General features: G+C 33.0%; 1 protein-coding gene, 1 non-coding gene and 1 pseudogene across 2 annotated transcripts; 2 read left to right on the forward strand and 1 right to left on the reverse strand.

Annotated features, from left to right (window-relative positions):
- The first annotated feature begins 43,777 nt into the window (after window positions 1-43,777).
- LOC139871891 (laccase-3-like) lies at window positions 43,778-46,614 on the forward strand. Its single transcript, XM_071859643.1, has 6 exons — window positions 43,778-43,864; window positions 43,959-44,110; window positions 44,233-44,477; window positions 44,574-44,702; window positions 45,420-46,346; window positions 46,484-46,614. Exons 1-6 carry the CDS (start codon window positions 43,778-43,780, stop codon window positions 46,612-46,614), a joined length of 1,671 nt encoding a protein of 556 aa, XP_071715744.1.
- A 3,156-nt stretch (window positions 46,615-49,770) lies between these two features.
- On the forward strand, window positions 49,771-52,972 carry LOC139870175 (laccase-3-like; annotated as a pseudogene).
- A 1,760-nt stretch (window positions 52,973-54,732) lies between these two features.
- Window positions 54,733-54,806, reverse strand: TRNAI-AAU (transfer RNA isoleucine (anticodon AAU)). Its single transcript has one exon. It is a non-coding gene; the product is annotated as a tRNA-Ile (tRNA).
- Window positions 54,807-72,089: the final 17,283 nt, after the last annotated feature.

Genomic DNA, 72,089 nt, shown 5'->3' on the forward strand with positions numbered 1-72,089 from the left:
AGTGTTAGAAATAATAAAAATGATAATAAAAGTAGTAATGATAAAAATAATGAAAATTCTATTAATAATAATAATGATAGTTCTATTAATAAAAATGATAATTTTTATAAAAAGAAAATTAGTTTCAATAATAATAATGCTTTCATTAAAAATGATGATGATAATAATAATAATAATAATAATAATAATAATAATAATAATAATAATAATAATAATAATAATAATAATAATAATAATAATAATAATAATAATAATACTAATAATAATAATAAAAGTGAGTAATAAGTAAACTACCTCAAAGGAGTAGTCTTAAAAAAATGCCCAAGTCCGGGTTTGAACCCGCGACATCCCGCTAACCCAATAATATCCTTAACCATTCCTCTATTTATTTATTTCCTGACATAAATCGCCCATTAAACCTTCTAAGCCACCATTTCCTTCTTCTTCTCCTTCTTTTTCTAAGAAGAAATGCCCCGGCCCGGGCTCGATCCCAAGACTTCTCGTTCACCCAACACAACACCAAACCATGGATCTGTTGCTTCTTTTCTGTTTTATTTTATACACTAAACTACTTAACTCAAACTTTTCCTGCATTTTCTTCATTAACAAAAACAGACAGAATACCCCAACCATCATCACTTTATCATTATCTAATTACTTCATCATAATCATCATCCTAACCGTGTTTCATCATTTTCAAATCTCATTTCGCATCATTATCATCTTAATTAATGAATTCATATATTGTTATCATAACCCTAAACTATCATTATCATAACCATAAACGAATTCGTTAATAATTACTCGTCATCGTTATCATCATCGAAACTGTATCAATCGTCATCAAAATCTATGAACATCATCATCATTATTTATAAACCATCACGACATCATCATTTTTCATCTTATCATCATAACTTATCATCTTCATCACCATGATCATGTTATCATCATTATTCGCTCGTTATCATCAACGATCAACTATTCATCATTTCAATATCATTATGCACCGTCATCTTATCTTCATTATCGGATCATTATATCATCACCATTCATAAATTCATGTTTACGGTTTCATCATCATAATCGTCTAACATCATTAAACATGATCATGAAATCCTAATAGGAAGTGGGTTGGTGTTTGAATAAGTTAGTTTGAGATTTTAGTTCGAACAATGAATCAAAAAAAATAGCCGATGGTTCTTGATGGCTCAATAGCAGTCCAACGGTAATGGCCCATCGATAGCCCAAGAAAAATGTAGTCCAATAATTAAACAAAGCCCAATTTCAAAAGGAGTCCGCTAAGTTAATTTAATTGGGATGGTTAAAAAAATGAACTTGGTTAATTGGTACGTGGGATTGAGGAGTATTTGGTGACCCATCATTTTCATCATTTCACAACACAGCAACTTCATTTTTGTTTATCATTCACGTCACCCTCAATCTTGAATCACAACATATTATCATTAACTTTATCACATGGGAATAAAGGTAGCAAAAGGAAAAAATAATAATAACAAATTCAAGTGAGCTTTGTTGGAGAATAATTTCGGTGGGGTGTGGTTCACGAAACAAACAACAACAAAACTATCGCTGTATAATTGCGAAACCAGCTAAATGTTGACAGGGTTGTGGGGTTTGGTTCTTTCCAAAAATATTAAAGAAGTAATAACAACCAAAGGTTTGTGGGGTTCCTTATTGAGTGGGTGTCGACCTCAAAGGAAAAGAAAAAGAATTGCAATCATCATCATTCCCTATATAATTACTTCGGTAGCAGCTGGTTCGAAGAAAGAAAAAAAAATAATCACAGTAAAATTCACTTCGTTCGTTTGTACAAGAAAAAGTGGCCGTGAGGTGGTGGTTTGGCTTGACTTCGAATAGGAAAAAAATATACTTACGAGCAGCAGAATCAGCAAAGCTGAAGCAGCAATCCTTAGTAGTAACTACGACTGTTTTGGGTGTTTGGAGGAAAATAACAAAAAATATATATATATAGGTGGTTACGTGATGGTTGGTGACTAGTTTGTTTTATAGAAATAGAAACAAAGAGAAAAGTAGTCATGGATTGAAACAGAAACAACTAACCTGTTGGTTTAATATGGGTGACGTTTCTTAAGGTGATGATGGTGGTTTCAAGTGGTGTCGTGAAGATGATCAAGAAAGATATTAGTGTTGTATTGGTAGTTTTCAAAGAACAAAAGGTGGTGGTTGTTCTTGGTACTTCTCGGCTACTCAAATAAAAAACAGAAGATCATAAGTGGCACGGTGGTGATGGATGCTAGAGGTAGTGTGCGGTGATACCCGATTTAGGTGTTTATATATGTATAAGTAATATATGTATGTGTATCTTAATATTTCTGTTTTTTTTTCTACCATTGCAGTAACGGATATATATATTGTGCATTTGAATGATTGTAATAGAACTCAAATGTACGATCATTTTATTTTATATTGGAGAAGGTGTCGACATGGTACTCCAGTGGAAGAAGAAGTCAGGAAGGAAAAACAAAACAGATAGTGACTTGTAACAAATTCGTAAATATTTATTTCTGACAGATTTTGTTATATAGCTTGGAAGCAATCGACCAGAAGAATCACTCAAGAAGAAAAATAGAAAGTAGAAAGTGATGTGTAACAGATTCGTACGATATATACAGCACAAGATTCGATTACAGTTTGTTTCGTAGCTTTGATTAGGTCGACAGAAGAATCTCAAGCAGTAAGAAGGTAATAAGAAAATAGAAATAGATAGGGACTTGAAATAGATTCGTACGCTTTAATTGTTTATTGACAACTAACAATTTTGTATCTGTCTTCTTGATTTTTCTCATCGATTTGCAGAAGGAATCTATAAAGTGGAGTATACAATGGATGCTGTAAGAAGATTGGATTAAGGGTTGTTTGTAGTAAAGATTGTGGTCGACAATAATATTCGGGCAGGAGTAGAAGACGGAAGAAACTGAGGAAAAATATGAAAAGTGATCTAGACTTCTATCTAAATTGTACCTGTAGTCGTTTTGTAGTGAATTGGAGTAGACAGAATGAATTTCGTGAGCAAAGAATGAAGAAAAAAAATTAAAAGTGGATTGTGATTGATAACAGATTCGTACTACATTTTAAATTTAATATCTTACAATTTTTGTTATATATTTTGATCTGATCTGATGTATGGTGTGGACTTTTGCTTAGTTTTAATATAATCATCTTTCCACAACCAAATCTAACAATTTTTGGTATCTGATAGAATTTTATATTTAATGTTGATTCCTAATAGATCATACACGTTCTTATATATAATATTAATAATATTAATAATATTAATAAATATAAATATATGAAATAATAATAATACAGTTAATAATATTATAAATTATAAAAATAATAGAATAATGATGAACATAATAATACTAAATATAACATATTACATGTATCAAATCTGTCATTAATAATAATATTGAAAGTAATAAAATTTTTAATATAATAACTATATTTGTAATTAGATTTGTTATATTAATATTACACGTTATTTGTTAGGTAATATTATATAATATATATTACATAATAACATATAATGAATATTTAATATTTATACATTTTATATTTATTACAATATATATATATATATATATATATATATATATATATATATATATATATATATATATATATATATATATAATATTACTTATGTATAAAATTCATATATATATTTACATACAAATGTTCGTGAATCGTCAGGAGTAGTCGAAGATCAATTGTATATATGAAACAGTTCAAAATTTTTGAGACTTAACCTAACAGAGTTTTCTCATCGCATCAAAAATATTAAATCGTATCGAGAGTTTCGTTTATAATTAGTCGAAAATTTCCGGGTCATTACAAAGATCTCACCTTGAATGCACGAATGTAAATGTACTTCACAAAGTAAAAGTGTGCAAGAAAGAATGCTAGTCTCGACCTAAACAATAGGTTGTATCAATATCGATAAGCATGAAGTTGGTCAAAGTGTTCAATTAGTCCTATGGCTCGTTACGACTCGATTAATAGATAGCATGTAAATTACGATGTCAAGTTTCATGAAAGATACAAGTATAAAAGCATGTTAGAACGATTGCATAAGTATTCAGTTAAGTTTGAATAAAAGTCAACTTTGGTCAAGTCAAAGTCAACAAAAAAGTCAACACGTTCGGGTCGGGTCCCGAACTATTTTTCTGAGGTTTTTAATCATATATAAGCATGTTGACCAAGTTTCATGTTAATCGGAGGTGCGTAGCATAGTTAGAATTAAACGAAAAAGTGAAATTTTGGACAGCCGGGTTTGGAGCGCCGCTCCATGTATCTGTTCAGCAATCTGGGCAGTTTGAACACTTAATGCACGAATTCAACTTCAAACAACCATAACTAATGAACCGTAAACATTCAAAACACGTATCTTATATCGTTGGAAAGGTAATTTAACGAAGAATACAACTAAACACTTTTCATCACACAAAAATATCATTTACAATAACCGAATTCTCGTCAAGTGATCATTAAAGGTTCATTATCAAGGTTTCAAGTTCACAAAATGCATAAGATGATTCGGGAACTTAATTGAAGCTTCCTGTTCATATCGATTATAAACGTTACGTACTTATTGGTGTCATTGCGAGGTATTGACCTCTATATGTGACATTTTTCAAAATCTGCATACGTTTTTATGATACAAACCATAACCTTTATTATAACCAAAGGCTTAAATAACATAATAATGATTATCGTTTAGCGATAATCTTAATCTTACAAACTTTACATTTGATAATAACAATACGATTTCCAACATATTTCACATTACAAATCTTTCGGTATGCAGTTTTATTTTTGACACAAATATGCATACTCCAAATCTTGCTTAAATTTGGCATAATGCAGCGAAAGCTTTTATTTATCACCTGAGAATAAACATGCTTAAAACATCAACATAAAGTTGGTGAGATATAGGTTTAAAGCTAGCAGCATTATAAATATTGACCACAAGATTTCATATACATAAACGTTTTAATAAAAATATTCTAAGTGGTTGAGCACTTGATAACCATACTTAACATTTAATCAACGTCGCATATTCCCTTTATTATGAAATCTCACTACACTGTACCAAGTGTAGTCACCGAAACGAAGTACTGTGCAACCGTTGAATACTGGTCGTCCAGTCCGGTTGGGGTTGTCAGGCCCGATAGATCTATCAACAGGATTCGCGTTTACAATACCACATGTAAATAGTAGTTACCAAGCTACAGGGAAGTATGCCAGTGGTACAACTCAACGTAGAAAATATTTTTTTATCACTTGTGTCCATAACGTAAATCATAAAATGCATGTATTCTCATCTCGAAATATTTAGAGTTTAAAAGTGGGACTATATACTCACTTTTGCCTCGAAGATATTTAACACGACCTGGTCTCCGATAGATATCACGAACCTAACCATATATAATATATCAACATATTTTCTTTTCAAATAATCGTTACATGTATACTTATAATACTTTTAATATCTAATAGTCCGTAGTTAGCAGTCCGATGTTAGTAGTCCACAATTAGTTGTTCAATAAAATAAATAAAGACCCCCATCATATTCGTATTGATCGGAATTAATCTCAACCCATGGTACCGTGTTGTCAAATGACGTGTTGCGTACAATCATGAGGTCTTATAATTAATCTTCTCGTGTTGTTTACGGGTGGTCCTGAAATATGTAAAATCAAATCATGATTAAATATATATAAAATATCATATTAATTAGCAAAGATATGATTAGTTTAGTTTTACTCAAAATATTTTTGTAGCTAAACTAGCTTCGGATACCCGATTTTGTTTTAGCCGTAGTTTCTTCAATACAACTCCGTTTTTGTTGGTTCAACTTGCCACTTCCTTGGATCGAGCCATTATTTATGAATATGAACTGTAAATATCTTAGTTTGCATTCGAAATCACAGGTTATAGGTCAAACTTGGGTGAATCTTATGAAAGTGATCATTTCCGTCATAAAAACAACATCTAGATGATCATTTTTATAAAAATACTTACACTTTGAGTTATACCATGAGATTTTTATATATTAACATATTCATAAGAAATATCATTTTTCCAGAATATAAACTTCCAATTCAAAGTTTAAGATGGTTTTTAATTATTCAACCCAAAACAGGCCCCGGTTGCACTCCGACGACGTAGATTCAGTTTTAAGGTGTTCTTTGTAAAATCAAGTTATATCTTGTTAAGTTAGCATATCATTATGATATATTACAGGTCTTGAAGTGTTTTAAAAGTCAAGTTAGAAGGATCTATTTAGTTTGCGAACAAGTTTGAAATCATTCAAACTATGTTCTTGTTGTTATAATTTGTAACTCAAAATAAGATAGCTATATGCATATGAATCGAATTAGATTATGAATAAGGTTACTACCTCAAGTTACTTGGATAAAGCTACTAGAAAGGAAGTATAACTCTTGATCCTAAAGAGTGGTGAAGTTGGATTGAAAGATTTGAAGTAATATTGCAACTTCTTGATTCTAGGTTGTTTTTATGATGATTAAAGCTTGTAATTGAAGCTAAATGATGGGGAAAATGCTTGGAGATGATCAAGTATGAAGTTAGGAGTGATTTGAGAGAGAAATGGGAGTGTAAGTATGAGAAAATGGAATGAAGAAATGGTGTTCATGCATAAAAACGTTTTTAGTTTATAAAGAAAGAAAAGATTCCTAATTTTGTTTTCTTGCTAAATAATTCATGCTACTTGACAAATGGTTGGTTCCACATATTTCTTAATCATTTAAGACTGCTAAGGATGATAATTGATGTATATATACCAATAGTATATACATCTAGAAGTTGCGTACAATACGGTTACATATACCCTAGGTATACGTGTAGAAATCTTGAGGAAACGGAACGAGAATTCAAATATAGCTATCTTTTGTAAATATACTTATATTTTTTTATGTATATAAGCCCTTTAAAAGTGATTAAATACATATTTATACGATACTTGTATAAGCATTATAAGTTATAGGTATATATGTCAAAGAACGTTACATATAGTTATCGTTTTGAAAACTTAAGTTAGTAGTCTCAAAGTATACTTATAACTCATTGTTATTAGTACACAATGATATGTTAAACCATCCTTAGATCATGTTAAATATGTATAAATATGTATATGTACACAATCGTATAATTATCGTATGTTATATAGTTCGTGATATCATCGGTCAAATTGGACGGTCAAACGTTGTGTAAAACTCTTTTCAAAAACACAAGACTCAACAATTTGTATTGCTTATCATGTTGGTAATGTTTAATTTATCTAAATATTAATCTCATATGTATAAAACGATTGAAAAAAATTCGGGTCGTTACAGTACCTACCCGTTAAATAAATTTCGTCCTGAAATTTTAAAGTTGTACCTATTTTGCGTTCTCGGGAAACAAATGTGGGTACTTTTGTTTCATCTGATCCTCTCGTTCCCAAGTAAACTCGGGACCCCTTCGAGCATTCCAACGAACCTTAACGATTGGTATGTTGCTCTGCTTGAGCTGTTTAACTTCACGGTCCATAATTTCGACTGGTTCTTCTATGAATTGTAGTTTCTCGTCGACTTGGATTTCTTCAAGGGGAATGGTGAGGTCTTCCTTTGTAAGAAACATATTAAGGTTTGAAACGTAAAACGTATTATGTACTCCGGCGAGTTGTTGTGGTAACTCGAGTCGATAAGCTACCGGTCCAATGCGTTCGATGATCTTGAACGGGCCTACATACCTTGGGTTCAATTTACCCCTTTTGCCGAAACGTATTATACCTTTTCAAGGTGACACCTTTAGCATAACCATGTCACTAATCTAAAACTCTAATGGTTTCCTTCGGACATCAGCGTAGCTCTTTTGGCGACTACGGGCTATTTTTATCACACCCCCAAATAGGGCCTGGGGTATTTGTGACTAATTATATCAAATCACAGTTGTATAAACGAGAACGACTCTACATGAGACGTTTTGTTGAGTTTTACAGCGGAAGATAAATATGTCTTTAATTGATATGATATGTAATGAAGACTCCAAGCATAGCAAGCAATCATCATCAAAGCAGTAGATATACAGCGGAAGCAATACTTAAGTACCTGAGAATAAACATGCTTAAAAAGGTCAACACGAGGTTGAGTGAGTTCATAGGTTTATCATAAATAATGATTTCAGTAATAGTGTTAGACCACAAGATTTGTTTTCATAAGTAGATCACTCAGAACCAGTCAAGTTGATCTCCCGCAGGATCAAAAAGTTATGCCAGTGCGTGATATTTAGACTAAACGTTGTTTGCCCCGTGACAAGTTGTTCTGTCCTTATCGTTTAATTTCATTATCAAGTAATACAAAGACTTAGTCAAATGTATCAGGGACGTTACTCCCGATAGGCCTATCCCCAATAATTAAGAATGCCGCAGCAATTAAAAATATCACTGTAGGGACTTAGTCGGACATAGCCGGGTATAGCATAGTTTTAACGGTTGGTACTGATATTTAGACTAGACTTTCAAGTTTGTCCTGTAACAAGTTATCGTTTATACTTGTCGGTTGGGGACTTGCTGGTCATAGCCCAACAAATCACAGTTTAATAGTTTGTACTTGTATTTAGACTAGACTTTTAAGTTTGCCCCGTAACAAGTTATCGTTTATACTTGTCGGTTGGGGACTTGCTGGTCATAGCCCAACATATCACAGTTTAATAGTTGATACGTGTAAAACAGTTATAAAAGTTACACATGTATTCTCAGCCCAAAAATGTAAAGAGTAAAATGGATCATATGAAACTCACATTAAATAGCAGTTGAAGTATTCCACGCAAGAAGGAAAGTAAAGCAAGTAAGTGATCTGGATATTGACCTTGAGGTATAACGTTTGATTAGTTAATGTCTAACTTGACATAAAGTATGTTTATTAATATAGCAACTATATTGACAGTGACGGTTTTCGAGAAAAGTTCCTATTTCTCAAAAGTTTCTATTTTTGGAAACCTACTATTTATGAAAAACTTCCACTTATAGTAAGCTTCTAGTTTAAGAATGTTCGGGTTATAATTCTTAACAAAGATGTTGTACAATCTCGCCCAAACTTTATCGTTAACATGCAAGTCACTCGAATGATCTATTGTTACCGAGCGGCCCAGGATCTCTTGACCAGAATCTAAGTCTTGGCATTCGAGATCCACAAGCGTCCCATAATGGTAACAAGGATCACCCTAGGCCACAAGTAGCGGTGATGTTTGTAGTCTTTGTACGCTATCTTTAATTATAACCTTCAGGTTAGGTGCGTATATACATATATATTCATTAATTCGATTTTAATTATAACTCCTATATATTAATTCATAAAAATACTTTTTTAATTTTTAGTAACATATATTACTAATTATAACATGTTATTTATTTTAATTTTAATTGCATATAATTTATAACATTATTTACATGTTTCGGTAAAAAAAAATAAACCGAAGTAAATAGTAAAAAGTAAAAAGTAAAAAGTAAGAAAAGAATACTTACTAGTAGTAATTCTTCAAAGAGAGAATGAGAGAAATTTTAGTGTGAGTTTGAATGAGAAATGAGGGGTATTTATACTTGAAAAAATTAGGTAAAAAGAATAAAATAATTAAAAGAAAAAGAAATATTTTAATTTTTAATGGGATTTTAAAATTCAAAAGTATTAAATATTAGGTCATGGGATAATGCACAAAATAAAATAATAAAAGTAGTTTTCCAATATAATTTTTAATTAAAAAGTAATTTATTTATTTATTTATTTATTTTATTAAAAAAATCATTTATTTTAAGGATTTTTATATATATATATATTTTTAAAATAAACAAATTGATTTACTACTTTTCCAAGAATATTTGTTAATATTTGTTTTATTCATAATAACAATACTGATAATAAAGATATTAATTATTGATATCTTGTTTAAAAGGATATTAATAATAATAATATTAATATATCAAATTAATGCGTAATTATTTACAAATAATTGTTCGTGAATCGTCAGAATTAGTCGAGGTTAAATGAAATCATATAAAGATTTTTGTTTAAATTTTGCCAGAAATTTACGGGTTGTCACAGTTTTCAATCTCTCCTTGATTTGTACTATCTTCTCAGTAGTTTCGTGTATGATCTCGGGACCAGTTAAACGTCGATCTCCTACTTCATTCCAATAGATAGAGGATCTACACTTCCTTTCATATAGTGCTTCGAATGGTGCAGCTTTAATGCTCGCATGATAACTATTATTATACGAGAATTCTGCTAATGGTAGATATTTATCCCATCCGTTTCCAAAAATCGATCACACATGCCCTGAGCATGTCTTCAAGAGTCTGAATTGTTCTTTCGCTCTGCCCGTCAGTTTGCGGATGATATGCGGTGCTCATATCCAAACGAGTTCCCAGGGCCTCCTGTAGTGATTTCCAGAACTTTGATGTAAATCTACTATCACGATCGGATATAATGGAAATAGGTATTCCATGCCTTGAAACAATTTTCTTTATGTATAATCGTAATAGTTTCTCCATTCTATCTATTTCCTTAATAGGCAAGAAATGTGCAGATTTGGTGAGACGATCAACTATTACCCAAATGGTGTCATAACCCCATGCAGTCCTGGGTAACTTCGTGATAAAATCCATGGTAATACCATCCTATTTCCATTCTGGGATTTCTGGTTGTTGAAGTAACCCTGACAGCTTCTGGTGTTCTGCTTTGACTTTGGAACAAGTTAAACATTCCCCGACATATGTTGCAACGTCTGTCTTTAAATTAGGCCACCAATAATGTGTCTTAAGATCTTGATACATCTTTCCAACTCCAGGATGTATCGAGTATCTTGTCTTATGTGCCTCGTTCAATATCAACTTCCTTAATCCACCCAACTTTGGTACCCAAATACGTTTTGCAAAATATCGAATTCCATCTTCCCGTATAACGAGTTGCTTCTCATACTTCTTCATTATTTCATTTCTTATGTTTTCCTTAGTAAGAGCTTCTCGTTGAGCCTCTTTGATTTGTGAGTTGAGATTCATGCGAATTTTTATTTTCATTTCTTGTACTCGAATTGGCTCTCGTTCCTTTCTGCTTAGAGCGTCGGCCACCACATTCGCTTTCCCGGGATGATAGCGAATCTCACAATCATAGTCGTTTATCAGCTCGACCCACCTACGTTGCCTCATGTTCAGCTATTTTTGATCGAAAATATGATGAAGGCTTTTATGATCGGTAAACACAGTGCATTTAACCCCATATAAGTAGTGTCTCCATATCTTTAATGCAAACACGACTGCTCCCAGTTCTAGATCATGCGTCGTATAATTTCGCTCATGAATCTTCAATTGTCGGGATGCGTACGCAATAACTTTCTTTCGTTGCATAAGGACGCAACCAAAACCTTGTCGCGAAGCGTCACAATATATCTCAAAATCATCGTTCCCTTCAGGTAACGATAAAATAGGCGCCGTAGTCAACTTCTTCTTCAGTAATTGAAATACACTCTCCTGCTCAGAGGTCCATTCGTACTTCTTCCCTTTTTGTGTTAACGCTGTCAATGGTTTAGCTATTCGGGAAAAATCTTGAATAAACCTTCTATAATAACCAGCTAAGCCCAAAAATTGACGTATTTGTGTTGGTGTCTTAGGAGTCTCCTATTTTTCAATGGCCTCAATTTTAGCTGGATCAACCTGAATTCCTTTGCTACTAACAACGTGGCCAAGAAATTGCACTTCTTTCAACCAAAAAGCACATTTAGAAAATTTGGCGTATAACTGTTCTTTTCTTAACAATTCTAATACCAACCTTAAATGCTGCTCATGCTCTTGCTCATTTTTGGAATAGATGAGAATATCGTCAATGAAATGATAACAAACTTATCTAAATACGGACTGCAAACTTGATTCATGAGGTCCATGAATACAGCTGGCGCATTCGTCAATCAAAATGGCATGACCAAAAATTCGTATTGACCGTAGCGTGTCCGGAAAGCAGTTTTCGGAATATCTTCTTCTTTGACGCGTAGTTGACGATAGCCCGATCTTAGGTCGATTTTCGAGTAAACACATGATCCTTGCAGTTGTTCAAATAAGTCGTCAATTCTAGGTAGTGGATACCGATTCTTGATAGTTAACTTATTTAATTCACAGTAATCTATACACATTCGGAAGGATCCATCTTTCTTCTTGACAAATAAAATCGGAGCTCCCCACAATGAAGTGCTCGGTCGAATGAAACCACGGTCCAGTAATTCTTGTAACTGGCTTTGTAACTCTTTCATCTCAGATGGGGCAAGTCGGTATGGAGCACGAGCCACTGGTGCAGCTCCTGGTACTAGATCTATTTGAAATTCTATAGATCTAAATGGAGGTAACTGTAGTGACCCGAACTTTTCCATGTTTATATATATATTAAATGAAATTGTTATTTACATGATTAAGTGTTTCCAACATGTTAAGCAATCAAACTTGTTAAGACTTGATTAATTGAAATAGGTTTCATATAGACAATTGACCACCCAAGTTGACCGGTGATTCACGAACGTTAAAACTTGTAAAAACTATACGATGACATATATATGGTTATATATATAGTTAACATGATTTTATTATAAGTATGTATCTCATTAGGTATTTTAACAATGAGTTATATACATAAAAATGAGACTATTAATTTAAGAAACTCGAAAACGATATATATAACGATTATCGTTATAACAACGTCTTACTAGGTACATATGAATCATATTAAGATATTGATACACTTGGTTAATTATGTTAAATGATAAGTAAATATATTATTAAGTGTATTAACAATGAAATACATATGTAAAAATAAGACTACTAACTTAATGATTTCGAAACGAGACATATATGTAACGATTATCGTTGTAACGACATTTAACTGTATATATATCATACTAAGATATATTATATATCATAATATTATGATAATATAACAAATTAACATCTCATTTGTTATAATAAACAATGGGTTACCAACATTCAACAAGATCGTTAACCTAAAGGTTTCAAAACAACATTTACATGTAACGACTAACGATGACTTAATGACTCAGTTAAAATGTATATACATGTAGTGTTTTAATATGTATTCATACACTTTTGAAAGACTTCAATACACTTATCAAAATACTTCTACTTAACAAAAATGCTTACAATTACATCCTCGTTCAGTTTCATCAACAATTCTACTCGTATGCACCCGTATTCGTACTCGTACAATACACAGCTTTTAGATGTATGTACTATTGGTATATACACTCCAATGATCAGCTCTTAGCAGCCCATGTGAGTTACCTAACACATGTGGGAACCATCATTTGGCAACTAGCATGAAATATCTCATAAAATTACAAAAATATGAGTAATCATTCATGACTTATTTACATGAAAACAAAATTACATATCCTTTATATCTAATCCATACACCAACGACCAAAAACACCTACAAACACTTTCATTCTTAAATTTTCTTCATCTGATTGATCTCTCTCAAGTTCTATCTTCAAGTTCTAAGTGTTCTTCATAAATTCTACAAGTTCTAGTTACATAAAATCAAGAATACTTTCAAGTTTGCTAGCTCACTTCCAATCTTGTAAGGTGATCATCCAACCTCAAGAAATCTTTGTTTCTTACAGTAGATTATCATTCTAATACAAGGTAATAATCATATTCAAACTTTGTTCAATTTCTATAACTATAACAATCTTATTTCAAGTGATGATCTTACTTGAACTTGTTTTCGTGTCATGATTCTGCTTCAAGAACTTCGAGCCATCCAAGGATCCGTTGAAGCTAGATCCATTTTTCTCTTTTCCAGTAGGTTTATCCAAGGAACTTAAGGTAGTAATGATATTCATAACATCATTCGATTCATACATATAAAGCTATCTTATTCGAAGTTTTAAACTTGTAATCACTAGAACATAGTTTAGTTAATTCTAAACTTGTTCGCAAACAAAAGTTAATCCTTCTAACTTGACTTTTAAAATCAACTAAACACATGTTCTATATCTATATGATATGCTAACTTAATGATTTAAAACCTGGAAACACGAAAAACACCGTAAAACCGGATTTACGCCGTCGTAGTAACACCGCGGGCTGTTTTGGGTTAGTTAATTAAAAACTATGATAAAATTTGATTTAAAAGTTATTATTCTGTGAAAATGATTTTTATTATGAACATGAAACTATATCCAAAAATTATGGTTAAACTCAAAGTGGAAGTATGTTTTCTAAAATGGTCATCTAGACGTCGTTCTTTCGACTGAAATGACTACCTTTACAAAAACGACTTGTAACTTTTTTTTATGACTATAAACCTATACTTTTTCTATTTAGATTCATAAAATAGAGTTCAATATGAAACCATAGCAATTTGATTCACTCAAAACGGATTTAAAATGAAGAAGTTATGGGTAAAACAAGATTGGATAATTTTTCTCATTTTAGCTACGTGAAAATTGGTAACAAATCTATTCCAACCATAACTTAATCAACTTGTATTGTATATTATGTAATCTTGAGATACCATAGACACGTATACAATGTTTCGACCTATCATGTCGACACATCTATATATATTTCGGAACAACCATAGACACTTTATATGTGAATGTTGGAGTTAGCTATACAGGGTTGAGGTTGATTCCAAAATATATATAGTTTGAGTTGTGATCAATACTGAGATACGTATACACTGGGTCGTGGATTGATTCAAGATAATATTTATCGATTTATTTCTGTACATCTAACTGTGGACAACTAGTTGTAGGTTACTAACGAGGACAGCTGACTTAATAAACTTAAAACATCAAAATATATTAAAAGTGTTGTAAATATATTTTGAACATACTTTGATATATATGTATATATTGTTATAGGTTCGTGAATCAACTAGTGGCCAAGTCTTACTTCCCGACGAAGTAAAAATCTGTGAAAGTGAGTTATAGTCCCACTTTTAAAATCTAATATTTTTGGGATGAGAATACATGCAGGTTTTATAAATGATTTACAAAATAGACACAAGTACGTGAAACTACATTCTATGGTTGAATTATCGAAATCGAATATGCCCTTTTTATTAAGTCTGGTAATCTAAGAATTTGGGAACAGACACCCTAATTGACGCGAATCCTAAAGATAGATCTATTGGGCCTAACAAACCCCATCCAAAGTACCGGATGCTTTAGTACTTCGAAATTTATATCATATCCGAAGGGTTTCCCGGAATGATGGGGATATTCTTATATATGCATCTTGTTAATGTCGGTTACTAGGTGTTCACCATATGAATGATTTTTATCTCTATGTATGGGATGTGTATTGAAATATGAAATCTTGTGGTCTATTATTATGATTTGATATAAATAGGTTAAACCTATAACTCACCAACATTTTTGTTGACGTTTTAAGCATGTTTATTCTCAGGTGATTATTAAGAGCTTCCGCTGTCGCATACTTAAATAAGGACGAGATTTAGAGTCCATGCTTGTATGATATTGTGTAAAAACTGCATTCAAGAAACTTATTTTGTTGTAACATATTTGTATTGTAAACCATTATGTAATGGTCGTGTGTAAACAGGATATTTTAGATTATCATTATTTGATAATCTACGTAAAGCTTTTTAAAACCTTTATCTATGAAATAAAGGTTATGGTTTGTTTTAAAAATGAATGCAGTCTTTGAAAAACGTCTCATATAGAGGTCAAAACCTCGCAACGAAATCAATTAATATGGAACGTTTTTAATCAATAAGAACGGGACATTTCAGTTGGTATCAGAGCGTTGATCTTAGAGAACCAGAATTTTGCATTAATGTGTCTTATCGAGTTTGTTAGGATGCATTAGTGAGTCTGGACTTCGACCGTGTTTACTTGAAAAATGATTGCTTAACAAATTTTGTTGGAAACTATATATTTTTAACATGTGAATATTATGTGATATATTAATCTCTTAACGTGTTTGATATTATGTGATAGATGTCTACCTCTAGAACAAGTCCCATTGACTCACCTAATAATAATGAAGAGTCAAATGTAAATTGGAATGATTCGTGGACTGATTCACAAGTTCCCGAAGAGGAACCGGAAGAAGAGTCGGAACCGGAAGAAGAATCGTAATCGGAAGAAGAATCGGAACCGGATGAAGAAATAGAACCGGTGGGGGAAATAATAAAACGGTTAAGTAAAAGAAAATCCTCAACCAACTGACCAAGGTTAATTATGGTCAATGGTGTTTCCGCCAAGGAAGCAAAATATTGGGAGGATTACCAATTCTCCGATGAATCGGATTCCGACGAGAATTCCGATGATGTTATAGAAATTACCCCAACTGAATTTAAAAAGGCAAAAGAAAATAATAAGGGAAAGGGCATAAAAATAGAGAAATCTAATTCCAACCCCGATGAACTTTATATGTATCGTCAACCCCCGAAGTCCTTAAGTTGTAACAATGACCCGGGAACCTCTAAACCACCAGGTTTTTCTAAACCAATGTGGAAAATGACGGCTCGTATTAGGGGAACATCATATATCCCTAGAAACTTGGCAAAACGAACCAAAATCGAAGAAGAAGAAACAAGCGAGTCGGAATAAGATAGTTGTATTCGTGTGGTGTAATATATGTAATATAGTGTGCTTATGCTTTATGATATATATAAAAATTGCTTGTATTAATAAGTATTTTTTTTATGAATCTAACTCTTGTCTATTTTACAGTATAAAAACACAAAATGGATAGACAACCCAATATTTTAAGAGAGCTACCCGGAGACATGATTGATGAAATCTTGTCTAGAGTCGGTCAGAATTCTTCGGCACAACTATTTAAGGTGAGATCAGTTTGTAAGACATTCGAAGAACGTTCCAAGAATGCCTTAGTTTATAAAAGGCTTTTGTTCGAAAGATGGGGGATATCACATTGGGAAATCCATAAGTTACGATGTGTTTACTTTGACGCATATATTGTGGGGAACCCAAATGCTATTTTACGCAATGGGTTAAGAAATTATTTTGACTCAATGTATCCGAATATAGGACTTCATGATTTAGAAAAAGTGGCTAACATGCAACATAAAGAAGCATGCTATGCTTATGGGTTAGTAATGTTCGCTTCTCACCAAAGTGAGAAAAAGAACATCGGGCTACAACTATTAAACAAAACGTTCCCACAAGTGACGGAGTCGGTAATTGGGGTAAGAAATGAGGTTTTTAGGTTATTACGAGACTGTTGGTCATTATGTAACCCTCGTCCCTTTGACGACGTTACAACACGCTGTCTTATCAATGGCCATAACGGTTATGTTCCACAAGACCAAGGATGGGAAGTAGTCCTAGTAAAACCAGAATGCATGACTTGTTTCTGGACGTATGAATTACGTGTCTTTATTGCCTTTGCTGAACGACTTGTGTACTAGCTAGAATTATCTTCACAACTATCTTGTATCAAAGTTATTGTGTGCTATATTTCATGCTTTATGTAAAATAAGCGGTATTGTAAGTTTGTAAAATATTGTATAAAAGTTTGAACGCGAAATATTATTATAATCAGTTTTTCATATAGAATTGTAGTAGTTGAATTGTATATTAGCTACTAAGTATGAACTTAACGGGTAGGTACTACCCGAATTTAAACTTATAAAACGCTAATATGAAGAAAAAGCTTTTATAAATGAGTTCATATTATGCTACGAAATACTATTAACTACTCTTAATATTCTGTATGATTAACTTGTTCCATTTGAATATTTTGAAGGAAATGGCACCGACTACTCGACACACCGTGAATATGAATGAAGAGGAATTCCGTACTTTTCTAGCTTCAAACATAGCCGCAGTACAGGCTGCGCTACATACCAATAATAACCTTGGATCCAGCAGTACATGAAATCGTGTAGGATGCACCTACAAAGAATTCACTGCCTGCAAACCTTTGGAATTTGATGGAACCGAAGGACCGATCGGATTGAAACGGTGGACCGAGAAGGTCGAATCGGTGTTTGCCATAAGTAAGTGTACTGAAGAGGACAAAGTGAAGTACGCTACGCATACCTTCACAGGTTCTGCGTTAACATGGTGGAATACCTATCTAGAGCAAGTGGGACAAGATGATGCGTACGCACTACCGTGGTCAGCATTCAAGCACTTGATGAACGAGAAGTACCGTCCCAGAACTGAGGTCAATAAGCTCAAGACAGAACTTAGAGGGTTACGAACCCAAGGATTTGATATTACCACGTACGAAAGACGATTCACAGAATTGTGCCTATTGTGTCCGGGAGCATTCGAAGATGAGGAAGAGAAGATCGACGCGTTTGTGAAAGGATTACCGGAAAGAATCCAAGAAGATATAAGTTCACACGAGCCCGCCTCCATACAACAGGCATGTAGAATGGCTCATAAACTAGTGAACCAGATTGAAGAAAGAATTAAAGAACAGACTACTGAAGAGGCCAATGTGAAGCAAGTCAAAAAAAAGTGGGAGGAAAACGGTGATAAGAATCACCAATACAACAACAACAGCAATTACAACAATAATCGCAACAATTATCCCAACAATCGCAACATCAATCGCAACTACAACAAACGGCCCAACAACAACAACAACAACAATAGCAACTACAACAATCATCCCAACAACAATAATAACTGCAACAACAACAACAATCAGAAGCAGCTATGCCAAAGGTGTGAAAAGTATCACTCGGGGTTCTGCACCAAATTTTGCAACAAGTGTAAAAGAAATGGTCATAGCGCGGTGAAGTGTGAGGTCTACGGACCAGGGGTTAATAGAACGAAAGGAACAAATGGTGTCAGAACGAGTAATGGCGGAGCAAGTAGTGTCGGAGCAAGTTATGCCAATGTAGTTTGTTATAAATGTGGAAAACCGGGCCACATTATTAGAAATTGCCCGAACCAGGAGAACACGAATGGACAAGGCCGCGGAATAGTTTTCAATATTAATGCGGCAGAGGCACAGGAAGACCCGGAGCTTGTTACGGGTACGTTTCTTATTGACAATAAATCTGCTTACGTTTTATTTGATTCGGGTGCGGATAGAAGCTATATGAATAGAGATTTTTGTGCTAAATTAAGTTGTCCATTGACGCCTTTGGATAGTAAATTTTTACTCGAATTAGCAAATGGTAAATTAATTTCAGCAGATAATATATGTCGGAATCGAGAAATTAAACTGGTTAGCGAAACATTTAAGATTGATTTGATACCAGTAGATTTAGGGAGTTTTGATGTGATAATCGGTATGGACTGGTTGAAAGAAGTGAAAGCAGAGATCGTTTGTTACAAAAATGCAATTCGCATTATACGAGAAAAAGGAAAACCCTTAATGGTGTACGGAGAAAAGGGCAACACGAAGCTACATCTTATTAGTAATTTGAAGGCACAAAAACTAATAAGAAAAGGTTGCTATGCTGTTCTAGCACACGTCGAGAAAGTACAAACTGAAGAAAAGAGCATCAATGATGTTCCCATTGCAAAAGAATTTCCCGATGTATTTCCGAAAGAATTACCGGGATTACCCCCACATCGATCCGTTGAATTTCAAATAGATCTTGTACCAGGAGCTGCACCAATAGCTCGTGCTCCTTACAGACTCGCACCCAGCGAGATGAAAGAACTGCAAAGCTAATTACAAGAACTTTTAGAGCGTGGTTTCATTCGACCAAGCACATCACCGTGGGGAGCTCCTGTTTTGTTTGTCAAGAAGAAAGATGGTACATTCAGGTTGTGTATCGACTACCGAGAGTTGAACAAACTTACCATCAAGAACCGCTACCCACTACCGAGAATCGATGACTTATTTGATCAACTACAAGGTTCGTCTGTTTATTCAAAGATTGACTTACGTTCCGGGTATCATCAAATGCGGGTGAAAGAAGATGATATTCCAAAGACTGCTTTCAGAACACGTTACAGTCATTACGAGTTTATGGTCATGCCATTTGGTTTAACTAATGCACCAACTGTGTTCATGGACCTTATGAACCGAGTGTGTGGACCATACCTTGACAAGTTTGTCATTGTTTTCATTGATGACATACTTATTTACTCAAAGAATAACCAAGAACACGGTGAACATTTGAGAAAGGTGTTAGAAGTATTGAGGAAGGAAGAATTGTACGCTAAGTTTTCAAAGTGTGCATTTTGGTTGGAAGAAGTTCAATTCCTAGGTCACATAGTGAACAAAGAAGGTATTAAGGTAGATCCGGCAAAGATAGAAACTGTTGAAAAGTGGGAAACCCCAAAAACTACGAAACACATACGCCAGTTTTTAGGACTAGCTGGTTACTACAGAAGGTTCATCCAAGACTTTTCCAGAATAGCAAAACCCTTGACTGCATTAACGCATAAAGGGAAGAAATTTGAATGGAAGGATGAACAAGAGAAGGCGTTTCAATTATTGAAGAAAAAGCTAACTACGGCACCTATATTGTCATTGCCTGAAGGGAATGATGATTTTGTGATTTATTGTGACGCATCAAAGCAAGGTCTCGGTTGTGTATTAATGCAACGAACGAAGGTGATTGCTTATGCGTCTAGACAATTGAAGATTCACGAACAAAATTATACGACGCATGATTTGGAATTAGGCGCGGTTGTTTTTGCATTAAAGACTTGGAGGCACTACTTATATGGGGTCAAAAGTATTATATATACCGACCACAAAAGTCTTCAACACATATTTAATCAGAAACAACTGAATATGAGGCAGCGTAGGTGGATTGAATTGTTGAATGATTACGACTTTGAGATTCGTTACCACCCGGGGAAGGAAAATGTGGTAGCCGATGCCTTGAGCAGGAAGGACAGAGAACCCATTCGAGTAAAATCTATGAATATAATGATTCATAATAACCTTACTACTCAAATAAAGGAGGCGCAACAAGGAGTTTTAAAAGAGGGAAATTTAAAGGATGAAATACCCAAAGGATCGGAGAAGCATCTTAATATTCGGGAAGACGGAACCCGGTATAGGGCTGAAAGGATTTGGGTACCAAAATTTGGAGATATGAGAGAAATGGTACTTAGAGAAGCTCATAAAACCAGATACTCAATACATCCTGGAACGGGGAAGATGTACAAGGATCTTAAGAAACATTTTTGGTGGCCGGGTATGAAAGCCGAATTTGCTAAATACGTAGGAGAATGTTTGACGTGTTCTAAGGTCAAAGCTGAGCATCAGAAACCATCAGGTCTACTTCAACAACCCGAAATCCCGGAATGGAAATGGGAAAACATTACCATGGATTTCATCACTAAATTGCCAAGGACTGCAAGTGGTTTTGATACTATTTGGGTAATAGTTGATCGTCTCACCAAATCAGCACACTTCCTGCCAATAAGAGAAGATGACAAGATGGAGAAGTTAGCATGACTGTATTTGAAGGAAGTCATCTCCAGACATGGAATACCAATCTCTATTATCTCTGATAGGGATGGCAGATTTATTTCAAGATTCTGGCAGACATTACAGCAAGCATTGGGAACTCGTCTAGACATGAGTACTGCCTATCATCCATAAACTGATGGGCAGAGTGAAAGGACGATACAAACGCTTGAAGACATTCTACAAGCTTGTGTTATTGATTTTGGAAACAGTTGGGATCGACATCTACCGTTAGCAGAATTTTCCTACAACAACAGCTACCATTCAAGCATTGAGATGGCGCCGTTTGAAGCACTTTATGGTAGAAAGTGCAGGTCTCCGATTTGTTGGAGTGAAGTGGGGAATAGACAGATTACGGGTCCGGAGATAATACAAGAAACTACCGAGAAAATCATCCAAATTCAACAACGGTTGAAAACCGCCCAAAGTCGACAAAAGAGCTACGCTGACATTAAAAGAAAAGATATAGAATTTGAAATTGGAGAGATGGTCATGCTTAAAGTTGCACCTTGGAAAGGCGTTGTTCGATTTGGTAAACGAGGGAAACTAAATCCAAGGTACATTGGACCATTCAAGATTATAGATCGTGTCGGACCATTAGCTTACCAACTGGAGCTACCTCAACAACTCGCGGCTGTACATAACACTTTCCACATCTCAAATTTGAAGAAATGTTTTGCTAAAGAAGATCTCACTATTCCGTTAGACGAAATCCAAATCAATGAAAAACTTCAATTCATTGAAGAACCCGTCGAAATAATGGATCGTGAGGTTAAGACACTTAAACAAAACAAGATACCGATTGTTAAGGTTCGATGGAATGCTCGTAGAGGACCCGAGTTCACCTGGGAGCGTGAAGATTAGATGAAGAAGAAATACCCGCATTTATTTCCAAAAGATACGTCAACACCTCCAACTGCTTAAAATTTCGGGACGAAATTTATTTAACGGGTAGGTACTGTAGTGACCCGAACTTTTCCATGTTTATATATATATTAAATGAAATTGTTATTTACATGATTAAGTGTTTCCAACATGTTAAGCAATCAAACTTGTTAAGACTTGATTAATTGAAATAGGTTTCATATAGACAATTGACCACCCAAGTTGACCGGTGATTCACGAACGTTAAAACTTGTAAAAACTATACGATGACATATATATGGTTATATATATAGTTAACATGATTTTATTATAAGTATGTATCTCATTAGGTATTTTAACAATGAGTTATATACATAAAAATGAGACTATTAATTTAAGAAACTCGAAAACGATATATATAACGATTATCGTTATAACAACGTCTTACTAGGTACATATGAATCATATTAAGATATTGATACACTTGGTTAATTATGTTAAATGATAAGTAAATATATTATTAAGTGTATTAACAATGAAATACATATGTAAAAATAAGACTACTAACTTAATGATTTCGAAACGAGACATATATGTAACGATTATCGTTGTAACGACATTTAACTGTATATATATCATACTAAGATATATTATATATCATAATATCATGATAATATAACAAATTAACATCTCATTTGTTATAATAAACAATGGGTTAACAACATTCAACAAGATCGTTAACCTAAAGGTTTCAAAACAACATTTACATGTAACGACTAACGATGACTTAACGACTCAGTTAAAATGTATATACATGTAGTGTTTTAATATGTATTCATACACTTTTGAAAGACTTCAATACACTTATCAAAATACTTCTACTTAATAAAAATGCTTACAATTACATCCTCGTTCAGTTTCATCAACAATTCTACTCGTATGCACCCGTATTCGTACTCGTACAATACACAGCTTTTAGATGTATGTACTATTGGTATATACACTCCAATGATCAGCTCTTAGCAGCCCATGTGAGTCACCTAACACATGTGGGAACCATCATTTGGCCACTAGCATGAAATATCTCATAAAATTACAAAAATATGAGTAATCATTCATGACTTATTTACATGAAAACAAAATTACATATCCTTTATATCTAATCCATACACCAACGACCAAAAACACCTACAAACACTTTCATTCTTCAATTTTATTCATCTAATTGATCTCTCTCAAGTTCTATCTTCAAGTTCTAAGTGTTCTTCATAAATTCTACAAGTTCTAGTTACATAAAATCAAGAATACTTTCAAGTTTGCTAGCTCACTTCCAATCTTGTAAGGTGATCATCCAACCTCAAGAAATCTTTGTTTCTTATAGTAGGTTATTATTCTAATACAAGGTAATAATCATATTCAAACTTTGGTTCAATTTCTATAACTATAACAATCTTATTTCAAGTGATGATCTTACTTGAACTTGTTTTCGTGTCATGATTCTGCTTCAAGAACTTCGAGCCATCCAAGGATTCGTTGAAGCTAGATCCATTTTTTTCTTTTCCAGTAGGTTTATCCAAGGAACTTAAGGTAGTAATGATATTCATAACATCATTCGATTCATACATATAAAGCTATCTTATTCGAAGGTTTAAACTTGTAATCACTAGAACATAGTTTAGTTAATTCTAAACTTGTTCGCAAACAAAAGTTAATCCTTCTAACTTGACTTTTAAAATCAACTAAATACATGTTCTGTATCTATATGATATGCTAACTTAATGATTTAAAACCCAAAAACACGAAAAACACCGTAAAACCGGATTTACGCCGTCGTAGTAACACCGCGGGCTGTTTTGGGTTAGTTAATTAAAAACTATGATAAACTTTGATTTAAAAGTTGTTATTCTGTGAAAATGATTTTTATTATGAACATGAAACTATATCCAAAAATTATGGTTAAACTCAAAGTGGAAGTATGTTTTCTAAAATGGTCATCTAGACGTCGTTCTTTCGACTGAAATGACTACCTTTACAAAAATGACTTGTAACTTATTTTTCCGACTATAAACCTATACTTTTTCTATTTAGATTCATAAAATATAGTTCAATATGAAACCATAGCAATTTGATTCACTCAAAACGGATTTAAAATGAAGAAGTTATGGGTAAAACAAGATTGGATAATTTTTCTCATTTTAGCTACGTGAAAATTGGTAACAAATCTATTCCAACCATAACATAATCAACTTGTATTGTATATTATGTAATCTTGAGATACCATAGACACGTATACAATGTTTCGACCTATCATGTCGACACATCTATATATATTTCGGAACAACCATAGACACTCTATATGTGAATGTTGGAGTTAGCTATACAGGGTTGAGGTTGATTCCAAAATATATATAGTTTGAGTTGTGATCAATACTGAGATACGTATACACTGGGTCGTGGATTGATTCAAGATAATATTTATCAATTTATTTCTGTACATCTAACTGTGGATAACTAGTTGTAGGTTACTAACGAGGACAGCTGACTTAATAAACTTAAAACATCAAAATATATTAAAAGTGTTATAAATATATTTTGAACATACTTTGATATATATGTATATATTGTTATAGGTTCGTGAATCAACCAGTGGCCAAGTCTTACTTCCCGACGAAGTAAAAATCTGTGAAAGTGAGTTATAGTCCCACTTTTAAAATTTAATATTTTTGGGATGAGAATACATGCAGGTTTTATAAATGATTTACAAAATAGACACAAGTACGTGAAACTACATTCTATGGTTGAATTATCGAAATCGAATATGCCCTTTTTATTAAGTCTGGTAATCTAAGAATTAGGGAACAGACACCCTAATTGACGCGAATCCTAAAGATAGATATATTGGGCCTAACAAACCCCATCCAAAGTACCGGATGCTTTAGTACTTCAAAATGTATATCATATCCGAAGGGTGTCCCGGAATGATGGGGATATTCTTATATATGCATCTTGTTAATGTCGGTTACCAGGTGTTCACCATATGAATGATTTTTATCTCTATGTATGGGATGTGTATTGAAATATGAAATCTTGTGGTCTATTATTATGATTTGATATATATAGGTTAAACTTATAACTCACCAACATTTTTGTTGACGTTTTAAGCATGTTTATTCTCAGGTGATTATTAAGAGCTTCCGCTGTCGCATACTTAAATAAGGACGAGATTTGGAGTCCATGCTTGTATGATATTGTGTAAAAACTGCATTCAAGAAACTTATTTTGTTGTAACATATTTGTATTGTAAACCATTATGTAATGGTCGTGCGTAAACAGGATATTTTAGATTATCATTATTTGATAATCTACGTAAAGCTTTTTAAAACCTTTATCTATGAAATAAAGGTTATGGTTTGTTTTAAAAATGAATGCAATCTTTGAAAAACGTCTCATATAGCGGTCAAAACCTCGCAACGAAATCAATTAATATGGAACGTTTTTAATCAATAAGAACGGGACATTTCAGTAATCCCGGCAACTCTTCCGAAAAGACTTCAGGAAAATCTCTTGCCACAGGCACGTCGTTGATGCACTTCTCTTTTTCTTTCATTTCGACTTTATTAACATGTGCTAGGATAGCATAGCACCCTTTCTTCATGCACTTTTGGGCTTTCAAACAGCTAATGAGTTTTAGCTTTGAGTTACCCTTCTCTCCATAAATCATTACTGGCATTTTATCCTTACTAGGAATGCGAATGGCCTTCTTGGCACACACAACTTCAGCTCCTATTTTGGACATCCAGTCCATGCCGACTATTACATCAAAACTTCCTAATTCTACGGGTATCAAATCAATTTTAAACGTTTCTCCGGCTAGATTTATTTTACAATCACGGCAGATTTTATCGGCTTTAATTAGTTTACCATTAGCTAACTCAATCATGTACTTAGCATCTAGAGGTAATGATGAACAATTCAATTTAGCGTAAAAGTCTCTACACATATAACTTCTATCGGCACCAGTATCAAATATAATAGATGCTGATAAGTTATTAATGGTAAACGTACCCGTAACAAGCTCCGGGTCTTCACACGCCTCTAGCATTAATAATAAATGCTCTTCCACGTGCAGGTCCATTATTCTTCTCTGGATTCGGGCATTGGCTCTTATAATGTCCCTGTTTCCCTCACCCATAACAAGTAACAGTGGCCAAGGCAGTTCTATTTGCATTGGTGGCAGGAGTCTTGGTGCCATTTATATTTGTAACGGGAATCTTACAATCTTCAGCAAGATGACCCCTTCGATTACAATTATCGCACACCACATTACAATAACCAGAGTGATGTTTGTGGCATCTGTTACATAAAGGATTTCGTCCTATGTAACCTGAGCTTGAACCACTACCCGCACCTTGCGTGGTTTCTTGTTGGATTGTTGATGATTACCATCCCACTTTCTTTTGTTTTCTGATGTCTTGACATCGGTGTTCTTATCCAGAATAATCTGGTCCATCAACTCGTTTACCATGGTGATGGCTTCGTAAATAGTCTTGGGTTTCGATGCTGTAACATTTTTCTTGACATTTTTAGGCAAACCATCTTTGACATTCAAGAAACTTATTTTGTTGTAACATATTTGTATTGTAAACCATTATGTAATGGTCGTGCGTAAACAGGATATTTTAGATTATCATTATTTGATAATCTACGTAAAGCTTTTTAAAACCTTTATCTATGAAATAAAGGTTATGGTTTGTTTTAAAAATGAATGCAATCTTTGAAAAACGTCTCATATAGCGGTCAAAACCTCGCAACGAAATCAATTAATATGGAACGTTTTTAATCAATAAGAACGGGACATTTCAGTAATCCCGGCAACTCTTCCGAAAAGACTTCAGGAAAATCTCTTGCCACAGGCACGTCGTTGATGCACTTCTCTTTTTCTTTCATTTCGACTTTATTAACATGTGCTAGGATAGCATAGCACCCTTTCTTCATGCACTTTTGGGCTTTCAAACAGCTAATGAGTTTTAGCTTTGAGTTACCCTTCTCTCCATAAATCATTACTGGCATTTTATCCTTACTAGGAATGCGAATGGCCTTCTTGGCACACACAACTTCAGCTCCTATTTTGGACATCCAGTCCATGCCGACTATTACATCAAAACTTCCTAATTCTACGGGTATCAAATCAATTTTAAACGTTTCTCCGGCTAGATTTATTTTACAATCACGGCAGATTTTATCGGCTTTAATTAGTTTACCATTAGCTAACTCAATCATGTACTTAGCATCTAGAGGTAATGATGAACAATTCAATTTAGCGTAAAAGTCTCTACACATATAACTTCTATCGGCACCAGTATCAAATATAATAGATGCTGATAAGTTATTAATGGTAAACGTACCCGTAACAAGCTCCGGGTCTTCACACGCCTCTAGCATTAATAATAAATGCTCTTCCACGTGCAGGTCCATTATTCTTCTCTGGATTCGGGCATTGGCTCTTATAATGTCCCTGTTTCCCTCACCCATAACAAGTAACAGTGGCCAAGGCAGTTCTATTTGCATTGGTGGCAGGAGTCTTGGTGCCATTTATATTTGTAACGGGAATCTTACAATCTTCAGCAAGATGACCCCTTCGATTACAATTATCGCACACCACATTACAATAACCAGAGTGATGTTTGTGGCATCTGTTACATAAAGGATTTCGTCCTATGTAACCTGAGCTTGAACCACTACCCGCACCTTGCGTGGTTTCTTGTTGGATTGTTGATGATTACCATCCCACTTTCTTTTGTTTTCTGATGTCTTGACATCGGTGTTCTTATCCAGAATAATCTGGTCCATCAACTCGTTTACCATGGTGATGGCTTCGTAAATAGTCTTGGGTTTCGATGCTGTAACATTTTTCTTGACATTTTTAGGCAAACCATCTTTGACATTCAAGAAACTTATTTTGTTGTAACATATTTGTATTGTAAACCATTATGTAATGGTCGTGCGTAAACAGGATATTTTAGATTATCATTATTTGATAATCTACGTAAAGCTTTTTAAAACCTTTATCTATGAAATAAAGGTTATGGTTTGTTTTAAAAATGAATGCAATCTTTGAAAAACGTCTCATATAGCGGTCAAAACCTCGCAACGAAATCAATTAATATGGAACGTTTTTAATCAATAAGAACGGGACATTTCAGTAATCCCGGCAACTCTTCCGAAAAGACTTCAGGAAAATCTCTTGCCACAGGCACGTCGTTGATGCACTTCTCTGAGGATAGGTTAATGACTGGAACACTATCTGAGGATTCTGGTTCAGAGTCACTGAACGTGATAATAAATTTTAAACCAGACATCTATCACACAACAACTAGTACGTTAGTACCACATAATATTTACATATTAATTTTTAACCAACAAGGATTAGCAATAGTTTTCGAAATCAAACACGGTCAAAGTCCAGACTCACTAATGCATCCTAAGAAACTCGATAAGACACACTAATGCAAATTTTCTGGTTCTCTAAGACCAACGCTCTGATACCACCTGAAGCGTCCCGTTCATATCGATTATAAATGTTACGTACTTATTGGTGTCATTGCGAGGTATTGACCTCTATATGTGACATTTTTCAAAATCTGCATACATTTTTATGATACAAACCATAACCTTTATTATAACCAAAGGCTTAAACAACATAATAATGATTATCGTTTAGCGATAATCTTAGTCTTACAAACTTTACATTTGATAATAACAATACGATTTCCAACATATTTCACATTACAAATCTTTCGGTATGCAGTTTTATTTTTGACACAAATATGCATACTCCAAATCTTGCTTAAATTTGGCATAATGCAGCGGAAGCTTTTATTTATCACCTGAGAATAAACATGCTTAAAACGTCAACATAAAGTTGGTGAGATATAGGTTTAAAGCTAGTAGCGTTATAAATATAGACCACAAGATTTCATATACATAAACGTTTTAATAAAAATATTCTAAGTGGTTGAGCACTTGATAACCATACTTAACATTTAATCAATGTCGCATATTCCCTTTATTGTGAAATCTCACTACACTGTACCAAGTGTAGTCACCGAAACGAAGTACTGTGCAACCGTTGAATATTGGTCGTCCAGTCCGGTTGGGGTTGTCAGGCCCGATAGATCTATCAACAGGATTCGCGTTTACAATACCACATGTAAATAGTAGTTGCCAAGCTACAGGGAAGTATGCCAGTGGTACAACTCAACGTAGAATATATTTTTTTTATCACTTGTGTCCATAACGTAAATCATAAAATGCATGTATTCTCATCCCGAAATATTTAGAGTTTAAAAGTGGGACTATATACTCACTTTTGCCTCAAAGATATTTAACACGACCTGGTCTCCGATAGATATCACGAACCTAACCATATATAATATATCAACATATTTTTTTTTCAAATAATCGTTACATGTATACTTATAATACTTTTAATATCTAATAGTCCGTAGTTAGCAGTCCAATGTTAGTAGTCCACAATTAGTTGTTCAATAAAATAAATAAAGACCCCATCGTATTCGTATTGATCGGAATTAATCTCGACCCATGGTACCGTGTTGTCAAATGACTTGTTGCATATATAAAGTACCGTGTTGTCAAATGACGTGTTGCGTACAATCATGAGGTCTTATAATTAATCTTCTCGTGTTGTTTACGGGTGGTCCTGAAATATGTAAAATAAAATCATGATTAAATATATATAAAATATCATATTAATTAGCAAAGATATGATTAGTTTAGTTTTTGTGAGGACCCGTCCTTATCCCTCTGGACGAAATCTTCAACATTTAGTTCCATTGCGATGATCGACTCCATGTAATGTCTTTAGTATGAGCCAATGCACAGCGGAAGACTTAATTCATACCTGAGAATAACATGCTTTAAAACGTCAACATAAAGTTGGTGAGATATATAGGTTTGATGCTAGCAGCGTTATAACTATGGACCACAAGATTTCATATGTAAACATTTAATAAAAATATTCTAAGTGGTTGAGCACTTGGTAACCATACTTAACATTTAATCACGTCGCATATTCCCTTTATTAAGAAATCTTACTACACCGTACCAAGTGTAGTCACGAAACGAAGTACTGTGCAACCGTTGAATACTGGTCGTCCAGTCCGGTTGGGGTTGTCAGGCCCGATAGATCTATCAACAGGATTCGTGTTTACAATACCGCTGTAAATAACAGTTACCAAGCTACAGGGAAGTATGCCAGTGGTACAACTCAACGTAGAATATATTTTTCAGTTACTTGTGTCCATATCGTAAAACATAAAATACATGTATTCTCATCCCGAAATATTTAGAGTTTAAAAGTAGGACTATATACTCACCGTATTGTATTTTGTAGTAAAAATACATATAACATCATTTAACATGTGTAGAGTTGGCCTCGAATTCACGAACCTATATCAATACTATATATATTAACACATATAATGGTAATCAAATAATCACATCTATTAATTAAATAAGATTTATGTACCTAGTGTTGTAGTTTATATAGAATTTGTATTATATTTTTGTCTATTTATTATATTTTAAATTATATACTATATGTATGTTTATTTTGTATATATATATAAAAATTTTGTTAATATATTTGATATATAGTTATAGGTAATATAAATATATTTTATGTATAAATCTTTATTTGTTATAATATAATAAAATGGTAGTTTTAATAATTTTTAGAATTTTAGTAAAAATGATACTATAAATAAATATGATAATAAAATAATATAACTAATAAGAATAATAATAATAATAATAATAATAATAATAATAATAATAATAATAATAATAATAATAATAATAATAATAATAATAATAATAATAATAATAATAATAATAATAATAGAAATATTAGTAAACTACCTTAATGTGATAAGTCTTTTAAAAAAAAATGCTCACGCCCAGGCTCGAACCCACGACCTCTCGTCCACCCATAACATCACTAACCATCTAGCTAACACGAATTTTGTTATTTAAATCCAACCAAACTTTATTATAACCGTAATTTCTTTTTATCTCGACCCAACAGACTTTGAATAGTCTCGGCCCAACAGACAACACTAGGTTTCGGCCCAACTTCGAAAAAATAAACATACGGCCCAAGTGATTTTGCAAAACCCAATTAAATTTGTGGAATCCCTTTTTTTTTTTTTGTGATTTCTGTGAGAAAAAGCCATCGAATAGAAACAAAAATACCAGCTGGATTCGATTATCTGTTTCATACAGCAGCCTTTATGGTTTATAGTATAATATCATTATATACTTTATTATTAAATAGAAGTTAGTGGGTGTCGGTTGCAAGAAAAGTGGCTATCAATAGTGATTATAAACCCAAATCCGTAGCAGCTTGTCATCTTCAACACGCGTATTATCATCATGAATTTAACATCATGGTTTCACTAGAAATTTAATTAGAACCAGGAACGTAGCAGCTGGAATAAGAATTGATATAGCCGCTGTTTGCAGTAGCGAAAATAAGTAGTTGCAGGTTGACGATTTGGTGATCATGGGTGTTGAAGATTGACGATGGTTTTGGGTTGTCTTCGATTTGAAACAGAAAGTAGAAACTGCAGCTGCAGTTTATATGGAGTGTCAATGGTGGCGGTGGTTTATATCGATGGTGGTGACCATGGTAGTTTAGATAGTTCTTGGGTGGTTCCGGGCTGCATAACCGGCAATAGTGATAGATGATATTTACAGTTGCTTGATCGACGAAACATATAGATAAAAGTGAAAGCGAGTTGCAGAAAGAGGGAGAGAAAAGGAAACGTAAATGGTGGTGGTGTTTGGGTTGTTTATGGTGACGAATAAATAGATGGCGACGGTGGTCATGAGTTTAATCGTATAACAACCGATTAGTGGAAGGATCGATCATGGTGATGTAATTTGGTTGTTTGTGTGGTTGTTGGTAGTATTTTACGGAGAGAGATGGAGAGAGGAAGAAGTGAGAGATGGAGGGACGAAGGTGGTGATGGAAGGCGACGGTTCCGGCCGGTGGTCATGGTGGATCATGTAGATCGATTAATAAGAAAGAATTACAAAGTTGTTGGCTTGTTCTCCTCATACAAATGCGTGAGTGTGTATAAATATAATAAGAGAAGAGATATTATGCACAAACAACAGTAATTTAATGATTGAATCTAATTATCACGGATATAATACCATCTGTCTGCCGACACTATTTTACGGAGTAATATTTCGTGCTCCTTTGCTAAATAGTCACGGATAAATTTAATTCAGATAAATCTCAAATCACGGATGAAATGGAATACAGGAAAGAAAAACAATTTTGACAGTGATATGATATAATTTACGTGTAATTGACTGATTATATATTTAACTTTATTAATAAATGTATTCATAATAATAATACAGTTTAATAATTATATTATTAAAATCTGTTAATAATAAAATAAAATACTAATAGAAATATTGAAAGTATTATTATTATTATTATTATGATAACTATATCTTAACTTATAATTAGATTTAATATATTAACATTATATACTTTTAATTGTACAATATATATAACATATGTTTATTATTTATACCTCCTATTATAAATACTTTTTGTAATATGTGTTCGTGAATCGTCAGGTATGGTCAAAGGATAACCGATTAACTAAATATAGATTCCAAACTTTCTAGACTCAACATTACAGATTTTGCTTATCGTCTCGGAAACATATAAAGATTAAGGTTTAAATTTGGTCGGAAATTTCCGGGTCGTTACAGTACCCACCCGTTAAAGAAATTTCGTCCCCGAAATTTGGTAGAGGTAGTCATAAATAACAATAGGAATGTTTCCATGACGAATATGAGGTGATAATGGAGTTTTTATCATTAGTGAGAGATATAGATAAAACGTTTCGATCATGTGAAACGTACGAGTGATGCTATCACAAAAGAGTGAAAAAGTAACATGGTACCGTTCTAACTGATGACGTGGTTATGATTGATTTCCGGAATTCACGAGATTTAAAGAAAATCTTTCGTAATAAGATTTGGTTCTTCAGCGATTTAGGAAACAGGATCTCCCTTTTGATTTAATGCGGCAAATCTGTTGTGATTTCTTTGTCGGATATTTCACTTATAAACTACCCCCTTCGTTTCTTTTTCCCGTCCTTGAGTCAAGCGAGCAATGGTCCGGAATTCGTGGGTGTGAGATTTGGAATGAATATAGCTAATGCTCTAAGAAAGAAAGGGTATTGGCACGATTTTGATTTGTTAAATTACCAGAATACCCTGGAAAAGATAGAACTATCAAGACGATATGTTCCTAATTCGTTTGAAGATTGGATAGAATGTAAAAGCCATGTAACATGGCACATGATGAAGGTACTGTGAATCATCACATTCCATTGGAAACTTAACATGACTTACTGTAATATAATGAAGTTGATCAAGTTTCATTATATTTTAATAATTCATGCATCAGTTCCCAACACTGCTTCAGAACATTCCTATTTTAAACATGAAGGTTTCAGAATTTAGAAACTAACACAGTTTCTTTTATGTTGTAATGCAGATTTTGCAGAGAGATGAATGTTCTCAAATAAGAATAGGTGTGTGAATATTTCCAAAAATATGGAAAATACTCATAACGGAGGATATGAAGATATCTTATAATATTTACGATAAGATGATGATGAGGAATATCATCTGGAAAAAAAATTTAGAATAAGGAGTAGGGTTCGTACTAACGATTTCAGCAGGCACTGAATCATTTGAATCCTTTGAAGTCGAGTTTAGTTTTCATGATTTGTTCATGGTTTCCTTCATACTTTGCTCAATCCGTTTTCCAATTTCAACCCTTCTCTTTTTCTGAGCTTTTCCAACATACTTTACTTCATCGTAAACTTTTGACTGTTAAGGTCGTTTACAGTTTTTGCTGCTTCATCAGCATTTCAAGAACTAATCCGTAGTTCAGGGTGTTTTTCAGAAACTTCACATTCGAAATATGAAATTCTTAGGGATAGACGTTATAGGTATAACTGGAGATGTTCTGCGAGATTTTCAAAATACTGATTGTTGATTCTGCCTAAGGGATGACGAGCTGCTGGTACGTCTGCTGATGACGTTACGGAATATAAAATGTTCTCCGGTAATGACGGCGAAAGGATAGCGTATATATCGAGATTATAATAAGAGTAGTTTTACTGAGAAGTCGAAGTGGAGCTGTGACAAAATTAGCTTCTTGAAAAGGAATTGTAGGGTTGTTTTTGCTAATAAATGGCAAAGGATTCAACACGGTATGTGTTAAATTATGAATTTGGTTTCGAGAGTTTTTCAGGTGCATAACTGTATGCATGAATCTTTCTTCTATAGACGAGGTGCGGCTGGTTCAACTTCTCGATCGAGGTGTTTTCAAGAGTCATGATATGTTTGAACGCGGGTTATAATCATCAAGATGCAAATGAAGTTTAAAATAGAATCAAGTGGCAAACTTGAAGAATTGTTTAGTTTCTTATGTTATAATCAACATTTTAACTTATTTTAATTGTCCAAAGTTAGCAGTTCGATAGTCTGATTGTCCAATGGTTCAATAGATTCATATATAATTTAATATATAATATTCGAATTAAATAATACATATCGTGACCCGTGTACCGGTCTCGGTGTTGATCACAACTCAAAGTATATATATATTTTGGAATCAACTCCGACCCTGTATAGCTAACTCCCACCTTCACATATAGAGTGTCTACGGTTGTTCCGAAATATATATATAGATGGGTCGATATGATAAGTCGAAACCTTGCATACGTGTCCCGTTATTTAAAGTGCGTAAAAGTAAATAACAGAAATTAAATGACAATAAATAAAATTGCGAGAATGTAAATTGCGATAAATTAAATGTTAATCAGTTAGCTGGGAATAGTTAGCTAGGAACAGTTAGCGTGAAATCCTATCGCAATTCCAATTAATTAATTCGTTTGTTTCTAACACTTTTTATTTTTGTCCAATGTTTTCTTCGTTATGCCACTTGTTGGATTCTGATAGGTCAAAATCCAATTATGAAATTTGAATAGAAATGGTTATTCTGTGGTGAACGGATACGTATATCGGTAGTTGTAAGTAGGATAATAAATGATCATTGAATCAGATTTGAAGAATGTACAGTGTAACTTATTAATGTGAATTCTAAATATTCCTCGGGTACTACCCACCCATTAAAATATTTTCATCATTAACAGTTTGTACAAAAGAATTTTTAATTACAATCTTTATGAAAATATACTTGCATATATATTTTCTTCAGATGTAATTATGGATTTAATGAGTCAGTAAAATATTATACTCATTTGATTTATTGTTAGCACTTGATTACATGATCTCTAAAACATTAGAGATTACATAATTGCCATGTCGAACGAAGATACATGAGGTAGAATGATACCTAAAGCGAAGATAATTGATGTAGAACGATAGGTAGAACGAAGATAAAGTAGATAGAACGATACGTAAAACGATGATTAGGCTCGAGGTACAGAATGAGATGTTGAGGCAGGTGATGTTGAAACTTGGGTTGTTGGTGGTACTGGTGTTGATGTTGGTGCCAGTGATGTTGCTGGAGCTGTTAAGTTTTGCACCATATTCTCCAAAACTACTACTCGAGCACGAAGTTCGTTGACTTCTTCTACTAACCCTGGCCGGTTATTAGTGTGAGATGGAGGTTGGATATCTTCTCTAGTTCCGTTAATGGTAGCCTCAAGACGAAAAATTCTTGCAACGAGGGTATAAACAGTATTGTGAACAGGTTCGCCGGTGAGCTGGTCGAGTACTCCGACATTGGGCGGTAGATTCGGCTCATGATATGGAGTACCTTCTTCATTTCTCCATAGAGTAAGTATTTCGCGAACCCATCCCCACTTTCTAAAGAAATCTCGGTAGTTGATCGGTTGATGTGCTCCCGTCACACTATCTTCGGAGTCAGAGGAACTTTGTCGATTCGTGGAGGCCATCGTACGCGATCACAGAAAGATTTTTGGTATGAAAAGCTTAGTGAGAGCAATGAGAGTTGGATGGTATACTCAATGCATAATATGCATAAATATATATAGTACTAGGATTCCTTAAATTACGGAGAAATTTACAGAAAATATTAGGCAAAGTTTACCGTAATAGATACGCTAGGATATGAATTTGTCTATACATTATCAATGCAGTAAATGCAATAAGACGTGTCTAGACTTAAGCAGGCAATTCCTAAAGATAATAAGCAGATAGTTTCCGACTAGGAATGATAAGCAAAACTTTTTATCATGCAGACACGGTCAAAGTCCAGACTCACTAATGTATCCCAACAACTACTAGTCAGACACACTAATGCAATGCCTGGTTCGCTAAGACCAACGCTCTGATACCACCTGTGAGGACCCGTCCTTATCCCTCTGGACGAAATCTTCAACATTTGGTTCCATTGCGATGATCGACTCCATGTAATGTCTTTAGTATGAGCCAATGCACAGCGGAAGACTTAATTCATACCTGAGAATAACATGCTTTAAAACGTCAACATAAAGTTGGTGAGATATATAGGTTTGATGCTAGCAGCGTTATAACTATGGACCACAAGATTTCATATGTAAACATTTAATAAAAATATTCTAAGTGGTTGAGCACTTGGTAACCATACTTAACATTTAATCACGTCGCATATTCCCTTTATTAAGAAATCTTACTACACCGTACCAAGTGTAGTCACGAAACGAAGTACTGTGCAACCGTTGAATACTGGTCGTCCAGTCCGGTTGGGGTTGTCAGGCCCGATAGATCTATCAACAGGATTCGCGTTTACAATACCGCTGTAAATAACAGTTACCAAGCTACAGGGAAGTATGCCAGTGGTACAACTCAACGTAGAATATATTTTTCAGTTACTTGTGTCCATATCGTAAAACATAAAATACATGTATTCTCATCCCGAAATATTTAGAGTTTAAAAGTAGGACTATATACTCACCGTATTGTATTTTGTAGTAAAAATACATATAACATCATTTAACATGTGTAGAGTTGGCCTCGAATTCACGAACCTATATCAATACTATATATATTAACACATATAATGGTAATCAAATAATCACATCTATTAATTAAATAAGATTTATGTACCTAGTGTTGTAGTTTATATAGAATTTGTATTATATTTTTGTCTATTTATTATATTTTAAATTATATACTATATGTATGTTTATTTTGTATATATATATAAAAATTTTGTTAATATATTTGATATATAGTTATAGGTAATATAAATATATTTTATGTATAAATCTTTATTTGTTATAATATAATAAAATGGTAGTTTTAATAATTTTTAGAATTTTAGTAAAAATGATACTATAAATAAATATGATAATAAAATAATATAACTAATAAGAATAATAATAATAATAATAATAATAATAATAATAATAATAATAATAATAATAATAATAATAATAATAATAATAATAATAATAATAATAATAGAAATATTAGTAAACTACCTTAATGTGATAAGTCTTTTAAAAAAAAATGCTCACGCCCAGGCTCGAACCCACGACCTCTCGTCCACCCATAACATCACTAACCATCTAGCTAACACGAATTTTGTTATTTAAATCCAACCAAACTTTATTATAACCGTAATTTCTTTTTATCTCGACCCAACAGACTTTGAATAGTCTCGGCCCAACAGACAACACTAGGTTTCGGCCCAACTTCGAAAAAATAAACATACGGCCCAAGTGATTTTGCAAAACCCAATTAAATTTGTGGAATCCCTTTTTTTTTTTTTTGTGATTTCTGTGAGAAAAAGCCATCGAATAGAAACAAAAATACCAGCTGGATTCGATTATCTGTTTCATACAGCAGCCTTTATGGTTTATAGTATAATATCATTATATACTTTATTATTAAATAGAAGTTAGTGGGTGTCGGTTGCAAGAAAAGTGGCTATCGATAGTGATTATAAACCCAAATCCGTAGCAGCTTGTCATCTTCAACACGCGTATTATCATCATGAATTTAACATCATGGTTTCACTAGAAATTTAATTAGAACCAGGAACGTAGCAGCTGGAATAAGAATTGATATAGCCGCTGTTTGCAGTAGCGAAAATAAGTAGTTGCAGGTTGACGATTTGGTGATCATGGGTGTTGAAGATTGAAGATGGTTTTGGGTTGTCTTCGATTTGAAACAGAAAGTAGAAACTGCAGCTGCAGTTTATATGGAGTGTCAATGGTGGCGGTGGTTTATATCGATGGTGGTGACCATGGTAGTTTAGATAGTTCTTGGGTGGTTCCGGGCTGCATAACCGGCAATAGTGATAGATGATATTTACAGTTGCTTGATCGACGAAACATATAGATAAAAGTGAAAGCGAGTTGCAGAAAGAGGGAGAGAAAAGGAAACGTAAATGGTGGTGGTGTTTGGGTTGTTTATGGTGACGAATAAATAGATGGCGACGGTGGTCATGAGTTTAATCGTATAACAACCGATTAGTGGAAGGATCGATCATGGTGATGTAATTTGGTTGTTTGTGTGGTTGTTGGTAGTATTTTACGGAGAGAGATGGAGAGAGGAAGAAGTGAGAGATGGAGGGACGAAGGTGGTGATGGAAGGCGACGGTTCCGGCCGGTGGTCATGGTGGATCATGTAGATCGATTAATAAGAAAGAATTACAAAGTTGTTGGCTTGTTCTCCTCATACAAATGCGTGAGTGTGTATAAATATAATAAGAGAAGAGATATTATGCACAAACAACAGTAATTTAATGATTGAATCTAATTATCACGGATATAATACCATCTGTCTGCCGACACTATTTTACGGAGTAATATTTCGTGCTCCTTTGCTAAATAGTCACGGATAAATTTAATTCAGATAAATCTCAAATCACGGATGAAATGGAATACAGGAAAGAAAAACAATTTTGACAGTGATATGATATAATTTACGTGTAATTGACTGATTATATATTTAACTTTATTAATAAATGTATTCATAATAATAATACAGTTTAATAATTATATTATTAAAATCTGTTAATAATAAAATAAAATACTAATAGAAATATTGAAAGTATTATTATTATTATTATGATAACTATATCTTAACTTATAATTAGATTTAATATATTAACATTATATACTTTTAATTGTACAATATATATAACATATGTTTATTATTTATACCTCCTATTATAAATACTTTTTGTAATATGTGTTCGTGAATCGTCAGGTATGGTCAAAGGATAACCGATTAACTAAATATAGATTCCAAACTTTCTAGACTCAACATTACAGATTTTGCTTATCGTGTCGGAAACATATAAAGATTAAGGTTTAAATTTGGTCTGAAATTTCCGGGTCGTTACAGTTTTACTCAAAATGTTTTCGTAGCTAAACTAGCTTCGGATACCCGATTTTGTTTTAGCCGTAGTTTCTTCAATACAACTCCGTTTTTGTTGGTTCAACTTGCCACTTCCTTGGATCGAGCCATTATTTATGAATATGAACTGTAAATACCTTAGTTTGCATTCGAAATCACAGGTTATAGGTCAAACTTGGGTGAATCTTATGAAAGTGATCATTTCCGTCATAAAAACAACATCTAGATGATCATTTTTATAAAAATACTTACACTTTGAGTTATACCATGAGATTTTTATAAATTAACATATTCATAAGAAATATCATTTTTTCAGAATATAAACTTCCAATTCAAAGTTTAAGATGGTTTTTAATTATCCAACCCAAAACAGCCCCCGGTTGCACTCCGACGACGTAGATTCAGTTTTAAGGTGTTCTTTGTAAAATCAAGTTATATCTTGTTAAGTTAGCATATAATTATGATATATTACAGGTCTTGAAGTTTTTTAAAAGTCAAGTTAGAAGGATCTATTTAGTTTGCGAACAAGTTTGAAATCATTCAAACTATGTTCTTGTTGTTATAATTTGTAACTCAAAATAAGATAGCTATATGAATATGAATTGAATAAGATTATGAATAAGGTTACTACCTCAAGTTACTTGGATAAAGCTACTGGAAAGGAAGTATAACTCTTGATCCTAAAGAGTGGTGAAGTTGGATTGAAAGATTGGAAGTAATATTGCAACTTCTTGATTCTAGGTTGTTTTTATGATGATTAAAGCTTGTAATTGAAGCTAAATGATGGGAAAAATGCTTGGAGATGATCAAGTATGAAGTTAGGAGTGTTTTGAGAGAGAAATGGGAGTGTAAGTATGAGAAAATAGAATGAAGAAATGGTGTTCATGCATAAAAACGTTTTTAGTTTATAAAGAAAGAAAAGATTCCTAATTTTGTTTTCTTGCTAAATAATTCATGCTACTTGACAAATTGTTGGTTCCACATGTTCCTTAATTATTTAAGGCTGCTAAGGATGATAATTGATGTGTATATACCAATAGTATATACATCTAGAAGTTGCGTACAATACGGTTACATATACCCTAGGTATACGTGTAGAAATCTTGAGGAAACGGAACGAGAATTCAAATATAGCTATCTTTTGTAAATATACTTATATTGTTTTATGTATATAAGCCCTTTAAAAGTGATTAAATACATATTTATACGATACTTGTATAAGCATTATAAGTTATAGGTATATATGTTAAAGAACGTTACATATAGTTATCGTTTTGAAAACTTAATTTAGTAGTCTCAAAGTATACTTATAACTCATTGTTATTAGTACACAATGATATGTTAAACCATCCTTAGATCATGTTAAATATGTATAAATACATATATGTACACAATCGTATAATTATCGTATGTTATATAGTTCGTGATATCATCGGTCAAATTGGACGGTCAAACGTTGTGTAAAACTCTTTTCAAAAACACAAGACTCAACAATTTGGATTGCTTATCATGTTGGTAATGTTTAATTTATCTAAATATTAATCTCATATGTATAAAACGATCGAAAAAAATTCGGGTCGTTACATTAATACACATATATAATACGTCGTTTCGTAGGTAATTACCCATACAATACTACTAAATACTTACAAACAACATTGCAAGGCTTTTAATGCATCAAAGATCACATTTAAGGCCACCAAACCCTAACTAACAATCATAAAATCCATAATCATGTTAATGAGGCTTTTCCAAGTCAACTTACATACCAAATTGAAGCTAGTGATGCTAGTAACACATTTAATACATGCACTTTTAACATCTAACAACATACGATCAACTAAAACTCAAGATCAAACACACCCATTTCAAGTTTAAGCTAGTTACATCAAAATGACAAGAACAAGCATACAAATCATATATTCATGTTAGACTTGAGCCAAAGACACTAATTAACACTTTTATAAGTTAAAAACATCAAGAACAAAAGATATAGTGTTTTTAGAAAGTTACCCAAACGAGACGAGATTAGTATGGATTCGAAGAGGAAGATGCGAGGATTCGAAATATGTAATTTGTTTAAATTGATGCTTGCTAGATCTTGAATAGATGATGAATCTTTGTTTGAATGTTTGAGAGCAAAAAAGAGGTGGAAGTATTAAGTAGGTGAAAGAATGAATGGAGGTTGACCTAGTCAACTAGTTTGGCTCCTTGGCAAGTTTAGTCCCTCAAGTTTGAATCGGGTGCGTGAATTACCTAAACGAGATATTTTAAAACGTGTATTAACGGAAGATGTAATAATTATATGACGGACTTAAAAATAGTATAACGGAAGGTAAACGGAAAAAGGCGGGATGTTACAGTATTTGATGGTTTGGTAGTTACTTTTTTTTTCTTTTTTTCTTTTTTTGGCAAAAATAACGAAAACTATATAAATGAAGCCTTCATCATAAAATGAAAGACCGAACCGAGAGAAACAAAGATAGGCAACCAGCAGGGCTCGAAACAAGTAAACGTCACAAATCGACGTTAACTCCAAACGAGCCAAACCATGAACCCCACACTATCAATATACAGAATTAATTCTTTTTGACATTCATCAGAGCTGTCAGCGACAATTTTTGCATCTTTCCTTTTTATTTTTTATTTCTAATTTCTATTTCTGTCTCCTTTTGTTCTATTTAACTCTGAAATTTACATCCTATGTCCATATACAAGACAAGTTGCACAAAGTGAAATATTGCTGTGTTATGAAACATCTGTAGTGTGACTTCTTTTGTGAATTATTAAAAAAATAGAAGGTTAATATGTAGTTATGTACCTCTAGCTTCCAAAAATTGTATAAAATGGAAAGTGAAAATAACAAACAAAATAAAATTGGAATACTCCGTAACATTTAGTAGTTACACCAAAACTTTCTTTAGGTTAGACAACTTGCCTAACCATGATTATTATTTTATCATTACTAAATTTTGATGAAACGAAGAAGCAGTTAATCAAAGTTGACTTGGTATTTAAATAGTGGAGTATCAAAGACAGATTTTCCTTAAACTGTTGAGAAGTACGAGGATGTGAACCACCCCACACTCATACCAAATCCTAACCAAAACTCAGTATTAATTAATTATAAACTAATGTACACTCCAAAATGAGCCACTCTTTATACAAAAAAAATAAAAATAAAAAAATGATATGACAATTATGTCATCTGTTAATTGATATATTGATGATGATGTACTATTTACTGTATATTTGAAAGTTGAAATTGTACTGTTTTCGTTTATTTTGTAAAAACTTTAGTTCTTGAGGAAAGCTTGTAAACATGATTTATCCTCAACTACATACACAAAAATGAGTTACAGTAATTTGGAGTTATATTAATAGTAGATGAAGTAACCAACAGATAAACAGGCCAAATTTCATTTGCCTCTTATTCTATGATTCCATGTCTCCTGAAAACATAGTAACTTTCAGATTAAGTGGCAGATTAAGTGATAAAGAAATAGCAATTTTACATCCTGAATTAAGAGTTGTATAGAAACCAGAACCAGATCATTAAGTGAAAAGTAAACATGCCCTAAGTTAACTAAATTAAACATGTCAAAAATTTTGTGGGTTGACCCGACCCAGTCCAAGTCATTATGGCTCATTTGATGGGTTTTTTTTTCCACCAATTTTTTGTTACCTGTTAATCTGTCAAAAAGGATATTTTTGTACTAGTTCCATCCATGCATTACTACAAACATAAGTCTCCTGCTTCATATAATTAAAAAAAAAACTATAAGCCTAGTGGTTGCACCAAAATCAACCAAGTTTTAACTCATAACAACCCAATCACAACACAAACTATGTGTATATAAACACCCCTTATCACCATCTCAACTCATAACAAATCTTCACTCTAAAGTGTTCATAAACAATATCGATAAAAAAAACATAACAAGATACTTAAAAATGTCCAATTCCCGGGTTCTTTTCCTTACCCTTTTTCTTTCCCTTGCCCTTACTACATTTGCAGAAATACATAACTATGAATTCAAGGTATGTCGTTAATTCTTCATAATAATCATTAACATTATTATCCAAATTTTATTTTATTTATTTAAAATGAAACATATCGCTTTTCGTATAACAGGTTCTTGAACAAGCTGCTAACAGACTATGTAAAAACCATAGAATTGTAAATGTTAACGGACAATTCCCAGGACCAACTTTAGATGTACGAGACGGGGATACCGTCGCTGTCAAAGTAACAAATGCTTGTAAATTTAATGTCACAATCCATTGGTAATGCAAGTTTTTTTTTTCATCACTCTTTATGTGCATATTACATCATTGATTAGCAACATATAGGTCACTGTTATATATGTGCTATAAAGTTTTTTTTTTTTTTTTTTTTTTTTTTTTAGGCATGGAGTACGCAACCTGCGAAACCCATGGGCAGATGGGCCAGAAATGGTGACCCAATGCCCAATCCAGACCGGAGGAACTTACACATACAGAATCACCATACAAGGGCAGGAGGGAACATTATGGTGGCATGCTCATAGCAAATGGCTACGAGCTACGGTTTACGGTGCACTTATTATCCGTCCTAAGGCTGGTTCTTCGTACCCCTTTCCGACTCCCAAAGTCGAGTTTCCCGTCATTCTAGGTACATAAACTCGAGTAATCAGTTCTATCCAAGTTTCGGTTTTGATTACTTTTCTTATTCGCTTCACTGAATTTTTCAACGTTGATGATGAAACAGGGGAATGGTGGGACCGAAGAGTCATCAGTGTTCTACGACAAGCGTTATTCAGTGGTGCAGCACCGAACATATCAGACGCTATCACGATTAATGGGCAACCGGGTGATCTCTTTAGATGCTCCACCCAAGGTTACTTACTCTTCATATCATAAGTACTACTACTACTACAACTACTTTCGTCCCAATTTAACTGTCGTCAGACAAAAACACACAATTTAAAAGAAAGTGACGGTAACATCTACTTTTTCTTTCGTTTTTACAGTTTTACATTTTACTTTTTATCTACTTTTGTTCTCGTGCATAAAGGGTATAAAAGAACTTTAACTTCTTATTCTTATCTATTATGAAAATGAACAATTCATTTGGGACATCCCTAAGACCATTTGTAACGGTGATAGGCGTTTCTTGATCGTGTTTCTTGCTTTTTGCACTTTTTTTATGACTAGGACATGTTTCTTTTTTGGGTGGAGTAGTAGTGGTGTTGGTTTTTGTTGTTGGTTAGGAGTATTGTGATAATGTGTTAAAATATAATTGGGTTAAGTATTAAAAGGGGATAAAAATAATATTTTTAAATTAATAAAAAAAAAACAAGAAACATATGTTTCTTCTCCCGTTGGAATCAAACATACACCTAAGAAACGCCTCAAAGAAACACACGGATACTTCATTTTGTGGCGTTTCTTTCCCTCCACATCACCACATGTTGGCGTTTCATTGTACGAATACAAGTAGTCTAAATGAAATACTGGACAATAATTTAGACGGAGACAATATTAATAAAAAAAACATATTTCCTCTTAATGTATATTCATCGGTTTAAATTCTATTTGCACGTGTTATATATAGGTACTACGAAACTTACTGTGAACCAAGGCGACACAGTTCTTCTACGTGTCATCAATGCTGCACTCAATCAACAACTCTTTTTCAGCGTTGCTAACCACAAACTAACTGTGGTCGCAACTGACGCTGTTTACACCAAGCAGTTTACCACCAACGTAATCATGCTGGGGCCTGGTCAAACAACCGATGTCCTCCTGACTGCTGACCAACAGCCCGGACGCTACTACATGGCTGCCCGAGCATATGCAACTGCTCAAAACGCTCCATTTGACAACACCACCGGCACCGCTATCTTACAATACAAATCCGCCACGTCACAACCAATTCTACCGCAACTTCCGTTCTACAACGATACTAACACTGTCACTGTATTTTCGAACCAAATAAAAAGTCCCGGTGAAGTATCAGTCCCGAAAAAAGTTGACGACAGTTTATTTTTCGCAGTGGGTTTAGGGTTCTTTAACTGCACACCTGGACCTAGATGCCAAGGGCCTAACAACACACGGTTTGCTGCTAGTATGAACAATGTATCTTTCATATTGCCGAAAAAAACGTCTATATTGCAAGCTTACGCACAAAACATACCAAATATCTACACAACAGATTTTCCTCCAGTTCCACCTGTGCAATTCGATTACACTGGCAACGTTCCACGTGGGCTGTGGCAGCCCGTTAAGGGAACGAAACTTACCAAGCTCAAGTTCGGGTCTAACGTGCAGATAATCCTGCAAGACACATCCATTTTCTCTACTGAAGATCATCCTGTTCATATTCATGGATACAATTTCTACATTGTAGGCCAAGGTTTTGGTAATTTCAATCCGTCACGAGATACTCCTAACTTCAATCTTGTTGATCCACCAAAAAGGAATACCATCGATGTCCCGGTTGGGGGCTGGGCTGCCATCAGATTTGTAGCTGATAATCCAGGTAAAATCATCAAATATAGTACTGTACATATTTTTTGACACAAACTTATAAAATTATCTAAAACACATTGTACATACATCAAATATATATATATATATATATATATATTCTTATTATGGGTGATGATTTTGTAACAGGAATTTGGTTTATGCATTGTCACATCGATACTCATCTTGTTTGGGGATTTGCAACGGCTTTCTTAGTTGAAAACGGAGTCGGAGAATTAGAGACGTTACTACCTCCTCCATTTGATCTGCCTCAATGTTAATTATTAACATCATTCGAGATCCATGTCTGTGTCATTAAGTTGCTGTGTTTACTTTTGGGTGATGCACAATCAGTTTTTAGCCATACACAACCAATTATGCATCATGAAGTTGTAACGTACAACATTTTCAAGCATGTTTAATTGTGTATGGCTTAAAAACTGTTTCATCACCCTTACTTTTTATCTTTACTTGTGCTTTATTTATTTTATTATTACTTGAACAAATTACACCCCATTGTTCATATGTTAATTTCAGGTTCATCATTATCAATTATCAATTATCAATTATCAATCATTCAATCATCAATATTATATATTTGTTATCTGAAATTGCTTATGTCATTACCATTTTATATACAGAATTTCATTCATCCTTGCATCTGATGGATATTATTGACATGAGTATATGAGTTACAGTACTTAATTTTTTTTCTTCCTCTTTCTTGATGATCCAAACAATTGCACATGTTCTACACTACACTGGCAACACAATACCAAAGTAATTTTACACCCAAATATCAAATATAGCATAAACCAATTAACCAACAATTCTAGTAAATTGACACATCTTAAGTGAGATTCAACATGATAGTTTTCATATGAAACACTAAACTGTTTAAAAAAAGAGAGGTTAATCTGTTTTTTTTTTTAGGAGCAAACTCACACACAACACGAATATTTCTACGAATATATACATGTTTGTCCACCTCGGCAGTGGCGGAGCTTGAACAATTGTTTTGGAGGGGCCGACCATGGTGGTGACTTCGTTGTAGTTTTACTGCCAACTTATTTCGTGAGAAATTTGTTGAAACTCCTAAGGAAGACTTGTCATCGTTGTTTGATTAAAGTTATAATCATGAAGTTGACAAAGGGTTTGGACAGTGGAGGAGCTTGAACAATTGTTTTGGAGGGGCTGAACATGACATATAATATTGAGATACCAACTGATTTTAGTGAGAATATTAATTTTGAGTATATTGGTGATATCCCGAGAGGAAATGGCCTCTCCGAGACCAATTACTCTTAATTTCAGGCAACAACCAAAATGAAATGTGTAGTCCTTTGAGTTACGAGCGTTTGAACTTTTATATCAACTAAATCCGAGTTCGTTTGAAGGAGATATAACCAAAACGTGTGGCAACTCACAAATTTTGCCAGCCTTCACTATTTTGGTCATATCTCCTTCATACGGACTCCGTTTTAGTTAATTCAAAAGCCCAAACGTCCGTAACTCGGAGGGCTACAAATCTCCACTAGGTACTCAAAAGTTTGGAGGGGCAAGGGCCCCTCCTTCCCTAAGAAAGCTCCTCCCTTGCACCACTTGAGCCCACAACCTTAAGGTTGGGGGTCACCTCGATACCGTTAGGCGAAAGGCCCATTAGTTAATCTGTAGTTCTATACATCTAGTTTCCAAGAAATGTTTAAAACAAGGGAGAAGGTAGTCCGTAAGGTGCGGCAGAAATATGTGGAAAGAAGTATTTATTGTTCATAAGATTAACGTTAAGAACAATATGCGAGTAGCAGATCACAATAGAGCAACCAACAAAACGAATAAACATTTGCAGTCGTTCTATTCTAACCTTATAAGTTGACGGATTATGAACGTCTCTTTAAAAAAAATTAAAACTATCAACACGTAAATTTTGTTCCTACTGTGTTAACTTGGCTTTTACTTGTGATAATCTCATAATCACATACCGATATAACATTAACAATCTTGGTTTGGTTTAGTTTTATAATAGTGAACAATGATAGAAAGAACTAATATTTGAAAGCTATAACTCAAATATTGCAATATTAATGGACAAAGTTGACTTGTTATATAGAAAAAGTAATATAAATAGTATCAGAGGGACAGATTTTCCTTAAACTGTTGAGAAGCACAACTGAACCAACCATATTAGGAAATGCATCACTTTCCCCACCCCACTCATACCAAATCCTAACCATAACTCACTATTAACTAATAATTGATACTCCATACGGCCCAAATGTATGCACACCTATCCAAAACCAGCCTTTTTTTATGCAACTATAAAAAGTGATATGACAATTATGTAATCTGTTTATTGAAATATTTATGATTATAACTTACTATTCTAGAGATATCATCACAAGATTGGCTAGTAGTTGGAGTTATGATATTCTCATAAGATGTCTCAGCCTCTCAGGTTCAAAAGAGGGTCAGAAATAGTCACGGGTCAAAACCCGATTAGGTCGTTTACATCTGATTGAGTAGCCTGAACAATAGTAAAAACCTTCTCCGTTTACTTGTACTATTCTAGAGAAATCCAAATTTTGAACTTGGAATATTTTAGTTTATTTTGTAACAACTTAAGTTGGAGTTATTTTAATGTTTTATGACGTAAGTCACCAACAGCTAAACTGGCTTAGTTAAAAAAGCAAATGGGTCAAAAGTTTCAGTGAGTTGACCCGACCCAGTCCAAACCATTCAGACTCATTTGATGGCTGTTTTTAGCTTTTAGTTACTTATTATGTCAAAAAGGAAAAGGATACTTTTGTACTAGTTCCATTATCACTACAAACATCAGTCTCCTGCTTCATATTATTAAATAAAAACTATAAGCCTAGTGGTTGCACCAAAATCAACCAAGTTTCTTCTTATTCTTACTTCACTGTTGACCCATAACCCAACCACAACCAGGGGTGTTTTTTAGAAGGGACAAGCGGGGGCAGCCGCCCCCAGTGGATTTGCAATTTTCAGTGTAAAAATTTTGGATTTTTCGACTTTGCCCTAAGTGGATTTTTTTTTTTTGCCCCAAAACCTACATATTTTGTCCCAAAACCTTCAAATTTTGCCCAAAAATCTCCAAATTTTACCCCCAAAACCTTCAAATTTTGCCCATAAACCTTCAACTTTTGCCCCAAAACCTTCAAATTTTGCCCCAAAACCTCCATAATTCGCCTAAAAACCTTCATTTTTTGCCCTAAAACCTCCATATTTTGCCCAAAAAAATTGCTACGGTTTAATTTTTTTTTGCCCCCGGTGAAAAAAATCCTGGTACCGCCACTGACCACAACACAACCTATGTGTATATAAACCACCCTTAATCACCATTTAAACTCACAACAAAATCTTCACTTTTAAGTGTTCATAAAACAATATCCATCAAACACATAACAGGACACTTAAAAATGTCCGTTTCTCACGTTCTCTTCCCGATCCTCCTTCTTTCCGTTGCACTTACTACATTCGCAGAAATACATAACTATGAATTCACAGTATGTACTATACTAACATTCACCATTTATAATTACAAAAAAAAAACCCTGTGTGAACACTAACATTCACATGTTTATACACATGGGTATTTTAGTAAATTTTTTCATTTTTTTTATGCGTGCACCATGTTTAATTACTAAAATGCCCCCAACGAAATGGGGCCACACACCCCTCGTCAACATTCTAATTATATCTTTATGTTGAAATAAGCAACATTTTTTTTTGTAACAGGTTCAAGAACAAGCTGCTAATAGACTATGTAATAACCATAGAATCGTTAATGTTAACTAGACCTGACAATTGTGACCCATACACGCAATTTCGGGTCAAATGGGTCAAGCTTTCAAGTCAATTGGGTCTTGAGAAAAATTAAGCGTAACAATGCAAATCAAAACTTAAAAAAAGATCCAAATGAGTTTCTCTCCAACCTATTGAGTCCTATACAAAAAATGAAGGAACGGGTCTAATGGGTATCAATACTCAAAGATCAATAAATAGAAATGGGTCTAATGGGTTTTCCGAATGGGTCAAATGGGTCAAGCACAAAAAACTTCATCCGTCAAAAATTTATGAAAGCATTCATGGTTATATCATTTATTATGTATATTAATGGTTCTTATGTATATATAATAAATAATAATAACTAAAATAATGTAATAAATGTAAAAGAAGCGATGTAACCCATTTGACCCATTTGACCCAACTGACCTGCGACCCGTTTCGACCCGTTACACAAACCGACCCAACCTGACCCGTTTTGACCAGTTTAAAAAATTGACCCGTTTGACTTATGACCCATTTCAACCCAAAACCATTTTGACCCGTTACCCAAACCGACCCAACCTAACCCATTTGCCAGGCATAATGTTAACGGACAATTCCCAGGACCAATTGTAGACGTACGAAATGGGGATACTGTTGCTGTCAAAGTAACAAATGCTTGTAAATTCAATGTCACAATCCATTGGTACTAAATAGTTTTCATCACTCATTATGTGCATAGCATTGTAAAATTAGTTACAATAAATTTTTTCTAGGCATGGACTACACCAGTTGCGAAACCCATGGGCCGATGTGCCTGAAATGGTGACCCAATGCCCAATCCAAACCGGAGCAACTTACACATACAGATTCACCATACAAGACCAAGAAGGAACATTGTGGTGGCATGCTCACAGCCGATGGCTACGAGCTACGGTCTATGGTGCACTTGTTATCCGTCCTAAAGCTGGTTCTTCGTACCCCTTTCCAACTCCCAAAGTCGAGTTTCCGGTCATTCTAGGTACATAAACTTATGTAATCACTTTTAGCCCGGACCGTTTTTAATTACTTTTTTTTTTTTTTTAATGAACTGATTTTTTCGTTGTGGTTGACAAAACAGGGGAATGGTGGGACCGAAGAGTCATCAGTGTTCAACGACAAGCGTTGTTCAGTGGTGCTGCGCCAAACGTGTCAGACGCTATCACGATTAACGGCCAACCCGGTGATCTCTTTAGATGCTCCAGCCAAGGTTTTTTAGCCATCCCAAAATTATTGTCCTAGTTAGACTTTTGAAGTCTTTCTTTTTCAACTTGACTTTAAATATCTTTGTATGTGTGATATAATATTTGATGAAATTTATACCCATTAAAACACGTTTAAAACCTAGTATATTCATATGAATTTCATCAAGTATTATACAACACAAAAAGAAAATACTTAAAGTCGAAATTGTGAAAGAAAATTTCTTTAAAGTCAAATCAGACAGTTATTTTGTACTAGTTATAAAGTCACTGAAAAATAAAACATTTGTTTTGATGTATATTTATCTATTTAAAATCTATTCATGTTACATTAGGTACTACGAAACTAACCGTGAACAAAGGGGACACTGTTCTTCTAAGGGTGATCAACGCTGCACTCAATCAACAACTCTTTTTCAGCGTGGCTAACCACAAACTAACCGTGGTTGCCACCGACGCTCTTTACACCAAGCAGTTTACAACCAACGTCATCATGGTGGCGCCCGGTCAGACCACAGACGTCCTTCTAACCGCTGACCAACAACTCGGGCGCTACTACATGGCTGCCCGAGCATATGCAACTGCTCAAAACGCTCCATTTGACAACACAACCGCCACAGCTATCTTAGAATACCAATCCGCCACGTCACAACCAATTCTACCGCAACTTCCATTCTACAACGATACGAACACCGTCACCGCATTCTCAAACCAATTAAAAAGTCCCGGTAAAGTAGCGGTCCCCACAAAAATTGATGACAGTCTGTTCGTCACAATTGGGCTCGGGTTCTTTAACTGCACACCCGGACCTAGATGTCAAGGGCCTAATAACACACGGTTTGCGCTAGTATGAACAATGCATCTTTCGTACTACCAAAACGGACTTCTATATTACAAGCTTACACACAAAATATACCAAATATCTACACAAACGATTTTCCGTCGGTGCCACCTGTCCAATTCGATTACACTGGCAACGTCCCACGTGGGCTATGGCAGCCCGTTAAGGGAACGAAAGTTTACAAGCTGAAGTTCGGGTCCAACGTGCAGATAATCCTGCAAGATACATCCATCTTCTCTACTGAAGATCATCCTGTTCATCTTCATGGGTACCATTTCTACGTCGTTGGTCAAGGTTTTGGTAATTTTAATCCGTCACGAGATACTGCTAACTTCAATCTCGTTGATCCGCCACAAAGGAACACAATCGACGTCCCAGTTGGCGGGTGGGCCGCCATCAGATTTGTAGCTGACAATCCAGGTATAGTCACATTTTTTAATTATTTTTTTTCTAAGACAAACCTACAAAAAAAACCTAACATACATATATATTTCTACCACGACATAATGTTGTGGTTGGCGGGCTCCTCGGATACCACTAGACCAAACGCGAACTCACTTGAAAATACAAGTCCTTTTCGCATAAATAATGTTTTTTGGAATTATAAAAAAATTGATTAATTTTGGGAATGTGTTTACAGGAGTATGGCTGATGCATTGTCACATAGATACTCATCTTGTTTGGGGTTTTGCGACGGCGTTCATAGTTGAGAACGGGGTCGGGGAATCGGAGACGTTACTACCTCCTCCCTCTGATCTGCCTCTATGTTAATTAAGATCATTTTGAAATTAATGCCTTTGTCAACAAGTTCTTGTTTTTACCTTTTTATGCTTTGCTTAATTACTTGAGCAAAGATAGGTTTCTGGTTCATCAATATACATGTATACTTGTTTGTATGTTTTCTTGCTTTAAAGAAATACATAGAATGATTTATCAATTGATATGTAGATATTGATGTATTCTTATACCCTAAATGCAACAGTGATTTGAATTCTTGTTTTTGGATGTTTGTGCTTTGATCATTCTCTCTGTTATATTTTCTCTATTCCTTCAAACATATTTCTTATATGCAAAAAAAGGGCATACAAATGACATGTTACTAGAAAATTCTAATTTAGAGATCCAAATCTATTGCCTAACTGCAAGCAGATAATTTTTTTTTTTTTTTTTTTTTTTTTTTTTTTTTTTTTTTGCAAAAATAACGATAACTATTATAAACGGAAACGTTTCCCAAAAAAAAAAAAAAAAAAAAAATTCAACAATAAATACAAGTGAGGACCCCACACTTATGCTTTACCTTTAACTTTCTCTGAGTTTGGATACAATCCCACACTCAGATGTTTATGTGACTTAACTTACTTAAAGATTTTAAAATAATTGGCAGACTGTTTTCATCAAATTTAACAGTCTGTGTTTCATATGTTCAACTGTACTTAAAAAGCTGCATTATTACATGTTGAAAGTATCATCATTGTAAGTTAAGGTGTTACATCATCTTAAGTTATGCGGATTGTTTTCCAAACTATTTATAAGAAGAACTTGATGTAATACTATGTTACACTAAAATAGGTATGGGTGGAGATGGGTATGTGATGTCGATATAAAGATTTAGAGGTTTATAGGTTCGAACATTCAGGGTGCAGTTATGTATATGCATGCATCCCGAATTTAAACCAATCCAATTCGGAAGACAACATAAGAATCTTATTAATTATTATGCTTTATATATACTTGACACGTACATATTAATCCAAACTATTTGAAAAGCAGCTAGGGTCAATAGTACAACTTTTAAGTTATGTTTTTTTTTTTTTTTTTTACGAGGAACCCCTCTAGCGACGAACCATAATGGCTCCCCTCTAGTTGGTAAACCCCGGGTAAACGGCAAGCCAGGCCTCCACCGCTACCAGGCAAAACATCCTCTAGTCAATCAGTCACTAAATGGAGCTCGCCCCAAGGTATTTGCCTTGAAGGGAATCGAACCCGTGACCTCTTGCTTCATTGGAAGTCCTGGTGGCCACCCAGGCTATTACTGGATGGTTCTACTTTTTTTTTTAACTTTTAAGTTATGTTCTCTGTGTATAGATTATCATTCTACTATGCGTTACTCATTATCCATACTTTCAGCTCAAATTCCTCTCTACCTCAGGTCAAATTAAGATTCAAGATCTCAAGCTTACGATATGAATCATATTGAAGCCTACGAACACAAAATGTCAAGAAACATACACTCATCATTCATATACACTAAAATTGCGATGATAAAACCCTAGCTACCGGCAGACATATGAAAACAACAAATTGACACAATTGATTTAAAATTGATTGAATAATTAGAATAGCATACCTCTTGATCGTCGATAGTCTCAAAAGCTTACGTAGTTACGTTCAGGTTTGTATGAGTGTGCAAAACAGAGATATTTGTTGAGAGTTCCCTTTGCTGTTAAACTTGATGGCACTAGCAATGACATTGGTGTTAAATTGGGACTGACGTATTATTAGTACTAAAAAGAAGAAAATAATATTAAAAATGGCCCATGCAGGTCTCGAACCTGCGACCTTCGCGTTATTAGCACGACGCTCTAACCAACTGAGCTAATAGGCCGATGAGACAATTTTGTATACTGTAGTTAATGCACAAAGTTCGCATGACATAAACAACCGAGTTTATAAAATAATTGACATAATATAATAATAAGTAATAAGTAATTAATATAATAATTCTCTGAATCCTGAATCATTCTGTATTCCATGGTGTATTTGTAACTGATAAACAAATTTATATGTTAAACCAATCACAGTTTGAAATAATACAAAGTTAAAATAATGAAGACAATAAAATCACGGTATTCATATATTTATACCATAATGCTCGAAAGTAAAATCACATGACGTACCGTGCACGAATAACATTCAATGGTGTATTTGTTTATCACAGTTTGAAATTTGTTATATCTTAAGCACTTCTATTTTCTTTTAAATTTTTTTTGGACAAAGTTAAAATAATACAATAAAATCACGGTATTCATATATTTATACCATAATGCTCGAAAGTAAAATCACATGACGTACCGTGCACGAATAACATTCAATGAAGTATAAACTTCACTATTCAACATAAGGAACTTCTGGTTACCTTTGTTGGTCAATATTCGGGTGTTGATCATGGTTCGGGTCCTTCAAAAAAATACAAACGGGTCTTCAAACCCATATTATGATTACTAGTCAAGGATGGGTAATGCAGTTATTTACAAATAAGTCGAGAGCAGGTTTTTCAAGCCGGACTTGAGAGACAAGATGAAGGCATCCTAGGCGGCGGATAATATTGAATTCGTAGGTTTATTGTGTTATTTGTTCTTAGTTTGCCACGTCTTATATTATGTTTTTGTTTGTTTGTGCTGGTGTAGTTTTGTTGGTATGGTTCATTTCCCGGTCGTGGATCGTTTGGCCCATTGTTTAGCTTAGTGCTTAGTTTAGTTGTTAGGCTATAGTTTTTGGTTTTGCTTTTCAGGTATGTGGCAATCTCGATTTAACCCGTCCCTTGTATTTGCATGGCTCTTTTACTTTTGAAGAAATGACCAAGTTCTATACAAGTTTAGTCTTTTGGAGAAAAATAAATGAGGAACTTCAAAGTACAATGAAGACTTCACTATGTTTTTTCCGGCTATATACATAAATGTTTATTAAAAAATAAATACTCCGTATATCTTTACTAATTTACATTTAGTACATTCGTTGAACACTACTAATGACGTGTGTCTAGCAGAACACGTCACATGCTTTACGCATTACGTAAAATTTATCCAACTCGTATTTTTATGAGGCGTTTTAAAACACTTATCCCTCAAGGATGATTTTTATAAAGGGAAACGTTTTGAATACTTTTGAATATTATTGTAGGTGACTCCTCAAGTGGTTCCTCTATAACAAACTCCTCATTCTCGATGGTCTTTGATGACTCTACCACTTCGACATCGGTAGTTAAAACCTCATCATTATCACAATCATACCCGAGTAGATTATTATAAACCGTAGAGATATCGAGCGTCTATAGAACTGTTTCAACCACTTCAACCTCGGGATAAAAATCATCCTCATCCTCATCACTATCCCAATAATACCAATCTGTCAAGCGCAATTCCTCTTCATCAACGGTTGGACTGATGATCGCATTCGTTAAAGTTTCTGGGATGGAAGGTGGTGAAGTAGTGGCATGCTCACATTCATTTCTTAATGATTCCATGGGGATTTACTCTAAAAGAAACATAAGAATGTTGTTATAATCCCTCGTCATATTGTATCTCAACAACAGATACATAGGAATGTCATCAATATCCTTGATCAACCTGTAACCTCCACCATCATCTATCGGATCGACCTTAGCATTCAAAACAGGCTTTCCCCATGATAATGATACATAGGGACATTATAATTACAATATCCGCGATAATGATGATTTCCATAAGTATCATGAACTACCGGTGGAGTCCACGTAGGCAAATCACTCGGGTCAACCGGCGGGATCCACATAGGTATATCCTTCGGGTCCATCAAATGTTCTTAACCTAGATGCAATCACAACACCACATATATACGTGTCTCCGCAAACACACCAAATAACAGAAAGTAACTTTTGCAAGAATGAAATTCCTACAAAAGGATCGAACAACTAAAAGCTTTCAAAATCCTAAACAACACCGCTCCCTGGCAGCGGCGCCAAAAAGTTGATGTGTTAAAAGGACTTTTGAAATGCTAATCAATATGCTCATAGACTAACACGTATATTCAAGCAAAGAAATCTGATCATGTAGTAACTAACAAGTATTTGACCAGTTCGATCCACAGAGAGCAGTGTATCAAGAGATTTAAAACTAATGATTATTCTAGAAAAGGGGGTTTTGTTTTTAAAATGAATTAAACTAAGAAATGTGTAAAGTAAATAAACAAGAAATCAATGGAGACAACAGTATCCACTTAGAATCAATTCACTGTGACGACCCCGAAATTTCCGACCAAATTTAAACTTAATCTTTATATATTTCCGACACGATAAGCAAAGTCTGTAATGTGAAATCTCAAAAACTTTGAACTGTTTTCATGAATTCATTTGACCTTTAACTATTCCTGACGATTCACGAACAATTAATTATAAATAAATATAGGTATATATAATAAATTAAAATAATAAGATACAATTTGATAATTTAGATTAAGTATGTAAAATAATATACAAAATAATAAGTAAATATTAAAATAAAGCTATATATAGATGTATGTGATTTCTATAAATAAATATTATGATAGGTATATTGGAATACATATCAAAGGTATAGATATTATATATATATATATATATATATATATATATATATATATATATATATATATATATATATATATATATATAATTAAATAATACATGATTAATATTATGTAATATTAATAGATTAAACATAATTGCAAGTTAAAAATATAATTGTTATATTAATGTTATTACTTCATTATTATTATTGATATTAATATCGGTACTATTGATATCATTATATATATTATATATGAAATTAAATACATTTAATTGGTCATATTATTATTAAATCTTATTATTATCATTACTATTATGATTTTAATTATTATATTGATTAGTATTATTATCATTACTAAAAATTGTCATTTTTATATATAAAATTATCATTTTCATTAATTTTATTACTTTTATCATTATTCATGTTATTATTATTTTAATTAATATTATTATTAATTCTATTATCATAATAATTATTAGTATCTTTGTATTATTAATAAAATTATCCATATAATTATTATTAATATATTTATTAGTTAATAATATTAATTAAATATAAATAATAAAATTATAAAACTGTACCATTCTGTTATGAGTCCCAATCGATTTCTCCTTTTTATTTGTTTGTATATTTACAAGTTGATTCTTCATATCAATGATCTTCACTACATACAAAAAAATCAATCACTTTATAGTACTACATCAAATATTCGGTTCCCAGCTATATATACAACTATCCACACTGCAATAATTTATCTCTTTAACTAATTAATGAATAAATCCATATAAGCATATACATATATTACAACACATAAACATATATTACAAGAACAATAACAATAACAATATATATTACTCCAACATACATATTACTCTAACATACATACTGAGAGGTAGAGAGATCAATCGTTAATCAAAACCACCTCTCCATTCAGCTACCTTTCACCCCGAAACCGCCATCAACCACCGATCACCCTTTTCTATCTTCTTCTTGCTCGATGAACCATCACGCTTATCACATCAACATCTTTGAATTACTTTTGCTGTTACCATTATGTTGTGTTCATCACTAAGACAGCCCCACCATCGACTATCATTACAAACCACTATAAACCACTTTCTGTGATTTCAAACACCATTGACATCACCCTCACTACTACCTTAAACTTCTTTGTTTTCTCTCCTTGTTCTCTATACTATCAAACTATCAAGAAACCATACAACCGACTGCAACCCGCCTACTGTTGGTACCCAGCTGTTCTGCTATCGACAAAGACCAAAGCCATCATTAAAGATCATCACATGACCCATCATTGTTACTACACGTTTCTGTTTTACAACTCCTGTTCCTGTCCAAAAACCAAACCCAATCTAGATGGTCGACTGATAGCAACTATTGCTTGATAAGAATCTACAATGGGTAATCAACTCGATTTGTATGCAGCCCAAACATAACTCAATCAACCTCTTGTTACCATTGTAAGTTGCATCTACTATTTGTAAATTATTTCCGTCTTCTGATCAGTACCAGGAAACCCCAAGAACTATCATCCACAACTACTTTCAACCCACCATATCCTTTAGAATCACCACCTGCAAAAACTATCTTCACCATAACCAAAATACCAAGAACACTATCAACAATTGCTATATTTTTTATGTATTTTTTTTTTTCCGATAAATCATTCAAACCTGGAATCCATGACTACTGCTGCTCCCTTCCTGTAGCTTTTCTGTTTTCCTGTGACAACAACGAATGATGAGGATTTAATTGTTGCTGTTTATTGTCGCTGCTACTACATTCTTCTGTTTCTACCTATCACCACAAAACACCACCACCACAAACCCTTGCTATCAGGGATTGTTACTAATCGAGCTATAACTTCTGCTACTAAATAGCCGTTTCTAATTTTCATTCATTCTGATCATGTTCTACCCAATTAAAAGTACAGAACATATATATTTATATATTAAAGGGGTGAAGAAATTAAGAGTATCGATGAACTAATTACCTACTTCATCAATTGATGAACCGATTACTTGATCGATCGATGAATCGAAGAACCTCGTGAACCCTCGTGATATCTTCTGCGTTTTGCATCTGTATATCTGGATCTGTTTTGAGCCGTCGACAAATGAAAAAGAAAACGAGTGGCCCCTTTTATTTAGGTATAATTATATTATTATTAATTATTATTAATTATTTCTAATTCTTATTATTCTAATTATTATTATTATTATTATTATTATTATTATTATTATTATTATTATTATTATTATTATTATTGTTGTTGTTGTTGTTATGTTATTACAAATATTAAAAAATATAAATATTAGTATCATTATTATTATTAGTAAAATCATTATTTTTATAGTTATTATTATTAGTATTCATTATTTTTTTATAATCAACATTTTTTATTAAATGTATCATTTTTTTAAGTTATCATTTTTATTATTAATATTACAAGTATCATTTCTAACTCTATTATCATTATTATTAAAATTATCATCTTTATTGAAACTGTTATTTTTATTTATCATTATCAGTATTATTATCATTATTATTATTATTATTTTCATTAACATGATTTTTATTATTATTATTATTAGCATTATTTTATAAAATAAATATTAGATACATAGAAATATATTTGATACATAATATATTAGTATTACATAAAATTATAGAATAAACATATTAACATTAATTATATTAATATTTATATATAACAGATTATTGATTTTCAATGTAATAATAATCACATATATATATAAAACTATATAAATATTAATTATTTTAAATAATAAATATACAAACTAATTATATGAGATATATAATTTAAGATATAATATATAAATTAGTTCGATTACAACTATGTGTGTTAATATATATATAAATGATATAGGTTCGTGAATCCAAGGCCAACCCTGCACTTGTTCAGTGCCGTCATATGTATTTTTACTACAAAATACAGTATATTGAGTTTCATTTGCTCCCTTTTTAAATGCTTTTGCAATATATATTTTTGGGACTGAGAATACATGCGCTGCTTTATAAATGTTTGACGAAATAGATACAAGTACTTAAAACTACATTCTATGGCTGGATTATTAAACCGAATATACCCCTTTTTAGTCTGGTAATCTAAGAATTAGGGAACAGACACCCTAATTGACGCGAATCCTAAAGATAGATCTATCGAGCCCAACAAGCCCCATCCAAAGTACCGGATGCTTTAGTACTTCGAATTTATCATGTCCGAAAGGAGTCCCGGAATGATGGGGATATTCTATATGCATCTTATTAAGGTCGGTTACCAGGTGTTCACCATATGAATGAATTTTTATCTCTATGCAGTTTACGAAATGCCTGATATGAGATTATGTTTATGAGAAATTGAAATATGAAATCTTGTGGTCTATTAAAATATGGAAATGATTGATTACGATAAACCTATGAACTCACCAACCTTTTGGTTGGCACTTGAAAGCATGTTTATTCTCAGGTATGAAAGAAATCTTCCGCTGTGCATTTGCTCATTTTAGAGATATTACTTGGAGTCATTCATGACATATTTCAAAAGACGTTGCATTCGAGTCGTTGAGTTCATCAAGATTATTATTAAGTCAATTATAGTTGGATATATTATGAAATGGTATGCATGCCGTCAACTTTCGATGAAATGAAAGTTTGTCTTTTAAAAATGAATGCAATGTTTGTAAAATGTATCATATAGAGGTCAAGTACCTCGCGATGTAACCAAATATAATGTATTCGTCCTGATGGATTAGGACGGGTCGCTTCATGTGGTATCAGAGCGGTGGTCTTAGCGAACCAGGTCTTGCATTAGTGTGTCTAACTAATAGTTGTTTAGATGCATTAGTGAGTCTGGACTTCGACCGTGTCTGCATGTCAAAAGTTTTGCTTATCATTTCGTGTCGAAAATTACCTGCTTATCATTCTTAGGGAATCACTTGCTTATCATTCTTAGTCTAGACACATCTTACTGAATTAATTGCATAAATAGTGTATAGACAAAATTCATATCTTAACGTATCTGCTAATTCATATCTTAGCGTATCTGTTACTGTAGATTTTGCCTGACAGCTTCCGTAGATTCCTTCATAACTTATGGGATTTTAGTATTATATATACATATGTAAATCATGTATTGCAGGGTACTAATATACATCCTATAATCTAATTCATATCGAAATTTAATTCCCTGATCGTACGAAATGGATCCTTCAACTAGTTCCAGTTCCTCGGATTCCGACAGCTATTCCGATGTGGATTTCCACACGAGCTCCGGCCACAGTATAACCGGAATGGATTAAATAATTAGTCATCTTCAGTTATGGATGAATTGGGGATGAGTTCGTAGTCGACTCAATCAACGAAAACGAGAAGAAGGCAATTCCTTTCCACCAACCAAATTTCCCTCTTGGCGAAGAACCTGAAACACTTACCGGCGAACCTATCCGAAACACCATTTTCAGCCTCATTTCTGGAGTAGCTCTACACGATTATATTCTATTTACCATTCTAGATCTTATTCATCCCCTCGTTCGAACCGACAATCATCCCGGAGTAATACAAGAAGTCAATGAACTTCTCGAGTAATAGCTTTGGAGTATATGGTGCAAAACTTACCAGCTTCAGTAACACCACCAACACCCCAAGTTTCAACATCACATGCCTCAACATCTCATTCTGTACCTCGAGTATAATCATCATTCTACATGACGTTCTACATTATTTATCTTTGTTCGACATGGCAATTATGTAATCTCTAATGTTTTAGAGATTACGTATTCTAGTTCTGACGGTAAACCAAATGAGATTAATATTATATTAACTCATTAAATCCATGATTACATCTGAAGAAAATATATATGGATATACGTTTTCATAAAGATTGTAATTAAAAATTCTTTTCTACAAACTGTTAATGGTGAAATTATTTTAACGGGTAGGTAATACCTGAGGAATATTTAGATTTCACATTAATAAGTTACACCGTACATTCTTTGAAGCTGATTCAACAGCCATTTACTATCCTACTTACATCCACAAATATACGTATCAGTTCACCGCAGAATAACCATTTTCTTTCAATTTCGTATTTGGATTTTGACATATCAGAATCCAACAAGTGGCATAATGAAGAAAACATTGGACAAAATAAAATTTGTTAGAAACAAACAAAATAACTATGAGAAATTCTATTAAGAATCCACGCTAACAAAATCCTAGCTAACTGTTCCTAGCTAACTGTTAATTCCGTATTACATTTTATTTATCGCAATTTTAATTCTCGCAATTTTATTTATCGTCATTTAATTTCTGTTATTTATTTTACGCACTTTAAATATCGGGACATGTATACAAGGTTTTTACATATCATATCGACGCATCTATATATATTATTTGGAATAACCATAGACACTCTATATGCAGTAATGTTCTAGTTAGCTATACATGGTTGAGGTTGATTCTACAATAATATATATACTTTGAGTTGTGATCGAGTCTGAGACATGTATATAACGGGTCACGACATGTATTAATTAATTCGAATATTATATATTAAACTATATATGAATTGTTGAACTACTAATTGTGGACTCCTAACTATGGACTAATGACATTGGACAATTAAAATGAATTAAAATATTGATTATAACATATGAAACTAAACCTCTCTTCAAGTTTGTCACTTGATTTCATCCTAAACCTCATTTGTATCTTGATGATTACAATCTGCGTTCAAAACTTTCATGATTCTTGAAAACACTTCAATCGAAAGGATGAACCAACCGCACTTCATCTACGAGAAGAAAGATTTATACATATAGTTATGCACCTGAAAACACTAGGAACCTGAGTAAACGTTTAACACGAATCTGTGCTAGCTCCTTTGGCGTTGTCATTACCGAAAATAACTTCACAATCCCTTTCCAAATTAGCCAATTTTGTCACAGCTCAGCAAATCAACTTCGAATTTCCGTTCGAAACAACCTTATTATAACCTTGATATATAAGTTGCCTTTCGTCATCGTTACCGAAAAATCATTTATATTTCATTACATTAACAGTAAATTTACCAGCAACTTCATTACTCATCGGCTTAAGTCTCCGAGAAGAACCATTATAATTGTTCATTAAAACCCTATCATATACTCATCCGCATCTTGTAACGAGAATTGCTATATCAATTACCGAGAATCAGCAATCAGTATTTTGAATCTCACAGCATTGTTACATCAACAGTTATGTGAATATGTATAACATTTATCTCTTAGAATTATGATCTTCCATTATGAAATTTTGAAAATCACCCAGTCTGTGAATCAATACTCGTAAGGTTGAAAAAGCTGAATGAAGCAGCAAAAATTGCAAACGATCTTAACAGCCAAAAAGTTTGATGATAAAGAACAGTGTGTTGGCAAGGCTTAGAAAAGTTGGAACTGGAAAACGGATTGAGCAAACCATGAAGGAGACTGTGGACAAATCACAAAGACTAAACCTACCTTCAAGGAATCCAAATGATTCAGTATCTACTGAAGTTATTAACGAATACCTTGCTTCTTAATCTCTCTAAATTATCGTGAATGAATTTCTTCATCACAATTTGATTCTAAAATTCTAAGATATAATCGTATCTTTCATTATTAATATCCTCAATATTTCCGAAGATATCTTCATAAATATTCTCGTCCGATAATAACTATCTCTCCGCGCTATCTGTGTTAATTCATAAAAGAAAACTGTTTTAGTTTCTATATTCTGTAAATCTTCGAATTTAAATTATGAATATTTTTGAAGTAGTGTTGGGCACTGAAGCATGAGTTAATATAATATAATGACACTTGATCAACGTGATTATATTACAGTAAGTTATGCTGAGTTTCTAATGAAACTTGATGATTCACAGACCTTAACATCATCAAATGCCATGTTACACGACTCTTACATTCTATCTAATCTATAAACATATCAATAACATATATTCTTGATAGTTCTATCTTTCCCGGATATTCTGGTAATTTAACCAATCAAGATCGTGCTATTACAATTTCTCTCTTAGAACATTTTTCATGCTTATTCGAAACCCCATACCTACGAATTCTGGACAATTACTTGTTGTGCTTAATGGATAGAACAGAAAATAGAGCATAATGCTTCGAAGGGTAAATGGGGGTATAAATCGCAACAAATAGGAGAGAGCATTAACTATGGATGACAAGGATTTTAGGAGACAGGAACAGAGACATCGAAATATAAGGGAATATATAAAACCCAACAACAATCCAGAAACTATAAATTGTATATATCGATGCATATAGCAATATAAAGACACGTGGGAACTAAAAACACTATAAAACCAAGAGTATAGTAGAAGTAAATAGATTCTTCCAGTGGCAGATGAAAGAGAAGTGACAGATATGAAGGTTAGGAGTATATCAAGAATCAGAACTGGATGGAGCATATTGACGAATGCTTTAAAGTATGAGTTGATGGAGAAAGAATAAAAGGTGTGAGTTGTAAGGAAACGAAGGAGGTGGATTTATAGTGAAATATCCGACAGAGCAATCAAAACGGATGATCACATTTAAAGCGGATCCTAATTTCCTTAATTACCGAAGAATCAAATCTTATTACCAAGATCTTCTCTAAATCTCTTGAACTCCGGGAATCAACCTGTCTACGTCAAAAGATATGACGAAACTTTACTTTTCTCATTTCACTCTTTTGCGATAGCTTCACTTATACTCTTCGCGTAATTAAATTGTTTTATCCATATTACTCAACAGTAATAAAACTCTATTTATCAATTCATATTCGTCAGGAAAATATTTTTATTGTTAGCCATGACAATCTCTATCAAATTTCGGGGACGAAATTTCTTTAACGGGTAGGTACTGTGATGACCCGGAAATTTCCGACCAAATTTAAACTTAATCTTTATATATTTCTGACACGATAAGCAAAGTCTGTAATGTGAAATCTCAAAAACTTTGAACTGTTTTCATGAATTCATTTGACCTTTAACTATTCCTGATGATTCACGAACAATTAATTGTAAATAAATATAGGTATATATAATAAATTAAAATAATAAGATACAATTTGATAATTTAGATTAAGTATGTAAAATAATATACAAAATAATAAGTAAATATTAAAATAAAGCTATATATAGATGTATGTAATTTCTATAAATAAATATTATGATAGGTATATTGGAATACATATCAAAGGTATAGATATTATATGTTATTATATATATATATATATATATATATATATATATATATATATATATATATATATATATATATATATATATATATATATATATAATTATTAAATAATACATGATTAATATTATGTAATATTAATAGATTAAACATAATTGCAAGTTAAAAATATAATTGTTATATTAATGTTATTACTTCATTATTATTATTGATATTAATATCGGTACTATTGATATCATTATATATACTATATATGAAATTAAATACATTTAATTGGTCATATTATTATTAAATCTTATTATTATCATTATTAATATCATTACTATTATGATTTTAATTATTATATTGATTAGTATTATTATCATTACTAAAAATTGTCATTTTTATATATAAAATTATCATTTTCATTAATTTTATTAATTTTATCATTATTCATGTTATTATTATTTTAATTAATATTATTATTAATTCTATTATCATAATATTTATTAGTATCTTTGTATTATTAATAAAATTATCCATATAATTATTATTAATATATTTATTAGTTAATAATATTAATTAAATATAAATAATAAAATTATAAAACTGTACCATTCTGTTATGAGTCCCAATCGATTTCTCCTTTTTATTTGTTTGTATATTTACAAGTTGATTCTTCATATCAATGATCTTCACTACATACAAAAAAATCAATCACTTTATAGAACTACATCAAATATTCGGTTCCCAGCTGTATATACAACTATTCACACTGCAATTATTTATCTCTTTAATTAATTAATGAATAAATCCATATAAGCATATACATATATTACAACACATATACATATATTACAAGAACAATAAAAATATATATTACTCCAACATACATATTACTCTAACATACATACTGAGAGGTAGAGAGATCAATCGTTAATCAAAACCTCCTCTCCATTCAGCTACCTTTCACCCCGAAACCACCATCAACCACCGATCACCCTTTTCTATCTTCTTCTTGCTCGATGAACCATCACCCTTATCACATCAACATCTTTGAATTACTTTTGCTGCTACCATTATGCTGTGTTCATCACCAAGACAGCCCTACCATCGACTATCATTACAAACCACTACAAACCACTTTCTGTGATTTCAAACACCATCGACATCACCCTCACTACTACCTTAAACTTCTTTGTTTTCTCTCCTTGTTCTCTATACTATCAAACTATCAAGAAACCACACAACCGGCTGCAACCCACCTACTGTTGGTACCCAGCTGTTCTGCTATCGACAAAGACCAAAGCCATCATTAAAGATCATCACATGACCCATCATTGTTACTACACGTTTCTGTTTTACAACTCATGTTCCTGTCCAAAAACCAAACCCAATCTAGATGGTCGACTAATAGCAACTATTGCTTGATAAGAATCTACAATGGGTAATCAACTCGATTTGTATGCAGCCCAAACATAACTCAATCAACCTCCTGTTACCATTGTAAGTTGCATCTACTATTTGTAAATTATTTCCGTCTTCTGATCAGTACCAGGAAACCCCGAGAACTATCATCCACAACAACTTTCAACCCACCACATCCTTTAGAATCACCACCTGCAAAAACTATCTTCACCATAACCAAAATACCAAGAACACTATCAACAATTGCTATATTTTTTATGTATTTAATTTTTTTCGATAAATCATTTAAACCTGGAATCCATGACTACTGCTGCTTCCTTCCTGTAGCCTTTCTGTTTTCCTGTGACAACAACGAATGATGAGGATTTAATTGTTGCTGTTTATTGTCGCTGCTACTACATTCTTCTGTTTCTACCTATCACCACAAAACACCACCACCACAAACCCTTGCTATCAGGGATTGTTACTAATCGAGCTATAACTTCTACTACTAAATAGCCGTTTCTAATTTTCATTCATTCTGATCATGTTCAACCCAATTAAAAGTACAGAACATATATATTTATATATTAAAGGGGTGAAGAAATTAAGAGTATCGATGAACTAATTACCCACTTCATCAATTGATGAACCGATTGCTTGATCGATCGATGAATCGAAGAACCTCGTGAACCCTCGTGATATCTTTTGCGTTTTGCATCTGTATATCTGGATCTGTTTTGAGCCGTCGACAAATGAAAAAGAAAACGAGTGGACCCTTTTATTTAGGTATAATTATATTATTATTAATTATTATTAATTATTTCTAATTCTTATTATTCTAATTATTATTATTATTATTATTATTATTATTATTATTATTATTATTATTATTGTTATTACAAATATTAAAAAATATAAATATTAGTATCATTATTATTATTAGTAAAATCATTATTTTTATAGTTATTATTATTAGTATTCATTATTTTTTTAAAATTAACATTTTTTATTAAATGTATCATTTTTTTAAGTTATCATTTTTATCATTAATATTACAAGTATCATTTCTAACTCTATTATCATTATTATTAAAATTATCATCTTTATTGAAACTGTTATTTTTATTTATCATTATCAGTATTATTATTATTATTTTCATTAACATGATTTTTATTATTATTATTATTAACATTATTTTATAAAATAAATATTAGATACATAGAAATATATTTGATATATAATATATTAGTATTACATAAAATTATAGAATAAACATATTAACATTAATTATATTAATATTTGTATATAACAAATTATTGATTTTCAATGTAATAATAATCACATATATATATATATATATATATATATATATATATATATATATATATATATATAAAACTATATAAATATTAATTATTTTAAATAATAAATATACAAACTAAATATATGATATATATAATTTAAGATATAATATATAAATTAGTTCGATTACAACTATGTGTGTTAATATATATATAAATAATATAGGTTCGTAAATCCAAGGCCAACCCTGCACTTGTTCAGTGCTGTCATATGTATTTTTAATACAAAATGCAGTATAGTGAGTTTCATTTGCTCCCTTTTTAAATGCTTTTGCAATATATATTTTTGGGACTGAGAATACATGCGCTGCTTTATAAATGTTTGACGAAATAGACATCAGTACTTAAAACTACATTCTATGGCTGGATTATTAAACCAAATATGCCCCTTTTTAGTCTGGTAATCTAAGAATTAGGGAACAGACACCCTAATTGACGTGAAACCTAAAGATAGATCTATCGGGCCCAACAAGCCCCATCCAAAGTACCGGATGCTTTAGTACTTCGAATTTATCATGTCCGAAGAGAGTCCCGGAATGATGGGGATATTCTATATGCATCTTGTTAAGGTCGGTTACCAGGTGTTCACCATATGAATGAATTTTTATCTCTATGCAGTTTGCGAAATGCCTGATATGAGATTAAGTTTATGAGAAATTGAAATATGAAATCTTGTGGTCTATTAAAATATGGAAATGATTGATTACGATAAACCTATGAACTCACCAACCTTTTGGTTGACACTAGAAAGCATGTTTATTCTCAGGTATGAAAAAAATCTTCCGCTGTGCATTTGCTCATTTTAGAGATATTACTTGGAGTCATTCATGACATATTTCAAAAGATGTTGCATTCGAGTTGTTGAGTTCATCAAGATTATTATTAAGTCAATTATAGTTGCTACAGTAAAACACTATTTACTACAGTAAACGCTATTTGCTACAGTAAACACTATTTGATGTCGACGAACTACGAAACAAAAACAGATGTGAGCTGGACACTGAGCCCATGCGATCGCATGGGTTTATGCCTTCCCAGCCATACGATCGCATGGCTATGGGGAACAGGCCAAATGCTATAAAGTTCGACGTTTTTCTGATTTCTGATTCATTTTATTCTTCTATCTCTCTATCTCTCGTATATATATATATATATATATATATATATATATATATATATATATATATATATATATATATATATATATATATATATATATATATATATATTATTAAGATTAATATTATTATTAATAGTATTATACATAAAATACTACGACGAGGTTATGTCCAAATGATTTCAAAAATGGTTTTCAAGCGGGATAAAGCTAAGGAAACTATGGGTTATAGCTATGGAGGTTATGGGTAATGTTCGTGGGTATTGTTTGCAAATCAAACCTAGTGTTTATCACCTCTGTTACGTCTACGTACTTTCCTGCAATATTGAATCACAATATTGATACGTGAGCATTCATATCTTATCTTTTATATATTAATAGTGCATCCCTGACTAGTGCTCGAGTATATATGTTTATGCATGCTTGCATGCTAAATTTTATCGTTAAACAGTTTATGATGAATCAAGAATTAAATACATATATTACTGATAAAAGGTATATGATATGCATGTTTTTGAAAAGCTGGCGAAAAATCAATAACTTTTCATTTAGAAATCGCGTAATTTCGATGAACGAATCAAAAGATATGGTCAACTGAATTATGATTGACGTTAATTGGAATTGCTTTTGAATCTGCAATTAATATTTAAACAACTTGTTTGTAAGATTGATAAATTGGATTTTTGAATATTACCAGTCGAGTAAATGAATTCTTATATAAGGCACATCTCGTTGTGTTGAACTATTGTCAAAATTGACTTTTTTGAAACGACTTTGGATAACTTTTGTATGTCGATATCGAGCATTAGGATTGGGATACACTATGACCTGACCTAACTTGATAGACATTTATTGACCAACATATGTTCTCTAGGTTGAGATCTACGGTTATTTGGTAATCCAAGTTTCGATCACATTTTGGTGAACGACTTTATATGCTGCTAAGGTGAGTTTCATTTGCTCACTTTTTAATTGCTTTTGCAATCTATATTTTTGGGCTGAGAATACATGCACTTTATATTTAAACGCAATGGACACAAGTACATACTAAATTCTACATCGAGTTTGAACCGAAAATCCCTTAGCTTTGGTAACTAGTAACTGCCGGTTATAAGAACTGGTGGGCGCGAGTAGTAGTATATGGATCCATAGGGCTTGACATCCCCGTCTGTTCCAGGTATAGAAACCCTAGCCTGAACTATAAAACAGACGTATGCTATTTGAGTTTAGTACACGTTGGTTTGCGTGTATTGTACATGTTGGTTGCATGTATGTTAAAACAGGGGTACTTATTCTTACGTTAAAGCTTAGTTACCAGGGTGCTCAATCTTGTAGAATATTTTGATAAACATTTCTGGATGAAACAACTGAAATCTTGTGATCCACCTTTATGTACAGATTATGCAAAACATTAAAACTATGAACTCACCAACCTTTGTGTTGACACTTGTTAGCATGTTTATTCTCAGGTTCCCTAGAAGTCTTCTGCTGTTTGCTTATATGTTAGACAAGCTATGTGCATGGAGTCTTACATGACATGTTTTTCAAGGAAATGCTGCATTCACCAAATCATCACCATGTATCTTATTTTGACTGCATTGTCAACGGAAGTACTATTATAAACTATTATATTACGGTGATTCTCTATATGTAGAAATCATCAGATGTCGAAAACCTTTGATTTAAATATTCATTTATGGTGTGCCTTTTCAAAAGAATGGAATATTTACAAAACGTATCATATAGAGGTCAAATACCTCGTAATGAAATCGATGAATGACGTGTTCGTCCATATGGATTTGGATCGATCGTCACAGTTGGTATCAGAGCGTTGGTCCTAGCGAACCAGGTCTTGCATGAGTGTGTCTAACTGATAGTTGTTAAGATGCATTAGTAAGTCTGGACTTCGACCGTGTCTGCATGTTAAAAGTTTTGCTTATCTTTTCTTGTCGGAAATTACATGCTTATCATTCTTAAGTCTAGACACGTTTTCCTGCATTTATTGCATAAATAGTGTATAGACAAAAATTCATATCTTAGCGTATATGTTACTGTAAACTTTTCCTGACATCTTCCGAAAATTTCTCCGTGATTTATGGAATTTTGATATTATATATACATATGTAAATTATGTATTGAAGAATACCAAACTAAATTCTATAATCTAATTCATATTAAAAAAATCATCTCCCTAATTATACAAGATGGATCCCGTATCTAGTTTAAATTCCTTAAACTCTGACAGCTATTCCGATATGGATATTCACCTGAATTCCGAAGACAGTGTAACCGGAATGGATCAACCAATCAGCCATCACCTATTCTGGATGAATTGGGGATGGGTTCATAGCCTACTTAATTATTGGAGACAAGAAGAAGGCGATCCCTTCCATCCACCACATTGCCCTCTTGGCGAAGAACCTGAAGCACTTACCGGCGAACCTGTTCGAG

This window comes from Rutidosis leptorrhynchoides, chromosome 10 (genome assembly GCF_046630445.1).
Source record: "Rutidosis leptorrhynchoides isolate AG116_Rl617_1_P2 chromosome 10, CSIRO_AGI_Rlap_v1, whole genome shotgun sequence".
In the NCBI taxonomy this organism is placed as follows: Eukaryota; Viridiplantae; Streptophyta; class Magnoliopsida; order Asterales; family Asteraceae; genus Rutidosis; species Rutidosis leptorrhynchoides.

What these genes read in the sequence shown, in the direction of transcription:
- LOC139871891 (XM_071859643.1), top strand. Translation starts at nt 43,778, where the DNA reads ATGTCCAATTCCCGGGTTCTTTTCCTTACCCTTTTTCTTTCCCTTGCC. An exon ending in CGAGTTTCCCGTCATTCTAG is followed by an intron (nt 44,478 to 44,573) that starts GTACATAAACTC and finishes ATGATGAAACAG; the next exon opens with GGGAATGGTGGGACCGAAGA. An exon ending in CTTTAGATGCTCCACCCAAG is followed by an intron (nt 44,703 to 45,419) that starts GTTACTTACTCT and finishes TGTTATATATAG; the next exon opens with GTACTACGAAACTTACTGTG.